Source organism: Alexandromys fortis, unplaced genomic scaffold (genome assembly GCF_014885135.2).
Source record: "Alexandromys fortis isolate MF-2015 unplaced genomic scaffold, M_Fortis_MF-2015_v1.1 scaffold_33, whole genome shotgun sequence".
Classification (NCBI taxonomy): Eukaryota; Metazoa; Chordata; class Mammalia; order Rodentia; family Cricetidae; genus Alexandromys; species Alexandromys fortis.
The window spans coordinates 3,501,058-3,573,146 of record NW_026067917.1 but is presented as its reverse complement, the minus strand read 5'-3'; the positions used below and the strand labels follow the sequence as shown (position 1 = coordinate 3,573,146).

The following is a 72,089-nucleotide window of genomic DNA, read 5'->3' as shown; positions in this document are numbered from 1 at the left end:
CCCAATCTTCAGACAGAGTGGGCGATCCCGTCTCTAGGAATCCTCAGGCTGAATAACTCCTGTGTCCTCCTGTCTTATATACCTCTCTCCGTCCATCCATATCCCTTCTTGTCTCCACCTCCCTAGTGCTGAGATTAAAGGCGTGTGATTCCCTAGTGCTGGGATTAAAGGTGTGAGCCACCAACACCTGATCTCTATGGCTAACTAGTGGTTTAGCTCCACACTCTGATTTTCAGGCAAGCTTTATTTGTTAGATCACAAACAAAATACCATCACACCCCATCTCCAGCTTTTGATCTTTAACCTGAACTTAGATTCTATCATTTCTAAACTCCAAACCTACAGAAACCTTTTTAAAAAACCAACCAACAAACAAACAAACAAGAAAAAAAAAAAAGCAAAGAAACAAAGGTAGACAGTTCTCTCCTTTTAAAATTCAACTTTGCCAGTGGCTAAAAAGATGCCTCTACTTACATCCCGAACCCATAAACTAGCAGAAGGAATTTCTCATCCCTGTTCCCACACAGAATGTGTCAGATCTATCATTAAAAAGGGAGGAGTACATATTAGAAAATAATTTCCAATAACTACCAGGTACTTTCCCAGTCTTGAGCAAAAGTGAAACTAGTGCTTTCCAAGCTCAGTGTCTGGAGGAGGCCCTCAGGAAAGGCCAAGGACTCTGTGGGCATGTCCAGGGGCCCTCAGGGGCCAAGAACTCTTCTGTGGGCATATCCAGAGGCCCTCAAGAAAGGCCAAGGCCTCTGTGGGTGTGTCCAGGGGCCCTCAGGGGCCAAGGACTCTTCTGTGGGCATGTCCAGAGGCCCTCAGGAAAGGCCAGGACTCTGTGGGCATATCCAGAGGCCCTCAGGAAAGGCCAGGACTCTGTGGGCATGTCCAGGGGCCCTCAGGAAAGGCCAGGACTCTGTGGGCATATCCAGAGGCCCTCAGGAAAGGCCAGGACTCTGTGGGCATGTCCAGGGGCCCTCAGGAAAGGCCAGGACTCTGTGGGCATGTCTAGAGGCCCTCAGTAAAGGCCAAGGCCTCTGTGGGTGTGTCCAGCGGCCTGGAAATGCTGGTCAATGGGCTGCATACAGGTCCACTGGCATTGCACCAACAGAGTCTCTTCAGAACTAAAAGGAGAAAAAGATAAGGGAGTTTAAGGGGAAATTATTAAAATGCTGGCAGGTGATCTGGCTTGTAAACTTTGGTATTGTAAGCAATTTGGCACAGATGTGCAATCATTTCTGGAAGTCAGTTAGTTCTTTGTCTACTGCAGAAACACACCCACAAGTCCCATAAACACAAAGACATACATTTTTCTAACTCCCTAACATCCACATTCAATGCACACACAACATGCACACATGTGTGCATGCACACACACACACACAATGCGTACACACAGATGCATACACATGCATACACACCCCTTATAAACCTATAGTCTCACAAGCTCACAGCTAAAATTTCTCAGGCTGATGTCATGACTACACGTAATGGGACTTGGTGACAGGCAGCTCTTGTTTGAGAAATAGCGCCATTTCATGAAAGATGATTTGCATAAACCAACAATGAAGAACATGTAAAAATTCTGTTGTCCAGGACTTTCTTTGGAAGGGCAGGGCCTGGCGTACACAAGGAGAAAGAATTTCCTTCCCCAGTCCTCTGTCACTGAAGGTGGTCGATGAGAATAGAATCATCTGACCTTTGCTTTAAACGCAGCTTTGGGAATTTGGGGCTTTGTGACAGCCTTTTCACAGAGCCGGTGAACCAGCTAATCTGACTGCCAGCTGACTTGTTGCTACGTACAGGGGGAAAAAAGTTTGCTGATAATCAATCTACATAGGAGATCAGTTAATGGTAGGTAAAATATGACTTAAAACATCCATTAAATGGAATACTCAGAAAGTTTTGGATTTTACTAATAAATACAGAATGGATGAGAAAGCCTACTTCTTTTCGGCAAGAAAGTAAAATTGTTTATTTTAATTGCAAGTTGTGATGAATTAGAAACAACAACAACAACAAAAATATTAATTCCTTGCCTGAAAACAGATGCTGAATCTTAGGGAACTAAGTCAGAAATTGCTAACGCAGAAGAAAGGGCATATAGATCAATGTTCATCAAATATTCGATTTGCTCCTCTTCATTTCTTAGTTCCTTCAATTAGATTCAAACACTGGACTAGTTTTATTCAATAAAGTGTGAGCAGATATTACAGGCTTGCCAGTCAGTGGTCAATCAATGGTCAATTCTTTTCTGTTGTTGTTGTTTTGTTTGGGCGGGGGGATGAGACAGGGTTTCTTAGCGTAGCTTTGGTGCCTGTCTTGGAACTAGCTCTTGTAGACCTTGCTGGCCCTGAACTTGTGGAGACCCTCCTGCCTCTGCCTCCTGAGTGCTGGGATTAAAGTTGTGCACCACGGCCCAGCCCAATTATTTTTTGAAGAATATTTTTTAATTTATTTATTTAACCTGACATGCATGTGCGGCTGCCTACTTGTACGCATGTGCACTGAACAAAGTGCAATACCCACAGCGGCCAGGAAACAGTATCTGAACCCCCCGAGATCTGGAGTTACATGTGCTTGTGCACCACAATACAGCTGGAAACTGAACCTGGGTCCTCTGCAAGAGAAAGAAGTATGTGCTCTCAACATCTGAGCCATCTCTCCAGCTCAAGCAGCCAGTTACTTTATTTTTCTCCTTTTCTCTAGCATTATGAGCAAGGAGTCTTCATATTCCATATACCAGGTATATAAAATAACGGAGCACCCCTCATGAACTCCAGCAGGACTCTATGCAGCAGAGTTCTGGTGGACCCGTGAGGGACACATCACAGGAATGATACACTTTGCTATACTCTGTACTGAGATTGCCTGTCATGAGGCTACCACAGCACAACCAAGCAAATACTAACGAGGAGTAAGCAATTGTACACCTGGGCATAGCCAGGCTTGGAAACTAAAAACGAAACAACCACAACGCTTCAAGACTTCTAGTTCCTCGATAGCCTCGGAAGCGAGAATCATGTTTCAGTTAAGCAAACTTACTGATAAAATGTTCTAACCTTAATCCCAGGTCTGTTCTTTCAAATTCCAAAAGTGTTCTTGTGTTCTGCAATTCAAGAACATCTCTTGGTCTATCAACCAAGTCTACGGAAATGCTTTTGTTCACTTGTTTGTAGCAAGCTATTTTCACCACAGATTTGCATAGATGCTTAGAGTGTGTAGACTCCTCGAGGAACAGCTGGCCTGTGGATTTCCTATAGGGCTCTGAATTCTCAAGGCAAAGAATGGGAGGGGGGCTGGAAGAAAAGAAAGGAAGGAAGGAAGGAAGGAAGGAAGGAAGGAAGGAAGGAAGGAAGGCAGGCAAGATGTGGTTGTTAATCTTTATGTTTCAACATTGCTAGCTTTGGAGCCTAATATTAAGGAGCCCCATCTCTGGGCATCTGCAAGAGCATTTTCACTTTAACTGAGGGGAGAAGACTCTTTTTTTTTTTTAATTTTTTATTATTTATTTATTTATTTATTTATTTTGGTTTTTCGAGACAGGGTTTCTCTGTGGTTTTGGAGCCCGTCCTGGGACTAGCTCTTGTAGACCAGGCTGGTCTCGAACTCACAGAGATCCACCAGAGAAGACTCTTTAAATGTAGGCAGTAATAGGATCACCTAATGGGGCCAAATAAAGAGGAAACAAAAAAAGAGAAATCTAGTTGAGCACCAGCATTAGTAGATAGTCTCTCCCATTATATGTGAACTAAAACAAACCCTTCCCTCCCTCAGTCCCTGTTGTTGGGTACTCCGTCACACCAACAAATACACAAGGGTATTATCGAATAAATAGCTCCCCTTCCCACTGATGGATTGTCTTCATCTGCAGCCTCACAAACTCCAGCTTTCTTCTTCCAAGTCCTAGTGTCTGTGTGGAATACTCATTAGAGTTTACGTGCTTGAGAGTGGTGGGGTACCACTGTGGGCTCTGTATAGACACACATTTGAACACATTGTATTATGCAAAACACAAAATACATCTTAGATAATGACTATGCATTTGTATAGCTGAGAATATTCTCATCTTCACTCTCCCCCAATCTGGCTAGCATTTGGGGTCTTGCAGATGCTACTTTAATATTTCAGTTTTGCTAAAACTCTTCTTGATACAGCACTCACAGAGATTTTCTATCCCACTGAAATAACACTCTGAATTCTCATGAGAGATGGTTATTTTTTAATAAAAAAAAGCCTTTGTACTCTAGTACTAAGTTCTTCTACAGAATATGCTTTTATGAAGAAGTAGGTTCTTAACTGACCCCTTCTAGAACATGCTTAATATCTCAAGTTAACTAAGGCCACCTGAACAAGACTAGTTACTTAGGAAGAAGTTGACTGGGCACTAGAGAGATGACTCAGTGGTTGAGAGCACTTGTTGCTCTTGCAGAGGACCCAGGTTTGATTCTCAGCACCCACATAGGCCTTGCAACCATCCATAACTCCAGTTCCAGAGGATCCAATGCCTTTTCTGACCTCCACAGATACCACACACACACACACACACACACACAATTCTCATATGTACATGTAAGCAAAACGCTCTTTAGTTTAAAAAGAACGTGATGGGTTGTTTTATTTAGCTGTCTGTGTCTCTTCCAGGGAACCAGAACCTTGATTTCCTGGTTACCCGAGAAGGCAGGTGATGCTGCCGCCTAGCTTCTGTGTCTGCACATACCATCCTGCACTCCAGCTTCTTTTTTTAAAACCTCCATCTTTTCCACATTGGCATTGTAAATGATTGTTTTCTAGCCATTTTGAGGTAATGATGGTTGGTTTTTCTTTTTCAGTTACAAAAAAAAAATAGGTTAAACTTTGTTTGAAAGAAAAATGAGGCTGTAGGCTTTGTACATGTCTTCATTCTGGAATAATACCAAACCAAACCAAACCAAATAATCTTTGCCCTCACTCTCTGTCTTGCCTTGGAAATCATCAGACAGTGGCTGGTCTCTGTCAGGATAGATCTTGTCCTGAACAGAGCTTCTTTTTATGGTGTCTTCTCATAGTCTCTAACTGGAGCGGGGAAGAGGGGAGTTATATACAAAGAATTTTATTTAAGTCATCGGAATCTAAACCCAAAAGTAAGATGGTCAACCAAAAGAGTAGAGAGCCGCCAAGGGTGGGGAGTTGAATATTCTGCTTATAATGATATGGTGGTTTCTGGTTGGGCCAAGTGGCCACCCTGTCTGCCCACAGCTCTCTTCAGAAGTGAGTGAACTGAGGACCATCCAGCTAAGGAAGTGTCCCAGGGCAGACGGCCCCTTCCATCTTCATCAGAAGAGAAAGCAAAGGAGGCCAAGGAAAGACTCTTTGAAAGGCTTGTGAAAGACCTGAAATACCTCACAATAGCACAAACAGGGAGCCATCTACTCGGGGAAACCTGGCTAGGCTCTCCTTCCAAATCCGTGATGACCTCAATTGGCTCAGGTTCTGCCACCATCCTGTGGTCCTGATTGCCTTAACAGGAACACAAGATTGATAATAGTGCTTTCGATTGCACAAACCCCAAAGAGGAAGTTTTTGCTTCAATATAGATGAAACTTTAGATGTTGTCCCTTCTGGGTTGAGAAGATGACTGAGTAGGTAAAATGGCTGCCACACAAGCCAGAGGACCTGAGTTTGGATTTCTAGTATGCATGTAGATAGAAGCTGGGCATGGTGGTGTACAGCTGTAATTCTAGTGCTAAGATGAGGGTAGAGACACAATGGTGCCCAGGTTTCCCTGCCATCCCAGTAGAACATCATCTTTAGGTTGAGTAAGAGCCTATGATGAAAAATAAGGGGGAAAAGGAATTGAGGAAGATATCTCAAAGTCTAGTCTAGTCTCCACACACAAGGATATGGGCAAGCATACATCATCGACTCCCCAACCCTTGTGTGCACACACACATACATGCACACACACATACATGCTCATACACACATACATACTGTCCCTTTTGTCTGTGTCTTGATTACTTTTCCCATCTACTAACCAATTATGATCCAAGAAATATATGAGTCTTGATCTTTCCCTGACTTGAAGTCCACCAGGGAAGTCATTTTTCTTTGTGTATTTTCTGAGTCATTTGTTTGTTATCTTTGCACTTTGCATTGGTTTTATTATTGTGCATATCGCAGCATATCTTGTCGACAAGTCTTTTGTCTACTACAGACTGCCACACGTTCCATGCAAGACTTTTCTCCTCACAACTCCAAAATTGTCGCTCTTTTGTAAAATGCATGACTGTCAGCGTGACATCTCTGCCTACACTGGCAGTGTTAGTTACACTATTACTGCTTATTAAACACAGGCCAACAAGTACCCTCCTATCATTACCGTTGGTAATGGTTAACATTCATTGCCAACTTGACTGAATTTAGAATCACCTAGGAGACACATCTCCAGGTTTGGCTTTGAAGGCATTTCGTTGTAAAAATTAACTGACAAACAAAGACACAACCTATTGAGGTAAGTCTATGGTGAATTCCACCAGGACAGAATAAAGGAAAAAAAATAGAGAAAACCAAATGGATCTGAGCATGTCTCTTTTTTTACTTCCTGATACACAGAGATGTGAGCAAACAGTTTCCCGTTGTCAGAACAATATCTGGTCTCACTGCCATGACAGATGGTATCCCTTGAACTATGAGCCAAGATAAACTTTTTCTCTCTTTCTGTGCTTCTTGATAGATACTTGATCACAGTAATGAGAAAGTAACTCATGTGGCAAACAAACAGAGGCTGTGGTCCCCCCAACACATGGTCTGTAGGCCTCTGGAACTGATTTACAGGAGGAATGTGGAAGACTTTGGACCTGTAAGTCAGAGAAGTCCCAGATTGTTAAAAGCAGAGAGTAACGGGCCATCCTGGGGAGCTATCAGAAGACCAGAATGTTGACAGAAGTCACGGAATCTGGGTCCATGAGTCTCCAAGTGCAACAAGTATACTGATTAGAGTTAAAAATACAGGCCCCTGCTGTTCTATTCTGGCAAAAACAAACAAACAACCCAAAACAGCAAACAAATCTTTTACTTGTTATGCCCAGATATGCAAAGTCCCCCCAAAAAAACCAAGGAGACTGAGTACCATATGTAAAAGCAAAAAGCTTTTATTTTATGTAAGTTTGCAAAATCGATCTCTCCACATGTCCAACATATTAGAATAAATGAAGAGCCCCGAGCTCAGTTAGAGTTGAGTTTTTATAGTAGTAAAGGTGGGGGTGAGGGTTTTCTAAGGTTCAGGACCCCTCATTGGCTGACCTTTGTCTAGGGGTGTCCTGGCCTAGTGAGTGTGTGCCGACGGGTGATCCTATTTATAGTGGTTGGAATGTTAGCCATTTCCTTTGGATGGTCTGTTCTTGGGTGATGCTCAGGTAATCTCAGTTTGTGGTTCTTCCTGCAACCAGTATTGCTTCAGTGTAAACTACTGAGACTCAGGCCTCCATTAAACTTATCAATGGCCGAGTTTTGCACTGGCAGGTGATAATGGTTGGAGGTAAAGAACTTCCTTTGGGTAATCTGTTTCTATTCAGCTTATCATGGCTGGCTTCTACAGTCCTCATTTTGCCCAGGTCCTGACAACGTGAGTGAAGTTCTAATTCAAAGAGATAGACTAAGTGGGTGGTTCTCAACCTGTGGGTCATGACCCCTTCCAGGAATCAAACAAACCATTCACGGGGGCTCACATATCAGATGCTTACATTATGATTCATAATAGTAGCAAAAGTACATGATTAGATGCCATGAAAGTAGCAACAAAATAATTTTATGGTTGGGGGTCACCACAACATGAAGAACTGTATGAAATGGCCACATCTTTGGGGAGGTTGAGTTGCTTGACTGAGGAAATTTCAAGACAACAGAGTCTACAGATTGTGACACAGTTATTATTCTCTGCATTTACTTATGTGCATAATGATAAAATGATAATTCAAATCAGGAAATTATGGAAAATACACAGTTTGACAAAGAAATGAGTGTGAAGATTGTTAAAGTTGTAGGCAAGGTAGGCATGAAAAAAGAACCTGTAATTGCTAAAGAAATTGGCTCTACTAGAAAGAAACCATGGCTTTTGCCTGGATACGAGATGAAAAACTGTCCACGCATCAATGGCCTTATCTTGTAAAGCTGTGACTTGAAAGTGCCACCACAGTGGTGCCCTTACTGAAAATGGTTACCTAGGGATATATTGTCCCAGATTCTATCATAAACTCATACAGTAGCCATAGCAGCAATGTGCCAAGGGGGCTAGTTTACGTCTTGAGCTGGCAACAAAACGTAGTCATTGTCCATAGAGCACTGATGTTTTAGGCATGTAAAATATAAGGCAACAGGGTGATAAAGAGTTCTAGAAGGTTCCAGAGAGCTGCAAGTCTAGGCAATGTGGTTCAGAGTCTAATTTCCTTCCTTCAAGGAAGCTGTCATTGTCATAAGCTGTCAAGATGCATCCTAAGTTGTGATAGAGATTCAGGGATATTGAAGATGCCAGAAGGCTAAAACAGTCACTAAAGAAATCTGCAGGCACTGAGTGAGGCCAGCAAGAGAAGTCCACTTATGCCACAGGCAAGAAAGATAGAGGTATAGGACTGCCCAAGGTCACTGGTGCACTGCTGTGGGACAGTGATCTTATATCCTGTAAAGTTTTGTAAGTTGTACTGTTTTAATAAAATGCTGATTGGCTAGTATCCAGGCAGGAAGTATAGGCAGGGAGACCAGAACAGGAGAATTCTCAGAAGAGGAAAGACTCAATCTGCAATTGTCATCCAGACACAGAAGAAGCAAGATGAGAATGCCTCGCTGATAAAAGGTCACATAGCTAACATAGACAAGAATTATGGGCGAATATAAGTTATAAGAGTTAATAAGAAGTGTGAGCTAATAGGCCAAACAGTTGGTGATGATTAATGTGGACCTCCTTGTGTTTCGCTGGGAAAGGAGACAGACAGAAAGGGGAAGAAAGCTGAGGATGTTCAGTATGAAATATTTAGGGACATGATAGTAGCAACTAGAACACTGGTTCTCAACCTTTGGGTCAAGACCCCCTTGGGGTCAAACAACCCTTTCCATGGTTTCTTCTAAAAACCGTCAGAAAATACAGATATTAACATTATGACTTACAACAGTAGCAAAATTACAGTTAAGAAGTAGAAATGAAAATTATTTTAGGGTTGGGTCACCAGGACATGAGGAACTGTATTAAAGGGTCACAGCATTAGGAAGGTTGAGAACCTCTGAACCAGAAGAAAACATTGAAAGTGAAGTAACAGTCTGAAGAAAGATAAAAGATGAAGCTGGTGAAGTTCTCTGGAAAGAGTGATCCTGAGAGAACACCCCATGCATTTTTCCCTAGGAAGGAGGAGAGAATCAGGAATGCCCATGGGCAGAGAAAGGAGGCAGTAACAGCTGAACAGAGGTACTAGCCAAGTGTTAATTTTAAGGGGTAACAGCTAGAACCAATTACTAGAATACAAGGCAGGGAAGTTCCCTTAGCAAAGGAAGCTGTGTGCGAAGTGATTTAATAAGAACTTACTAATATTTTTTCATGCTCACATTTAGCTAAGAAGCTTTTATTTGTTTTTGGTCAGTGTAGCAATATTAGTCCAGTCCAGGGGGACCAAGGATAGCGTCATTTCTCTGTTCACAACTCTAACTCTTCGGCCAGGGGTCATTCTCTTGCCCAACTGTCTTCCTTCCTCTTTGGGAAAGACATTTCAGAGCCTAATCTCACAAACTATGCCATTGATGGGTTCTAATTCTCCTATGCTGTGGTTCAAAGTGTATGAATGCAAGGGAGGAGTCTTGAGGCACTGCCTGAGGCTGAACTTGCCTCTGCCCAGTACATCCAGCGGTTGATCAGGGCAGCCTCTGAAGGAGGGGCAAGCTATAAGGCTCAGGTGTGGAGGAGTATGGGCAAAGGACATCCCTGCTTAGATGCCAACTACAATCCATGCCAGTAATTGCTTGTGTAGACCTTCCTGGAGACACAAAGAACAATGTTATACAGAAAACCCCTAAGGTGAATCTACCTTGCCATTTGCACAAGAAAAGTATTATCCCCACATCTGTATTTATTTTTAAAGCCTTGGCTTTTAAATTCATTTCATTCATTGTTCAGCAGGCAATGCTTGGCAGTGGACAGGGTTTTCTAGAACTACCCATGTCTCAGAATAAGCCTCTACCATCAAGATCTTCCACATCTCACTGATTAAAGTGTTAAACTGTCTACCGACGTCAACGCTGCTTCGGTGGCCATAAATTTCCGATCGTGGAGTTCTCTTCCCACCTGGATGGCAGATGCTGGAGTCTTGTTTTAAAAAATATTGTTTGGATGACCCCCAAGGACCTGCACACCTGCAGTTCCTTCTGTCAGAAGCGTCGAATACACTGGTGACAGTGATTTCACAGATTTCAAGTGATTTATCACCAGATTTGGTGATATATTGTGCTCTATCGCTATAGTAATGAACTGTCGCCGCTGTAGCAGACCATTGGAGTTGCCAAGGCGAAGAAGTGTCTGTGATGCAAGAAATTTCCACGCAAACCCAAGTGAAAGAAGGCTTGCTCTGGAGAAGAGAGTGTGCGGGTTCTGGTGGTTAGGGCGGTGGGAGGCTGTTTGGCTCCCCATAGCTGAATGGAAATTGTGCCCAGGGGTCACAGCCAAAACCCATCAGAAACCACATATTAGAGCTGGAAGTGTCCTGTCTGTGCTCCCTGTGGAGTCGGGGCGTCTTCATTTCATACCCCATTTATTCCTCAGCGGAGGGCTTTCACAAAGGGCTGGTCTGGAATCCTTATCAAGCTGCCTGTGACGCCAAAGATTGTGGGCTCCCCACTCAGAGGACAATCTCTCCGCCACTCTCTCCCTTTCGTTACAGAAAACTTGCTTGTTAATCTGTCTATCCAACTCACGTTTGCACTTGGCGGGAAGTCTGTTCATTAGCCATGCTAAGAACTGGGTTATTTTATTTGGTTTTGGTGTAGTAATAACGTTCAGTAGAGAATTTGCCGGTCTTTTTTTGTCGTAATGTATAAACACACGTTGGTACCTGGCAAAGCAAAGAAGCAATCCATCTGATGTTCCTGTCAGTGAATAGCTTCCTAATTACTTTCAGGGGCTTTGATGAATGACCCCCCCCCCCCGCTCGTCTGTAGAGTACTTCTCAAAAATGTGCTTATCAAAAACATGAAAACACATTGTAGGGTTTTATGGTTAATATCACTAACGGTCAGAGATTCACGGGACACTCTCGGAATTACGAGTCTTTGCTAGCTACGTGACAGGACAAGTTCAAATGATTTATCTCTGTCCTTTTAGATCGTGTTTCACTGTGTAAATCTACTCCAACTTTGAACTCGTGATATAGCTGCCTGCTTTAACCTCCGGGTGCTAGAATTAGATGTGTGCCCCCATGCCTGCCAAGCAAAACCAATTGCTTATTCTCCTTAATTCTGAACCAGCAATATACCCCTTGGTTCTTTCAATAGGAAAGGAATTTCAGCCCAGGTACGAATACCAAAGGTGTTGGGAATGTGAAATTTACTGTTCTCAAGCATGGAGCAACATCCCGAATTCTGACACCTGTTATTTTTTTCGTGCAATTCAGTTTAAACGTCCTCCTTGTTTCAGCAGCACCCATAGGTGCCAGCTTATGTGCAAGTGATAGAAAAGGTAGGTTTTATGACCTCCCATCAAGGCCTGAAGAGACATATTTTCACAATTTACTGCTTCAACAAGTCCCTCCAGAGACTTTTTTCCTGATGCTAGACCCATTTCATTTCCTAAACCTTGGGGTACTGATCCACAGAGGCAGGGCATAAGAGCCCCGCTGTCGCTGTCTGCCTCTGAGTTCACCAAAGACACAGCAAGGCAGCCAGAGCCTGGGACACTACCCACTGTAGGTCTGTTCCTTTTGTCCTTGAGCCAGTGCTGTTGTGGAGACAAGGGTAATGGCTGTTCTACTTGTGTCGGAATCCCTCCCCTCCCCATCCTTTGTTGTCTGTTAACTCAAACTCCTACCAGGACATGTTGGGAGAAAAGCTGTCACCGTGAAAGGCTTCAGCTGCTTCGAAGCGAGTTGTTCTGCCAGCTCCTCTGGCCTGGGCACTGGCATTAAGACCACGCTTCCATTTAGCGGAAAATGAAAGGGCGGAATGAATAGACTTAAGCCCCTTTACACCTCCTTTTCAAGGACTCCCCACCTCTAGGCACCCCTAAAATGGCCTCCTCAGGTTTTCCTTGCCTTCTTTTCTGAGAGCAAGACAATGGAGTTGTGAAGAAACAGGCTGCTCAAACAGGAAAGGCTTTACTACTCGATTTTCTATACAAGCCCAGAATGCTGCTTAACAGCAGAATAGGGGAGTCCCCTCTTTTCATCATATTAATTTATGTGGGGTCTGCCCCAGTTTCCTTCTTCTGACTCTGTCTGAATTACCTCAGACATGCTCAATAACAGACAGTCTTCATTTCCATCCGAAAAGTCTCGTGTTTAAGGAACTGGACAGAGGAGGTAAAACGGTTAAGCTACTCCTAAAAGGTAGAAACTGTTTACCCAACGAGAACTTTCTTGCAGCCAAGGCAAAGAGTACAGGAATGCAAGGGTTTGCATTCGGAAAGAAAGGAGAAGTGTTTTCCCCGCTTCTGAATATCTGAATTTTTCCACTTTCTCCTCTTTCTCAAGCCTGTTCAGCGAGCTTCTGACTTTCAGCTCACCTCTTCTCCTTCCAGGGGCCACACAACACTCATGTCCTCCAGGCCCCGAACCAGCTCCTTCTCAGTCAGGTCATTTGGAAGCAAGATGTGGACCATCTTTTGACTCAGCTTTCGATGCAGCTTATGAGAGAGGTAGAGGGGGAGCAACTAAGGAGAAGGACGTGCTGTGAAGCCAAGCACAAAGAGACATTGGTTTGGGGAACCTGTGAGGACCAGCCATGATTATCTAAGTCTGGGCAGGTCACCCAAAGGAAGGTCTTTACTTCCTCCAACCATTATCACATGGGACTCTGGCCATTGACAAATTTCATTGGAGGCTGGGGACTCAATAGTTTACCCTGAGAAGATGCTGGGCTGCGAGAGGAACCACAAGCTGAGATCACTGAACCCCCACCCAAGAAGAGACCATTCCAAGAAAATTCCTGGCATTCCAAGCACTGTAGATAGAAACACCTGCTGGCTCACTGTCCCCAGGAAACGCTAGACGAATGTCAGCCAATCAGGGGTCTTAAAACCTCCGAAACCCCTCACCCCCACCTTTACTACTATAAAAACCCAACTCTAACTGAGCTTGGGGCTCTCCAATATTCCAATACACTGGACATGAGGAGAGACCGAGTTTGCAAACTTGATTAAAATAAAGGCTCTTTGCTTTTACATATGGGACTCTTGTTTTCCTTGTTGGTTTGTCGGGGATTGTGGATTTGGGCATAACAGAACCCTGCTCCCCTGGGGTGGACTGGTACCCTTGATGTAGAGGTGTTTCCTTCAGCTCTCTGCCCTGTGTCACTGTCTTTTTTCCCTTTGACCCACTGAGTTTAGCTTACTGTTGAGTCTTTACAATGTGTAGTACCAAACTTTTGTTGGGAGCCATCCACTGTTGAAGCAGAAAAAACAACTTTTTGTTGATGTTGTTTCTGTTTTTTGTTTGTTTGTTTGTTTATTTTTTGAGGTAGTATCTCACTATGTACCAAGGTCTATCCTGAAACTCACTATGCAGACCAGTCTGTCTTTGAACTCATTAAGTAAATCACTTCAGGACAGTCAAGTCTGGGATTCTGTTTCTGGGTCAGGGAAAAAGCTTATGAGCATCCAATATACAAAACGGCACAAATGCTACTGTGTGTATGCGCCTACCAAGTGCTCAGCACCCTTGCAGGTGGCCTGTTTAATATTCTTATCTTATGGCTCTAAACCCTGAAGAGGCTTGGTGGTAGGCATTATTATCCCAGTGGGCCACAATTTAGATAAAGAAAATATTCTGGGTCAATTAGTAGAAATTCAGGCAAAATAAAAGGGTGAGAAAGAGGAGGGGAGAAGATGACTCCAACCCATGAGGGATGCACTTACCAATTCCCCGTTGTGTGCCCGGCACCACAGCTCTGAAGATGAAAGGCGCCATCCCGTAAGAGCTGCTTATTCCACAGATGCCAAAGTAGACCACGAACTTCTACAGGATGCTTGCAGGGCAGCGGAAGGAGAAATGTGCTTGGGAAATCTCACGAAGCTGGACAGATGAGTATCATTTTGCTCTGGGCAAGTATGAGTTCAAGTCTGAGGTAATCAGTTCAGTGGTGATTCGTCACTAGCAGCATGGAGTTTAACTTCAGTGACACGGGCCTGGGAGGCAAAGGCATGCAGGAGGAAAGGTTGACACTCCTTTCCTCCTGCATGAAAGGCAAGGACTGAATGAGTCTCTCTACTGTCTCTTTCAGGTCTGGGCACTTTCCAGAGGATTAGCCCTAGCCCTTGCATGGGGCAAGAGTAGGGGGTGGAGGCAGGTAAGATCAAGCTGGGAAGCAGCAGTAATAAAGCCGCACCCTCCCTGTAGACCTGCAGGAGTAAAACCCTCAAAGGGCTATTCTGGTTAGTACTATGTCAACTGTGACTCCAGCCACGGTGACAAGGGCTGAGGGATAAACTGTTCTTCTCATTGAGAATCCAACCTGAGAAACACAGTGAAAGACAGACCGGTGAACCAAGAATGCAATCATTTCTGTTCTCGCCGAATCTCTTCTTCCTCCACTTGACACCATTTAACAACAACATATTAAAAAGTTATTTTTCTTTTTTTTATTGATATTTTCCCCCATTCAATAGTATTTGGCACGTGATAGCAAACATGTTCTTTCTTGGTGTGACTATGTTGAGACCAATCATCCAACACATACCCAAAGAGACATGAAGGAAGGCACAGTACCTCATCATAGCTCAGCTTAATATTTTAGGGACTCACTTTTATGGAACTTATTTCCAGCAAGGTTTTTCAAACTATAAACACATGCAGAAAATGTCTAATCAGAAAGCCTGAGCCTGCAGTAAAGCAGGGGAATGATTATTGTTGTAAGTATCCTTTAAGAGGGACTTTTTGGTGACTGTGTAAGCAGACCTTGCCAGCTCCACAAAGAACTAAGACACAGAATTCCAGCGACAGGTTTCTTACAGGCAACAAGCCCACCTTTTCTTTTTCTTCATTTGCTTTAAATGTTGTCTCGTGGTTCCCCCCCCCCAGAACATTGAAGACCATGAAAGGAATAGATTAAAAGAAACCTACATTTCTTTCTCTGTATGTAGGAGCTTTCCATTTTCTATACGTCAACAAGGAAATTTCAGGTTCACTTCAGTGTTTTGACACTCAGAAGGTCCTGATCATAGATGGTAGGATGATTCTACTCTTTTGGGCTTAAGTTCTTGACAGGTTTGCACAATATGTTTCCACGTGCTCACACTCATCGAACTTCCCTATACACACACATGTGCACGTGGAGACAGGCACGTGACCGGACATGTGACCCGGCGTGCACCTGCTGCTGTGGCTTTGCCCTTTGACCACCACAGTACACTTGATCATCTTTCCTGTTGACAGGGTGCCAGGGACAAACAGAACACCCACACTGTTAGGCTCAACAAACTTCCTTCAAGCTGTGGTTTTTTAGATTCTCCATGAAGCCACTGAAGAATTCAAATTCCTGTGTCCATCCGCATTCGAGAGGGAAATAAAGGGATTCCGTATTGACTCTGTTTCTTTCCCCTGACTTCCCTTGTGACCACACTGGAGGCCCTCGCCTTATCTCTTCTGTAAGCATTCTCTATCTCAGCTCCGCCTTCCTTTCCTCCCGGGCTCCATTTGCTGCCTAGCACTGCATCCTCTAAACTGCCCTGGGATAAAGATGAAGTAGTACGAAGGATGACAAGCATGGGTTATAGCTGCCCTGTGGTGACCTCATGAAGCAAACATCGCATTACCCAGAGCTCTATCACCAGGGAGAAACTGACTGCAAATAGAGAGTCATCTTTTTTCCAAGCTGGCGCGAAGTCGTTTTCCTGTGGTTGTTTGTATGAATGGATTTAGAAACAAAAGTTGACTTAGACGTGCCAGGATTCTCCCTCTGCTTCTTATTTCTTCCGGGAGAAGGGTTCTCCTCAAGTGTAAGCGGCTTTGTCTAACACTCGGGAGCTTCCGCCTCTAACTAACTTGTCTCAAGGATGCTCAGTCAGAAGACAAAGAAACAGTACCAGGGCCGGAAGACTGAAACCAACTTAAGGAAAATGATCAGCTCCCCAGGGAGCCATTAATAGTTTATTGGGTATGGAAGCTGTATAGCAAAGTGAAGGAAGAGGGCTAGTAACCTTTAACACTAAGAAAAATCACTATTATTGCAACCAGTGTAGCATGAAGCACAAACAGAGTACTCTGGGGGCAACAGAACGTCACATGTAGCCCACCAGAGCAATTAATAAAACGAAAGCCTTGCTCCTTGCAGATGGATATGCAGGATGATAATGGTGCGGGGCTGAGCTGAGCTGTCATGCATCACATACTACATCTGTTATGGAAATCAGGGAAAGTGGGGGCCTTTTGTTCCTGTGAGAGCCCTCCCAACGGGGATTTGGCTGGAGTAGATTTTCTTGTTATTAAACATGATTTCTAGCTAGTACCGAGCAGATGCTTCTGCGGCATTTGGAACTAATAACCAACCTTCAAATGTATGCCACCCCTTAAAGAGGCTGCGACTGGAGGAGAGACCAATTTTGGCTCGAAGATAATGTGTTCGGTTCAGTTTCTACTTTGCACATGAATGACACTGATGCCAGATGAGCCTTCTGGCTGGGAGGGGGCAGGTGCTGGAGACAGTAACACAACGGCACCGGTCCTGAAGAAGAGCCAACGCTAATGTTTCTCTTACCTTTGCCGAGAAGCTTCCCGGGCATCCCTTTGAGCTACAGAGGGCAGTCAGCCCTGTGGTGGGCTGCTGCTGAACAAAACTGGAAAGTCGAGGGAGAGGACACATGCAAATTCATGCTGACTGCGACAAGTACCCCATCCCAGACCCTTCCCAGGCTCTGAGCTCTGGGCTATGACTTGGCGAATAATTCATGAGCCTGTAAGTTACCACCTAATTCGCTGAAGAAAAGCATGTCTTGATAAATCACCAAGTCAAGCCTCTCAACATCATACTACTGGAGACTTGAAGGCTTTTTAAGCAGTAGTAGTGGTATTTTGTCCAGTCACCATTTTTTAATTTAATTTTGAGAGAAAGGAAGAAAGAGAAAGAAAGAAAGAAAGAAAGGAAGGAAGAAAGGAAGGAAGAAAGGAGGGAGGGAGGGAGGGAGAGAGGGAGGGAGGTAGGAAGGAAGGAAGGAAGGAAGGAAGGAAGGAAGGAAGGAAGAAAAAAGAGAAAAGGATAACAAAAAGAAGAGCTAGCCAGCATCCATTGCATTCTGTTATCTAGACGTCAGGGATCTAAATGGGATTCCTCACAGTAACAAGTCATGAAGGCAAAGAAATCCGGAGTGTTAAATGCCTGAAATTTTCTACAACACTAAGGCAGGCTACGGAGAACGAAGTTGTCTGGGCCCTACGTGTGCTATTATTTATTGTCCCAACACAGGCAAATGCACGGAAAGGGGGACTGTGAAAAAACAACAGAAGACCAAACAGTGCCTCTGTTTTGTTATTAATTTGCTTCCAAATCTCATTCCAGGATCTGTTCTGCGGCTAGAAATCAGTCAGTCCTTCAGGGACGGAAGCCCATGCCACTCTGACCTAGCCTACAACCGAAAGGAGCACATTAGGCTTTTCTGAACACAGACACACATTTAGATGGTGTTATTTTATTTCTGCCTAGCATTAGAGGCTGCATCTTAAACTTGTTCACTCAACTCTTACAGCTTGTCCTAGCTATGTGTGTTGGAGTTCCCCACCCCAGGCCATCACATAGATTTTTTTATGTGAACTATTCCATAACCAGTTGTTTCAATCTATTGAATTCTTAACTACTAGGTAAGGTTTCCTCTGTGAAACAAATTCAGTTCAATACATAAATTATAAACCCAGAACACCTTTTGATTGAACACAATTGTATTGTTTGGTCAACTGATTAAATCAGGGCATGAGCGACAAACCTATCCATTCATAGTTAAACCATTCGGAGGAAAGCTGCCCTTTGCCATTGCAAAAATGACTCTTGCACAAGTTTGCCACCAGAGTACCAATGGTTCATCTTAGTGAATTATATTCAACTAGACTCTGCTTCACATGCTCAAGGAATTGTTGCCAGCTCATTCACTATTCTGTAGAGAGAGGAGCAGAGGAACATTCTTTACCTTGCGTTTCCAAAGAGGGATTCATAGGAAGGCACAAAGCTCGAAGAGGGTGACCCTGAAGGGACTGTTCGGGACTTCAGAATCAGAAACAAAAGGTCCATTTTAAACAGAAAATTAAACAAACCCTAAGAATGACAAACCTTACTAACTGTTCTCTTGGGTCAACAGTGAAGTGCTTCCCAAGCATGCCTGGGGTCATGTGTTCGATCCTCAGCCCTACAATAATGAGAAGGAACACATACACACAAAACAAAAACTCAGCTAAAATATTGCTTTATGCCAATGTTACTATGATGAGATCGGGCACATTGAATGTTTGGAATTGAATTTTCCCCTCCCAGATTACAGTTCAAATTCTTGTGAAAATATCTAAGCAAAATGAGCACCTTGAAGCTGGTGCTATCTTCCTCTGGCTGCTAAGTTTTTGCCAAGTTTTTGGCAGGTGTTAAGGGATACTGTATATATAAAAAAAATCTTTTAAGTGAGATATGAACTTGGACATCTAAGACACTGGTGATCCATAAACACGGGGTGGGTAGATTTTTTATGATTATTATTATTTTGCACAAACTGTGTTGTTAACCCTAATGCCCTGGCCAGTTTCCAGAAAAAAGGATTACAATTTGCCTTGCTAAAAAACCTTTCCCTGCTGCTCTAATTAGATACGAGCCCCTCACCCCCTTTCCAGTCTGTGGAGCTGCCCTGCCTGGCCAGCCAGCTGCTATCTCTCCCTCTAGGAGGGGAGGGCGGTTCTTCCAACACCAAGAGACAAAGCAAGAACAGAACAGTCAAAATTTTAAAACAATATGCAAACTTCAACGACTGAGAGTTAATATTTTAAAAATGAAATATTAGGGTGAGAAGGGACCTTGAAGATTATCCCTTTAAGCTGGATCACTGAGAGGCCGCATCCACAGGAAACCAGAACTCCAAACTAATTCAGCCAATAATGCTTCTAAACAATTCACCTAATTCTGAAGGGGGGAAACTCAAACTGTATATATGTGTGTGTGTGTGTGTGTGTGTGTGTGTGTGTGTGTGTATGTATTCAATTTTTATTTACTATCCACGGTAAGAAACAACATACTGCTAATTGTTTATTGAACGCTAGTAAATAATTTCAAATTCCCTGGTAATACGCTTTGATCAGTAAGCATTTATTTAACCGAAGGAAAACCATTAAAGTCAAGGCCTGAGCAAGCAGCGGGGAAAAATGAAAGGGGCCGCAGCATTCTCCACTTTGCAAGCAGATTCCGTGAAGGAGATTGAAATGTTCAGCATGTGTTGCTGTGACGGTTTACGGGCTTGTGTGCAAAGGCTATATCCCATATGGTGCTGCCAGGCTGCCGTCCTCCAGCCTTGCCATAAGGTGAGAGCTGGCTCGACAGAGGCATTGCCCATCTGCATTTGAGTGCTGCCACCCACAGATCAGATCCACCCCGTCTGGATGTAGCTCAAAAGCTGGCCATTCCTCCTGGAGCCCACCAACCCTGTCCTGTGCTTTCTGCGTGTGGCCACTCTGGGATGACCCGCCACCCCACTACAATGAGAAAGCCCATTTTAGGTGCTTTTCTCTATTCCTAAACGTCTGTGGGTTCCTTTCATTCGTAAGAACTTCATAATTCACATATTTCTCACTTATTTCTTTAGACCCATTTTCTCCCTTTTCTTCTTTTTTTAAGTATTGATTTTATTTTGTGTGTACGAGTACTTTGGTACATGTGTGTATGTGCACCATGTCCATGCTTGGTGCCTTCAGAGGTGAGAAGAACACACTGGATCCTATAGAACTGGATCCTATAGAACAACCTATAGATGGTTGTAAACTACTTCATGGAACCGTCTCTCCAGACTCGCCCTTCATTTGTAGTTCACCATGATGCCAGAATGTGAAAGTGGCCGTATCTGTCCTTTCAGGACAGCACACCCATTTAAAAAGTTATAAAAATCTAGTTTGCTTAAATCAATGGCGTTTAAATACAGTTTAAAGACACAAAAGCACACTGTGCTGATACCTTCGCATGGGAAACCTCTTGTACTCAGGAAGGCTATTATTATTAAGTCACAGTAACTGGCCTGATGTATAAGGGTGGAGAGGGGCTGGGTTTATGGAAAACGGGCATCTTCAGCTCAACACCTGTTTTGTTTGTAAATTATGGCAACTGATATGAGAATGTGAGAAGTTTGATCAAGGTCAAGCTAAACAAGTATGGCCCCTGGCACGTGTGTGTGTGTCCTCAGAGGAATGTTTAGAATGTTGCGCTCATAGCAAATTAGATCAATAAAAGGCCAGGCCACAGAATAGTATGAGCTGCTCCAAGACAGCGGGTTGATTTTCCTGTCATCCAGCATGAGCAGAAAGGCTGGCCCCAAGCAGAAGCCCTATGAAGGAGATCGATGAATCACGTGAAGGACAAATTCAATTATCTGAGTCCATAGGCATCTAACACTATGTAGGACCTCTTCAAATAACAGTTTTTGCCTTCCTGGAAGACTCTTGTAAAAGTATCTATGGATGAAGAAATGGGCGAAGGAGAATAATAGAATGGAAAAAAATAAATAAGCAATGCAGTTCAAAATAAAAACTAAGAGTCAAGAGGAATGCCTGTGGTTGGTTGGTATAGCAGATTGGCTGTCTGCGCGAATGCTCCCGTTTTTTGTGTGCACCCAGGGCAGGTCTGTGGATGCATCACTCAGTGTTTTTTCTAGAAAATGATGTAGTTAATCTCTATCAATCTAGTTATAGGCATAGAGTATGTCCGTAGTAGGCTCATTCTTAGACTGAATTCAGGTACTGTAAAACCATTAGACAGAAGGGGTAAACATGAGGCCAATGGCCTGGAAGGGAGGCCTGCAGGGAAGCATTTCTATAGTATTGTAACTCTAAGCATCGTTTGAAACCTATGGACAAAATTGTATCTGTCTGTGTGTGTTACTTACAATCAAAACTTAATCAAATAGACATTCGTTAAATTCTAATTATCTTTACACAAAATAGCTGTTTCCCAAAACATTATCGTTAATGACAATAATCTTTTACTATTATTGGAAACAACAGTCTAAATATTTTTGAAAAAGCAACTATATCTACATGCATGCAGTACATATGTGTGTAATTCCTTTGGAGGCCTGAGCAGGCATGGATGCCTTGGAAGAAGAGTTACAGTCCATCCTGTGTGGCTCCGTTTGGGTGCGGAGAACTGAGCGCAGGTCCTCTAGAAGAGCAGAAAGTGCACCTAACCACTGAGCCATGTCCCCAGTCCCAGAAACCACCATTCTTTCTTCAAAGAATAAATAAGAAATAAGCAGGCTCTTTGTTAAATGCTACGAAGTGAAAAACCTCAGTTACAAACTAACTTAGAACGAGGAATACCCTGTATAAATTATGATCGTCTGTAATGAACATTCACCTGGTAATAAAGTTTATTTTATGGTTCAAACTCTCAATATTATTACATCCTCAAGTTGTTTCTGGAAATCCCTTCAGTCCTCATTGCCCCAGCGCCTCTGTGGTTGTAGAACCCTGCTAATATCGTAGTTGTCTAAGGTGTCCGTAAGGCGTGTTGGTTAGCTTGCTGCTTCTCTTTTGATATTTCAAGACCCCCCTTCCCTCGGTTCAGCAAGTCACAGCAGCTCCAGTTGCTGTGGAAAGAAGACAGACACCTCTGGCTCCCCAGAGTGTGCCACGTCCGTCCCCCGTCCATTTCTGGGGCCTAGAGTGACTCTTAAGATCGCCCTCTGGTTCTCCATGCATGATTGCTTGATGTTCTACTATAAACCCTGGTGAAATTGCTTAGCTCGACCCACTAATGTTTAAGCAAATAAAGCTTTTTTGTTTGGTTGGTTTGGGGGGAGGTTGTTTATTTGTTTGTTTTTGCCAAATAATGGATGTTCTTAATGCATGGAATGAAAAGTGTATTTTGTAGATTTAATTCGTAATTGAGGGTCTGCTAAGCTATGCAGGATTAACAAAGAAATCCTAAGTCTGAGTGGCTAAAAATTGAAGATTAATTTCTTGGTCACATGCTCAGTCATGACTTTAGGGGGTGTGGATCAGTTTTTAGAAACAAACTGAGGGGCTCGTCTCTATAATAGCCAGAAGTGGACAAATTGCGGAACATATTGTTAGTTGAAAATAGAAGGAAAGATTCTGGAGAATGCATGCAGACTCAGTGCTTATCACTGGAAGAAGCGTGTACCACATAAACTCACAATGCCTTGAGCAAAGCAAGTCATGAATGAAGGGACTCTAGCCCGTCTGAGCATGGCAGGCATAGCTTTGACAGGCAGTGCTCTTCTCCCCCGTCCCCTCTCTCTGCCTTGCTAAAAACTGTTAGATTACACTCCTAAAGCTAGCCTCCAAGGTCTAGTCCCTTATTTGACCACTTGAGGCTGACTACCAAAGTCCAACTATCAAAGTTTTGAAGTTCAACAATCAAAAGCCCATTTGGCTACCTTACTTAACATGCCCAATAAAAATTAAACACCTCATCCTAACACAAGCTTTCCCCTTACCATTTTTCTGTGGTCCATGTCTGTCTCGTCTCTACCCAGCATCCCTCCTTTATCACTTGCCTTTGTCTTTTATTCCCTGTCCTTTGTCTCTCTGGGGCAAATAAATTTTTGTGCTGAGAACTTAGTCATGGGGGTCCTGAGCTGCTTCTGTTCCTTTCTGTACAGTCAGCTCTAACTCAAAGAGCAGTGATATATCATACTACCATATGCCTGGAAGGCTAAGTGCTAGAAATATTTACTATGTACCAGTGATTATCATATTTCTTTTTAAAATGTAGCACTACTATTACTGCAATTATTATTATTAGTGATGTGTTTGTTTGCTGGATGAAGAGGTGCTTACACAGGCCAGTGCTGGAACTTCCTGGAACTGGAGTTGCAACTGACTGTGAGCTGCCTGATGTGGCAGTGGGAATTGAACTTGCATCTTCAGGAAGAACAATATGTGCTCTTCACCACTGAGCCAGCTCTCCAGCCCCCTACTATCATTTTTCAAAACAGCCTTCTGCAAAATTAGAGTCTCTACCTTTAGAGATGCCACATAGAAATTCAAAGTCTACCCTTTCTGTTCCCTCCTCCTCTCAATGCTTAAACCAAAAAACAAAAACAAACAAGCCTAAAAATTAGTTGTAAGTAATTCAACAACTGTGGTGTTATTCTTGTGATGATTGTCTCTTTTGTTTATTTTTGACTGGGTTTCACTTTGTAGCCTTGGCTTGCCTGAAACTCATGATGTAGACCAAATTGGCCTTGAAATCACAGTGCTCTGGCTGCCTCTGCCTCCTGAGTTCTGGGATCAAGGGTATGTACCACCATACTTGCTACTGCTTAGTGACTAAGAAGATTGAGTAACCTTTGGTATTGTATAAATTTAGGAAATCAAGAAAGGTAGATTCTGGACTGGACTTCCAAGGAAAGGACTTAGACAAGAAGTGGATGAGAAGATGGGTAGATAGATGGCTCCTCTACAAGACCTGAGTTCGGTTTGCAGAACCCACTTGGCAGCTCACAATCATCTGTAACTCTAGTCTCAGGGAATCTGATGCCCTCTTCTGGCCTCCGAGGCACATATATGGTGGCAGGCCATATATGCAGGCAAAACACTCATACACATGAAATAAAAACAAAAAATAATAATAAAAAAAGTGAGTGAGGGAAAAAAAATCTGACGAAATCCCATACATGGGAACACATAGAGAAGACTGGGCATCCCAAAGAGTGTGGAGAACAGAGCTGGGAGTGGCTTTGCCTTGCTAACAGGTCTGCAGTGCAGTAATCTTTGACATAAGCCCGACTGGCAATTAGGAAGCAGGTCATAATAGGCCACAATGAAGAATGTGCTCTTTGTACAATACAAGGGTCATTAAAAGTTTTTGGAGACAGGTTGCTGATTGCAATGTAAGAAGATAAATCTGTTTGTGGAGTGTTTGATGGATCTGGAGAGGAAGGCCCGGTAGAGGGAAACTAATTAGTGTTCTATTGCATTCATCGAGGCCCAGGCAAGAACGATGATAGCAGGGACGCTGGAGGAAACTTGAGGAGGAGAGACTTCTGAGGATGGGATGGAGGATGGAAAGATGGGAAAGGCATGCTAAGGCATGCTAAGCAGGCCCTTGCCTACTTACTGTTCTTAATGCTAACACAGCCATCAGCAGTCTCTGTGTGTGTGTGTGTGTGTGTGTGTGTGTGTGTGTGTGTGTGTGTGTGAGGAGGAAAAGGGAGAAAGAGGGAGGAGAGGTTCTTATCTGACTCACTGTTTCATCTTGAAATGTCTCAGAGGTTTCTGTAAAACTCTCTTTCCCGTCTAGTCGTGTAACTAACCAGGCTCTAGGTACTAGTGAGGTGGATTTGATATGCAATAGATTGTGCTATCGGGCCAGGCATCTACTATTTCTAGGGTCAACCATATAATTTACTTATTAACTGTTTTATGGTGAAATTTGTAGAATTCCACATTTTTGTTTTGGGATTACACGGCTAATCCCACTTCCAATTCTGAAAGTTAATACTCAAGCTTTGGCCACAAGCTGAACGATAGGAAGGTATCACGCTAATGTGAAAAGACTGATCGCGAGCCTCATTCAGGTTAAGTAAATTATTACTGTCCAGGGTTTCGGGTTACATCGGGTCTGTCTCCAGAGACTGCTCTCTGAACTATCCATTCATTCATGGGTTCCTTTGCTTATAATCTGTCAAAACACAATGCAATTTTAATAAAACAGGGTTGAGTAACCATCATAATAGATAGATGGACCACTGAAGTAGAAAATAGATTGCAAGATGGCATCCGTATCTATGGAGATTTGATATATGATGGTAAGGAAAGAAAATAGTTCTATAAATAGGATTTGGAAAATCTAATACATTTAGGAAAAAAATAAATTGTGATCTCATCTCAAATAATGTACAGAGATAATTTTTGAATGATTAAAAACTTCAATACAAGCCAGGTTTGGTGGTGTGGCCTTTAATATAAGCAGGCAAAGTAAGAGGGCTGGACGTTCAAAGACTTTCTGTTCTGGAGAGTGAGTTCAAGACCAGTATGAGCAGCCTAGACTGTCACTCAAAATGAAATATGAAAGCAAAATTCAAAACCCTGGGTTTAATAGTTGCCAGCACTGGGGAGTGGAGAGGGGTAAGCTAAACAGAAAGAGAATCAAGCTTCCAAAAAGCAGTAGAAATAATATAGAATTATCAAAGTAAAATGAAACTTTAATGTTACTTTTGATTGTTATAAGTCAAGTATGAAGAACAAAGCTTAAGGCTGGAAAGATGGCTCAGACAAAACACTGGTCATAAGCATGAGGATTTAAGTTCAGATCCCAGGAAGCTCTGTTAAGTCAGGCAGAGTGGCACACTTCTGTAAACCCAGAGCTCCTATAGTGGGATGGGCAAGGAGACAGGAGATTTCCCAAAAGCTGGAAGGCTAGTGAGCCTGGAATACAGAGAATAAACAGATAGATATTCCCACCTGAAAAAAAAAAAAAAAAAGAAAATCAACGAACACCCAAGATTGGCCTCTGACCTACAGAAAGGCATGGTAGTATACATGTGTACACACACACACACGGATATACACACACAATTACATGCACACATGCAAAATAGAGTTTATGTTTGCTAATACAGAAAACTATATGAAGTAAAAAAGTCCTGATTATAAATATACATATATATTTCCTTTATGTAATGTGTAATATATGCATGTACTATATATGTGCATGCATCTCTGTGTGAGCTATATATACTCATAAGAATTACATGCATACATGTATTTATATGCACATATGTACACGGGAAAAAATAAAGATGGATAATTCTCAATAAGAAATTGGTAAAAAAAAAAAAAAAGGTTTGTGGGTAAATGGGATACAATTACTTTTTCTCTTGTCTCTGTTGTCTAGGCTATATTTTTGGTTCGTAAAAATTAAACCAACATTATTGCTTTTTAAAATAAAAATATTTGTACCATCCTTTCTAATAACAAATATTTTAATTATTTGATTCCAATGAAGTAAGGCAACTGTAATATTAGTTACTTCCAAAAGTCCTTCCTGTCTGTCACCTTGGGACACATCTGTCTAATATCGCCTCGTAGGGCAAGCTACACGAGATGTGCTGCAGTCCCCAGCTGCGCCGGCTCAAATGTCCCGTTCTCCACAGATTCTGCAGTCCAAACTGGGGTGACGTCTTAGGATGCCCTTCATTTCTAACTGGCATCACAGGGTGATTTACACTTAGCGTTTTCATAGTTCCTCCTTCAGTGTTTGCTTTACTGTTCTGTAGACATCGTGAGAACAGGGACATGGTCTGTCTTATTCCAGACTGAGGTCTGGTCATTCAACCCAGTTCCAGGCAAGCAGTAGACAAGTTGATAATAAAACAGTAAATATTGAATAAATGAATGAACGAGTGAATTACTTAAGTGATGGAATTGTGTGCATGAATGAGGAAATAAGTTACTGAACATAGACACCACTTATTATAATGTATATATGCTAAGTAGAGAATATAAACACAAATACCATTTACATGCAAAACACAGGTACCCAGAGAAGAAGTGAGCACCGAATAATCAACATCTCCCTATTTTTCTAGTCTTTTCCAATAAGAACCATGCCAAGAGTGCTGAGTGAAGGAGCTTAGATCTGTTATTTTTCCAAGGCTCCCTGAATTTTCCAGCTACATTTCCGATCAGGACTGGCAAGATAATAGGGTACCCGGGAGAGTTTTGTAAGTGAGGGTTCTAAACGGAAACCCACTGGTGAAAGTTGCAGCCCTCAGACCCTGGAAGGAGCTTAATGCAGGGCTGGCCCGAGGGAGCAGAAATTCAATGGCTTCCACAGCCAATGAGACCTGCTCTCTCTAAAGCGAATGTTGGCAAAGAGTGAACCCTCGGGACACAAGTTGGCACCATCTCCATCAATTTCCTCTGGCTCCGCTTGGTAGCAGATAACAGCAGGGCCCGAGGTGAGGAGGACTTGCCTGAGCCAGGGAGAAGACACCAGGGAAGCCCAGCTGGCTTGTAGACACGATTCCTTACCGCTTGGCTCCCTCCCTCAGCCGTTGGAAACCCACCGGGCATCTACCAGGCAAGAGCCTGACCCTGGGAACATTAATTATAGTCTTGAATTGAAATTAGAGCTCAAGCTTGAGCCTTCCCTCCAGCAGCCATTGTGCTCCGCCACGTAATGGGGGGGAAAATAAAAAAGATATTCACAATTAAGGCCCCACGGTTTAGGCAGATGCCTCAAAGATGATGGGAGGAACTGGGGAGGGGGGGTGAATGGTATTCCGTCCGATCGGTTAATGACACAGAAATTTTCAACCCCTCTTTCCCAAATGGTCTGTGTTCCTTCCAACAAAATAAAAATACTTTTCCCCGACAGTCTGCCCTAATCAAAATCGATAGCCCGAAAGCTATATTTTGTTTCTTTTTGAGTGACAGGCAGAGCAATCACCTCAGAAGAGAACCCTGAACTTCCAGAGGCAAACATTCTGGAACCATCCAAAGGAAACCATCCCCTTATGCCCTTAGCAGGTAAACCAGGGCTCCTTTTTCTAAAACAATGATATCGACTTACTCTTTATCCATTGCTACGGTCTGATTATTTGAGTTTATGTTTATTTTTCTTTATTTTTGGTCTGTCTTTAATTATAGCATCAGCGTAAAATTACACAGTTGAGAGAAGCTGGTCATCTCATTATGGTTTCTCTTAGAGGTAAAAACATCTCGACAAACATGCCGTCTCATATCCCCGTGATAGCCATTTTGACCCCAGTTTTGAGTGTACTGCACATTCAATTTTTGTTTGGCTTGTAGATTTTATTGTTTATGGGTTGATACATTGATAGTATTCTATGCTAACGGTAATCTAAAACTAAAAAGAATTAACTCAGGATTAATTTGAATTGATGTTTGTAATATTTAAAAACAGTATAGGGTAAAAAAAAAAAAACATTAACTTAATACAAAAGAAGAAACCTCTGTTTTTTCATGTCTTGAGGCTAATGGTTAAGGCCTGACTATAAACCAGCATTTTCTCCTTTTGCTATTTATAGGGCAAACACTTTTGCTACCCATGTAATTTCAGTGTAGTCTGTGCCAATGTATCCACTAGACTCTTCTGATTTAGCATGGTTATTTCTGGAGTGAAACTCAGAGAAAGTCGACCAGGTCTCAGTCCCAGACACATAGGCATCTCCCTAAAGCTGAGATTTATTTGGCTGAAGTTCTGCCCCTGGTCCTTGCTGTTGACAAGGAAATTTGAGCTCTGCTGGGCTTAAAGGGAGGAATTGGAATGTGTGTGTGTGCGTGTGTGTGTGTGTGTGTGCGCACGCGTGCGTGTGTTCGTATGTGTGTGACTCCAGCCATTTCTCATTCTCTTGTAATTGCCCATATCAGTACTTCAAATACAAAACATGCATGACTTTTCAAGGCCAAAGAAAAGAAGGCAGAATAATGCCAGCTACAATTATTGAGATCTCAAAAGTTCTGGGTTCAAGTACATGTTTGCTACATAAATATTCACAATGTATTTCTCTTTGAGGGTAAATTTCTAAACTTTAAACCTAACTTGAATGATCAAAATAACGCACATGAAGTCTTTGACACATCGGTCAGTGACTGTCATTTTGAATACATTGCTGATATTGAATTAAAATAGAAACAATGGTTTCCAATAATGAACAATCAATGTACCTTTCTCATTTTCTCATGATTGCATTTGGCCAGATGGTCTTGATAGCCAATATTTGATACAAGGTGAAAGCATCCATAAATGTTTTTTGAAAAAAAAGTTGCTGTCAACAATCCAGTTATGGCTGACTGGCTGTGGCTAGTTGAAATGCTTTTCTCAACTGCATAATCCCATGCATGACTCCATGCTGTAGAATTAGGAAAAATTGTCGTTTATTCTTGTAATGAAACCACCAAGATTGACTGTCTCCTCAGTGACTCCTAGCCTTGCCTGTAAGTTCCCCTGTCAATCTCCAGGCGGTTGTCCATCCCTACAAACGCCCTCCAACTTGCATTTGCTTATTCACACCTGCTTGTGTGCATCTCCCAGCAAAATATTTATACTTTGTGAGAGAAAGGAACCTTACATTACCTGATTGTAATTACTTAAAATATTTCTTTCAAGAGAGGTCATCTATAAGCATAGCTGTATAACTGTTGTATCAAACATTAGTATGTTTACCTTTCAGTGTGTGATATGGACATGTTCATTGAGGCAGGCATTATTATTATTAGAAACATAAACTTTTTAAAACACTCATTTTCACTATACAAATGTAACTGGAATTAACCATGGTTAACAGTAACCTTGGGTTTTAGTTACTACACAATTTATGTACACAGTAACTGTGGTGGCTAGGGTTAACTTGCCAGAATATAAAATAACCTGAGAGATGGGCCTCTTGGCGTGTCCATGGGGAGAGATTATCTTAATTGTATTAGTCTAAGGTGGAAGAGCTAGCCATTAAGGGGGAACATCATTACCTTGCTAGGATCCTGGGCTATGTAAGTAAAGAAAGGTAGTTGAGCGTTCATTCATTTCTGTTACCTGATTGGCTTATGGGTACAAAGGATCAGTTTTTTCAAGCTACTGTAAGTGGGAGGGGTTAGAGAGAAAAAAGGGGAAGAGGGAAATAATATGATTATATTTTAATTAAAAAATTTTGAAATCATTTTAAAATACAGAGTAGCTTTCTAAATATGATGAAAAAGTTTAGTGCAAACTTCTACTCCCATTTTGTTTACATGAACTTTGCTTTAAAAACCTATATGGATATTAATATGTATTTTTATTTGTGTTTTAATAATATTAGTTTGACAATTATATTTTTCATTAGAGTTAATCTGTTTAAATGCTAACAACTGCTACTTTATAACAGGACCTCTGAATTCAGCTTCTCATTTTATTTTAGATCTTAAAGTACATATTTAAGTCTTATTTTTGAAGGAAATATATAGGTGTGTATATTTTCTTATTACTAATATCTGAGTTTTCATTTTTATTCCTTTGTACATAAAAGACAAATAAATTGAGAATGCAATTCTTTTACTAGGAATGAACCTTGAGCCTCATGTATGCTTCAAGGACTCTACCACTGAACTACATCCCAGTAGTGATTTTTGTTGTTGTTAATTTATTTCATTTTTATTTGTGTTTGTGAGTGTGTGTGTGTGTGTGTGTGTGTCTGATGTGTGTGCTGGTGCCCATAGAGGCCAGAAGAGGGCATCAGATTCTCTAGAGTTAGAGTTACAGGAATCATGAGCCAACCAATGTGGTTTCAGAGAACTATACTTAGGTCCTCTCAAAAATCAGCAATGCTCTTAATTCCTAAGCCATGTCTCTAGGTCCATGGTATGAATTTTTTTTCTTCATACACTATGTTTTAATTGTGGTGTTTTTTCTTCATTGGAGTGCTACTGGATATATCAACCACAGTCCAGTGCAGGCCCCAGGTCCAGGATTAGTAATTGCCTTAGCTAGGGATTTCATTGCAGTGAAGAAACATCAAGACCATGGCAACTCTTATAAAGTTGTTTATAAGAGTTTAGAGGTTTAGTCCATTATCACCATAGTAGGAAGCAAAACAACAGTCAGGCAGATATGGTACTAGAGAAGGAGTTCAGAGCTCTTATGTCTTGATCCTGGAGATAAGAAGTGGTCTGAGACACTAGGTTGTATCTTGAGCATCTATAAAACCTTAAATACTGCTTCCACAGTGAAACACTTCTTCTAACAAGGCTGCACCTGCTACATAGTACCATTCTCTCTGGGGACCATTGTCTTTCAAACCACCACATTCCACTCCCTGGTCCCCAAAGACTTGTAGTCATATCATAATGAAAAAAATGCATTTAGTCTAACTTCAAAGGTCCCCCTAGTCTATAACAATTTCACACGTATTTAAAACTCTAAAGTTCAAAGTCTCTTCTGAAATTCATGCAATCTTTTAACTGTAACCCACAAATCAAATAGACCACATACTTCTAACATATAATGGCATGAGATATATATTACCATTCCAAAATATATAGAAGGGAGTATAGTGAGGAAATACCAGAACAAAACAAGACCAAAAAACAGCTGGGCAAACTCCAAAGTCTGTATCTCCATGTCTGATACCAAATTGCTCTTCAGATCTCCAACTCTGTTCAGCTTTGTTGACTGCAACATACTTCCTTCTTGTGGGCTGATTCCACTCTCTGTTGTCAACTCTCCTCATCAGGCTTCTCATGGCTCTGGCATTATTCAAAATATTTGGATCTCCAAGGCAATCCAGGCTTCAACTTCACAACTTCACCCAATGGCCTTTCTAGACCTCCATTTATGGACACCCCTGACACATGCCTGGCCTCAGCAGCTTTCTTTAATCATGGTGGCAAATTCCATAGCCCCTTTCTTCTATCCTTAACTCCAGAAACACATGACCAAAGTTGTTATCAAGTTCTGCTGCTTGCTGTGGCTGGAACATGGCCCTTTTGTTCACCTACATCTTCACCAACTTTCTGTTTTTGATGGTTTCCTTCACTGTCTAAGCTTGATTGTCCTGGATCTTGCTCTATAGACCAGGCTGGCCTCAAACTTAGAGATCCACCAGTCTCTGCCTTCCAAGTTCTGGGCATAAAAGTGTGTATCACAAACTCTAAGCTTTTCTTTAACTTTTTTTTTAATTGAAAAATTTAGCTGAGTTGGATCTAGATTATGACTCCCTTTATTCCATTTCTTAATCTGTTTATCTCCTTGAACATAGAACTTAGCTCCAATCTACCTTCTGGCTCTCCTTTTCTCTCAAATATTTTCCCTTGCTCAGCTTGCTCCTTTTCATTACATATCTTCATTACAGTCAACACTAATAACCACACAAGAGTCTATACTAGGCTGTTTTGAGATTTTTTTTTCTACCAAGGGAAACTCTTCATTTTGGCCCCTGGCAAGCTTTTCATACAGGGGCAAAAAGCAACCACATTCTTCACCAAAATATCCCAAGAACAATTTCTAAACACACTAAAGCTCTTCTCCTCTGAAACCTCTTGTGCTGGCCCACCACAGTTCAAATCACTCAAGACTACTGCCTTCCACACTTCTACTAGTATCGTCCTTTAAGCAGCACTTAAAACATTTGACTCTTTTTCTAATCCATAGTCCCAAGGTCCATATTCCTTCAAACAAAAACGTGGTCAGGCCTATCACCATATCCCAGTCCCTGGTACCAACATCTATCTATTCTATTGTGAAGACGCACCATGTCCAGAGACATACCATGTCCACAGCAACTCTTATAAAGGAAAAAGAGTTAATTGTGGTGGTTCACTTACAGTTCAGATGTTTAGTCAATTGCCATCAATGGAAGGAAACAAAGCAGCGTGCAGGCAGACATGATGCTGAAGAAGGGGCTGAGGGTTCTTACATCTTGATCCTGTAGGCAACAGGAAGTAGTCAGAGACACTGGGTAGTATTTTGGGCACATATAAGACCTCAAAGTCTCCCTTCCCAGTGATATACTTCCTCCAGCAAGTTCCTGCCTGCTCCAACATACATACCAATGCCAATATGTGCATTCCTAAGGAAGGTTTTCTTCTGGGATATATTTGTATGCTGGTTTTCTACCCTTCCTCTTCTACATTATACATTCAGTTTGTTTTACTACCTTGAAAAATTTATCTTTCTGTCTCAACTAGCTCTTATATGTGAATTAATCCATATTTTTTTATTAATCTACAGTCTACCGCATAGCATTACCTCTCTTTCCTCTTGTACTTCCTGCCTCCTTTCTGTGTCTGGCTGATGACTCCCAAGTGCCTAGACCTTCCTCCTGTTCCCTTTTTGCCCCCAAAATCCTGCCTATACATTCTGCCTAGCTATTGGTCATTCACTTTTTATTACATCAATCACAGCAATACACCTCCACAAAGTGTACAAACATCCTACAGTGTGTGTGTGTGTGCACATGCGTGTGTGTGTGTGTGCTTGTTGGATCATCTCTAGCAATGCTGGTTCTAGATTCTTCGCTGGCCCTTTTTGGTTCCCCTCAACCATTCCCATCTTGCTGTGGATGTGCTTTCATTCAGACCTATTACTCAATTTTCTGCCAGAACATCTACTCATTTCCTGTTAATAATTTTTTTTCTTATTTTTCTTATATCTTTTTTCTTATCACTCTACAAAAGTTTGTCAGATTTGTCTTGCTGCTTTACTTTTACTTTTTTTTTGTTTATTTGTTGAAAGATAAGACCCCACTCTACACTTCAAGCTGGCCTGGAACTCACTGTGCAATCCGGGCTGGCTGCCATCCTTCAGCATCCACCTTCTAAATACCTCCTTTGTCATTGGTAGATTTTGTTCCCTTTCTTTCCACAGGATCCTGTTCTCTCCCTTTTTCTCCTGGACCCAGGAAGAGGTGGAACAGTTCCTCAGTCACCTGCAGACCCTCTCCACTCTTCTTTCTCACTCATGCCGCAGCTTTTTCTGGTTGTCAACATACAGAAACAGGCTGATGGAGAACATGATTCGTGGTGGAAAGCATCTGGTGAGCAGCCCTGGCTGCCCACTTCTTCACTATTAGAAGCTATGGGGATTGCAGTAACAGAACCCCATTAGGGATGAAACATTTGCCTGCTTTCTCCAGTGGACCCCTCCCTCAAGACACACACTGTGAAATACCAAGAAATACTGTGCCAGAATGGCTAAGAGTTCAGGTGTTGTGCCACCAGTGATGAAACTCTGTTCCGAGAAACGCAGAGTAAATTGAAAACATATCCTAATTTTGCAAATTCATTTAACATACCTAATGGGTCCCACATGGCCTGATAAAGCTCACCCACTTCCATTAGCTTAGCCTTAGACCAAGATCCTCTAACATGGAGTCCACTTTGTAAGTGTTGAATATTCTTGCAGCTCATGATGGATGCAGTGAAAGTGAGAGCCAATGGTTAGAAGGGAAGCTTTCGCACCATTGGAGAGCTTAAGAATCAGAAACCTGGCTAATGCCAGCCAGGCACCACCTGCACAGGTGTCTTGGATTACATGGCAGGGTCTCCAAGGCATGAGTCAAATTAACTTCCGCTGGCCTCAATGAAGCAGGAGGAAAAGCAGTAGAAAATATTTTCTTGATTTTCTTTGTCTGCTGTGCAGATCAAAGGGTGAATGCGAATCCACCTGTGAACGCTGTACCTGGCAAAGAATAAGTTTTACAGAGCTGCCATTGATTATCCTAAGACCCCTAGTCACAGGCAGTCTGAACTTCTTTTTTTTTTTTTTTTTTTTTTTTTTGGTTTTTCGAGACAGGGTTTCTCTGAGGTTTTGGAGCCTGTCCAGGAAATAGCTCTTGTAGACCAGGCTGGTCTCAAACTCACAGAGATCCTCCTGCCTCTGCCTCCCGAGTGCTGGGATTAAAGGCGTGCGCCACCACCTCCCGGCCAGTCTGAACTTCTTATGTTAAACTCAGCCCAGACCTTAGTGGTGAGTGTTTTGATCATTACAGTTTCTGCTGTTGTTTATGTATCGGAGTCTTCTTTGTCCTCAGAGAAAGGTGTTGAGAAGCTTGGGAGGGATCTTCAGACCTTGGAATAAGTCAGCCCTACCAATAACTCATGCACGGGAGTGGTACTTTCCGACATTCTGAAGAATTTTTTTCTTCACTAAAGGCATTTTGAGTCATTTGTTGACTTATTTCAAGTCAAACCTACAGCCCAAGAAACCTAACAGCACAGTTTATAACTTGGGAGGTGTCTCATTCTGGTAAAAAGTGGAGTGTTTTGACAAAACCAAACTGATTTAAACCCCGTATCTGTAGTTTTCCACATCAAGAACTGACCAGTTCTCTCCGGCTCTCAACTGATAGCCTACAATTTAACTCAGTCCTGACACTAACTGCCAACAGTAAGTATAAGCCCAACAAATGAAGGGTTCTGCACCACAAAAATGATCCTACTTCATACACGAATTGCAGAGCTCAAGTGGTGACCATTCTGACCAACTGGAGATGTATATTTGTTGTGTGTGTATGTGTGTGTGTTCTGTCTGGAGTTGACGGATTTGCCAAAATGGCTCACAACTCAGAAAAAATGGGTTTGTTTGGTTATATTAATTTAGTATAAAAGGTATAGCACAGTCATAACCAAATGGGTGTAGGGTGGAAGTCCACTAAGCTCCTTTGTCCTTTCTGGTGCATCACCATTAAAGCCCCTTGACCCACTCAGAGCTGCTCAAAAGGACATTTTTACAGGCCTTCCTTACACAGGTCCTATTGAACCATTGGTGAAGGGTGATTAGGTAAACCTTGAGAACCCACCTCCTCCCATAAGGTCAGGAAGTTAGACCGATGACCGTTCCTTCAGCAACCAGCCTCAGGCCTCCTAAATCTACTTCATTAGCATAAACTCAGATATAATTAGAAGCATTTATTATGAGTAAATAACAGGTGTTTTTTTTACCTCACCACTCCAAAGATTCTTTCCTAAATGATAACTATATTTATCATGTAGGCATGTGTGTGCACGAGGAGGCTGGAGAACTGGCTGCTTCTCTCCTCCACTCCGTGCGTTCCTGGCATCAAACTCACGTCTTCAGGCTTGGCATCAAGTGCTTCTACCCACTGGACCATCTCAGCCACCCCCACTCAAAAGCTCCCAAGGATTTTAGCCATTCTGGGTCTGAAACTGGGGACAGGCACTAAAAGCACATTTCCCATTCTGTCCTTAGGGCATAGAGCTCTCTGCTCCCTTGGAAGAACAATATCATCATGTGCTTTGGCCAACTCTGGACATCCTGGGTCGAAGTGTCAGATCCTACCAGTCAGCTTCCTTGAGTTTAACAGGGCTCAGGCTCGCTCAGGGCTATTTAGGGGAAATGATAAAGGCACAGACTATATTAGCCTTAGGCAAGACTAGAGCAAGTAAAACCGCTGCTTTCCCTTTTATCTCCTTGGGTTTATACAAACTATTTTTTTAAGCAGTTTAAAGAAAAGAAATACAGATAAAAAATGGCCTTTAAAGACAGCTATGCCATCGCATGTATTTTTAATCCAAGCCTTTTTTTTTTTTGTCCTGAGTTTATAACACTGCCTTTGATCATAAGAAAGTTTAAGTGCATATGAAAAAAGCAGGGGCCTGGGAGGTGACTTAGTGATGAACAGTTGCTCTTACAGAGGACCCAGGCTCAACTCCCAGCACTCCCAGCACCACTGTAGTGACTTGCAGCTGTCCATAACGCCAGTTTCAGGGAGCCTGGAGGGCTCTTCTCACTCTACAGGCTCCACACGGAAGGCAATTTGGTGCAATGTTAATAATTAAGTTAGTTTCGTAAGTAAATTAATATTTATATTTGATTTTCAAAATTTGAGTTCCAAATTTCATGCCCTGCCTCTTTATACAGATTCACAATATGGAGTTTGACCTAAATCCCTGGAAGTCCTAGCAAAGGGAATGTTCTGGATCCCAGCAATTCATCTTTAAGGCTAAGTAATGTCATTATAGTTGTAACTGGAAGCTTATCAACAATTTAAACAAGTCAGATAGCTGGGCGGGCATCGATTATAAAGATTCAAAATTAATATGGAAACAAATCATTCCTACAGTATTATGACTTTCCGCTGCGAGTAGTGATCCGGACCTAGGTTGTCACCACAACAAATTTACACAAAGGACAATTCGGGGAGCAGCAGTGTGTGCGCTACCCGACACCCATGGTGTCGTATAGTTTTCAGAGTCTCACGTGAGATGCCTTGAGGAACATATTATCAAGTCAGGGAAAGAATTAATATTTTCTTGATTGTATCTGTTATCCTTGGGAGTTCAGTGACATCTCCAGAAAGAGCTTTGCTTTTGGTGCATTTTTTTTTTAAGTCTCTGCAGAGAAGCAGGTGAGAGAGACAACAGACACTGATTGCGGGCATCTCCCTGTGAGTTTTCCCTGGAGTGCAATATACAAATATTCTAAAATTGAAGAACAGAGAGGACCACACATGTCAATGAAAGCAACATCAGAGACGAAAATAAAACTAATTGTGTATGCAGAATTCTCTCTGGCAGTGTGTGCTTTGTAAAGGGAACGCCAGGCACTTTCATGTGTGAGACTCTGCAAGGCTGCTCATGTCTTCAGCCAATAGGCGTGTGTCAACGATGCAACATTTCCGCTCCACATCAGTGGCGGAGCGAGTTTTTTGGTTCTGAGTTAACCCGTACAGGAAACAATTGTGCTTCTGAAGATGAAAGCCTGGCAGAGGTCCTGGGAACCAGCCAAACCCACTAATGTTTCTGACAGGAAGTGGTGGATGAGTTTTTTAAAAAAAATCAAAAGAATAGAGATGTAATCTTGAGGTTTGTTAACTGATCTTTGGAGAAGAATATTTAAAATATATGTAAGTATATAAAACCTTGGGCATTTTTAGCATCCAGGAATAAAGAATTTATTCCAGTGCAATTGTTACTTACCCAGTTGAAAAGAAAATATGAATGTCTCAATAATACAATTACCTTTAAAGTGATAGCTTTAAACAAGATGTGGCTTCAACACATAGTTAGATAAATGCTACACATGACTTTTAAGCGCTGCTCTCTTACATTTCTATATCAAACTTAAAACAACATTTCCCTTGGTAAATTTCATGAAATAGAAAGTACAAATTTCTATGCCATCACTTGAAAACTGTTATTTCTGAGATTTGGTCTCAATAATTTAAAGCACAAAATAATTTGTGTTTATGATCTCATTTTTTCTTCATGTTTGTCACTAAGACAAACTGTGGCAATAAACCCCTCCCTTGCTTTCTGAAAATAATCTGATCATCGTTTTCTGTTGTGAAAATATTTTATATATTTTTGTATAGTATAATTTATATAAATTTACATTTAATATGCTTTATCAATAAGATGCAATATATTTTATATTTTTAATAATTTCTTTTCTTCTTTTAAAAAAGAAAACAAACTATCTCCTTTCATTTTGCATACCAGTCTCAGTAAAAATATGGAACGCTTCATGAATTGGCGTGTCATCCTTACGCAGGGGCCATGCTAATCTCTGTATCATTTCAATTTTAGCATATGCGCTTGCTTTGGCAGCATTTTACATTATATGCAAATACATATTTACCATGTCAGTGGTTTTGAAAGGCACAATTCAATGGTCCACGAGCATTGCACAACCGTGAGCCTTGCCTGCTTCTGAAACTTTCGCATCGTATCAGGCAGAGACTAGGCACCGAGACACTTAAGTTTCCATCCCCTGGCAGTCTAGGAATTTTACCATTCTAGGTACATTATATAAATAAAACCAAATGGTACTTGTGTTTTTACACCGATGTCAGTTAGTCTGGTTGTTTCAAGAGTCACCATTTTGTAGTGCTATCAGAATATACTGCGATCGTGTCAACAATTTAAATGAACCACATAATTAAATATCAACTACGCAGATTTAAAATTAATATGAAAAGAATCATTTATGTGGTAGTATGATTTCAGGTGTGAATAATGATCTGGGCTTTCTATGGAAGATTTAGTGCAACCACCACAACAAATGAAGACCCCCCCCACACACACACACACATTTTCCAGTGCTATGAATCAAACCCTGTACATTCTCAGCATGCAATCTACTACTGAGCTGCATCCTCAGCTTTGGTACTTTCATTAGACCAGGTCTTCATGTGTAGTCTAGTCAGACCTCTGTCTTAAGGTTCCCTGTCTTAAGGTTCTCCCAGACTCCTGGAATTACAGGTATATGCCACAGAATTCCATTCCAGTTCCACTCAGAATTCCGTTCATTTTTCAAGCCCTTGGTTCCTGCTTGGCTCTGTGCTCCCTGGCCCACTCTGCAATGAACAGTGTCTACTATAGGCCTCCACCACAGTGAGCTCAGCTCTTCCTCCATGCCTTCTGCACTATGCTTGAAACGGAAACAAGAATCAAAATTAACCTCTGGTTCTTTGAGTTACTCCTGTCCTGTATCTTATTATGAAAACATTCAATGTGTCTTCCACAGTCTCTCATTTAATTTGTGTTTTTTTTTACTTTTGTAAACATCCTTTCATGCATGCATGATCCCCCCCCCCTCCCGAGAGACAGGGTTTCTCTTTAGCCCTGACTGTCCTGGATCTCTGGATCTCACTCTGAAGACCAGGTTGCCCTCAGACTCAGAAATCTGTCTCTCTGTCTCCCAATTGCTGAGATCAAAGGCATGTACTCCACCCTACCTGGCTCGAAGCATGAAAAATTTAAGTTTGGCTTAAAGCCACTGCCTTTTCTCACAGTTGCGCCTTGAATGTCGCATCGGGGGAGTTTTGCCAAAGTCCATGCCGTAGGAACGCTTCCCCGTGCTCATGAGACATTTCTCTCTTACACCGCATGTTTATGTCTCTGCTCCTTTCGGCTGACTTTTGTATGTGGTGCACAGCAGAGGTATATCTTCTTTATCTTCATGTGAGCAGCCAGCTTCCCCAGAACCAGGTGTATCATGGCCAAAGCCTGGAAGTCCCTGTTAAAATAGTCCCGTTGTTTAGCGCAACTTTCAGAAGCAGTGCACTCCCTGTAAGATGTCTGTCCCCACTGACTCACCTTGACACTTGTCAGCCTCAGCCGCTCCCTCACACCTGGATGGCTGCTCTTTGCCCTTACTGCTCTATGTCAGCGGATGCCATATTGCTTTTCTTTCTAAGAGGTGGTTTCATTCTTATCGGTTTTTAGCCAGTTTTGAAATCAGGAAACTATAGTCTTCCAATATAGTCCTCGCTTCAAGACTGTTTTGTATACTCCTGGTCCTTCCCTATGACATAAGAATTTTAGGACAGATTTTTAAATGTCTGTGGAGGACACCCTCAAACCATTGATGGGAAGTGCTGAATCAGGATTTGCTGAATCTAAAGGTTACTTTTGATAATACTCCTGTTTGAACAGTATTGCCTTCAATATTTGATGACGAATGCATTTTTATTTACTCTTGTCTCTTTAAATGCCTCTCATTTTCTTGTATTTTTCAAGTGTACTAGTCTCTTACCTCTTCATTTAAACTGACTTCTACACCTGGCTAATATTTTATTCTTTCTAATGCTGTCAAAAATGAGATCATTTAATTTTCAGATTGTTCACGCTTAGTAAGTAGAAATTTAACTGCTTTTATGTATTGATTTTGTAGCCTGAAATTTTCCAGACCTATTTATTAGCTATAATAGGAGTGTGTGTTTGAGAGAGAGAAGGAGTGTGTGTGTGTGTGTGTGTGTGAATGTGTGTGTGTGTGTGTCCCATTTCCTTACCTACATGGTGAGCAAATCATTTTATACACTAGTGTATTAAATAATTTATGGGACAGAGTCGCTACCATAACTGTGATCATAGAATAAATGTCAGGCATTAAATATGCTTCAAGGTGCACATTAAAGCCTTCTTTAATTTGATTCCCTGAGCCTAATGCCAGGAATTCCAATGGTTTTTATCACCAGAGGAAACAAGATGGCCTATTATCTTTATTAGCTCCCCCAGAAATGAAGTGAGATAAAAAAAAAAAAAAAAGGAGTCAGGAGTTTGGGTTTTTATCTACTGAATTCCTAGAGACTCAACCAGAGAGTTCATGATAAGAGCACATTGTCCTGTTGGAACAACCAAGTCATTTCCCTAAACTAAGATATGGAGCTGATAAGGAGCCAGGCCTGGATCTAAAGTTGAGACATCCTGTGCCTCTCAATTGTTTTCCATTCAGTCGTTCATTTATTCACCAAAAATTTATGGAAGGTAGGTTCCTGGTACCAGATGGGGTACCAGGAAGACATATTCGTCAAAGAGCTACAGATGTCAATACAAGATCAACGATGTGATAGGCTAGGGAGGGTACAGTGTGCTCTGGGAGCATCTGATTCAGCACGAATCTCAGAATCTCAAATGTACCTAGCAATGATACAAGCAAATGAGTCAGGATTTGACCCCGTGACTCTGTGATTTGTACAAGCCAGTGTGCGTGTACCACACCAGGGGGCTATGAGTCCCTTTCTTACTTCAGGGAGTTCTGTAGATACACCTGTTTTCTCAATTAGACGGTGGTGCAGTACAGAATTCAGACGGAATTGCACATCATGTAACAGAGAACTAGGTAACGTTACTCTGTAAACTGACTAAGGGATGAATGTATATTGGATAGATAATGATAATATATTTGTTGTTGTTCATTTTTCAAAAGTATACTTTTAGACCGAAGTGATTCGGGAGAACTTCTGTTGAAAGTGTAATGTTTCTTTCCTCCCCTCACCCAAAAAGAGAAGTACTTATTTCAGATTTGTTCTGTGAAACCCAGGCTGGATATACATTTTTCCTATTCTTCAAAAATGGCCTTTGTAGCCCATAGGTGTTTGATGATTTTCTTTTCTTTTCTGGGGAAAATAAAAGCCGAAATTATGGCCTATTTTAAAACAGCCACCACTCTGAGTGATGAACTTTGGATCCATTTATTTTCCTCACGTATCTATTCCATTATCTTGTTTGGTACTGTCTCATGAATTATCTTCCATATTTCTTGGCATATGGCAATATATAAGTGAATAAATATTCTCTTCAAAGACCTCATGAGAGAATTTAGATTTGTTTTTTAGTACCGAAATTCCCTAAATTAGATTCAGTATCGTTTTAGACCTGAAATTCCATAAATCTGATTCCTTTATGATCCTAATTTCAATGTTAACCTTGTTGTCTAGAAAAACTAAGGGAAGTCATTCAGAAGAAAATAAGACAGCGAAGGAGAGAAGTGATGCATGGGGCCAGAGCTTCAGACGCAGTTAAACCGCTGTGTCTGGGGATGCTGAGGGCTGCGATACTGATGGTGAGGAAGGGGGTTTATAGCATCAGCGTGGGGATATAGCCCATAAGACCTCTGTCCCAAGAGCAAATGGTTCTGTCATTCAAGTCCTGATTCACTGCCAAGTGCCAAAATTGACTGGGTGAATAAAGGCAATAAAAATTGAGCTATATGTGTGCTGTGACTGGCGACTGAGAAAAATGAAATGAGTAAAAGAGGCAAAGTTGACATCATGGGCAAGGGTAGGAGACAGAGAGGACAGCATGACACATGTCACACTGGGGTCACAGGGGACTTTGCCTTCTTCGCATTTTCCGAAGAGAAGGATGGAGTCTACAACTTAGGTCCCCAGCAGAGGAACACAGAGCAGCTGTGTACTAGTTTTGCACATCCTGAAATTTCCCTTGTGTCTCTGTTCTTGCATATACAGTAATGTGTTAAGAGTCCCAATCTGATTCTCTCTCAAGTCCCCAGGCGCTTTTAAATCCTAAATCGAGACTTATCAATTTTCAGAAATCACAGTTTCTTACTTTAGAATGCTTTAGACTTTAGTCTAAACCAACTACAAAGACCACTTAGATAAGAAACCTGGAGTCAGGTGGAGCCGCCACGGAGATGCTAGATTTTATAAAGTGGGCTCCGCACAGCGAAACAGTTTGAAATGACGGTGTTCTCCTAAGGCGTTCTTTCTGATTGCCCAGAGTGGCAGACAGTCCCAGTTTGAAAAAACACTTGAATATTGTGAACATATTCCTCTGGACTAATTTCACTGTCTAATTTTGTACCTAGATATAGATATCTGAAACAAAGAAAAAGTCAGGGATCCGAGGAAATGACTCCAAAGTTAAAAACATTTACTGAATTCCAGAGGACTGTCCTTAGCCCTCACATCAGGTGGTTCACAACAGCCTGCAGCTCCCAGCTCACTTTTCTAAACCCATGCACAGACAACACCACACACGCATGCACTTACATGTGCATACACACACGTATGCACTCATGCATACTCACACACATGCATGTGAGTGCACATTCACACATATACATTCACATGCACACACATCAAACACCTAAACATGAAATAAATGTTTAGAAAGTCAGGGTTGACTCTTACCTTACTATACGTGCAAGCAATCAACCTTGTCTCGTGGAAGATTCAGCTTGCTTCTTCACCAAGATCAGATAGAGCCGTTCCTAAAGAAAGAGGGTTAGTTACCAGTTTCTACCAAACTAAGTGACTCTTAAGGCAAAAGGAGTTAAATAGGAAAGGTAGGCAAATCCACTTCTACATCATTCGTCCCTCACTAAGCTGTCTGTCATCCTGCCAGCATGAGAGAGATGATAAGGACAAAGCCCAGGGACACAGTCCTTCCAACTCAAGCCTGCGTGGGAGCTCCAACAGAGATACACTGTGCTGTACTAGATGACGTCAGTGAGGATCTAAATCCCTTGTAAGTTGCAATGCAAATTAACTGATACTTTTAAAAGTTGTGTCATGTTTTGCCTGTCCACTTTATTCTTTTACTTTGGTCACCACAGAAATCCCTGGAATCCCTATCTATTTCCATAGAAAGGGATACCAAACACCAAACAGAACTCTATGCTGTAATGTAATCCAATGGTTCTTATTTATACAGTGCACACTAAATTGCCCAAGCATGCTTTACATGAAGAATGCTTTCACCTTTGAGGGAACAGGGTATTTTCTTGCTTATGATACAAATATGTATTGATTAAATATAACACATGGATGCTGGCTTAGGTTCTGCCTATAATATCTACCCTTGTTTATTTTACTATTCCTTGGTCTTTTTTTTTTTTTTAACAGCACACATGACAAATTTTGGAAAATTTCACAAAGGAGTTCAGATTTAGGGATTAGGCTTCTTAAGAATTTAAATTATTTTTTATTGTGAAAACATTTTGAATCTAAAAAGATTTTCAAAGTTTTTTTTTTTTTTTTAAATTTGTCAAAAGGGATCTCTGAATTGTGTGGCCTCAGCAGTGTCCAAGACTGAGAAGGCTACTGGGAGAAGTGTAGTTAGGGAGGGTTATTCATAGTAACAAAAGCAGTGACGTTGGCCGAAAAGAACAAGGCCCTCAGACAGTGAGAGAGAAGCAGACAAGGGTCAGAAATGTTAGGCAAGCTAGCCAGAAGAGAACTCACTGCTGTGTAATTATCTGTTACTCAAGCATGTGGTCCTTGTGGTTTCGGGTAGACTTGTTTGGGGCATGTTTGTCTGCAGGGTTGGACGAGATCGGAGGTGGGGATGGGAAGACAAGGAAAGATTCATCCACACTGTGAAGTCTTCCACCTCTAAACGTTTCCAGTTGTCTCCTAGAGTGTCTTGTTGGCAGCTACAGGAACTACACACATTTGTGAAGGGGGAAGAAAACAAACAAATGAAGCATGTCCTCATGCTGTTTCCCCAGGAGAACAATGGGGGAGGGGAGGAGGTGTTCCTAGTCCTGGACATGGTGCAGTCACCTGAGGGACCATACTTTGAAAGGCTTCATGAACCTCAGCTCTGGACAGGTAATGTTTAGAGTCCACCACTTCCCTCTATGTCCTTTCTGATTCTCAGGCATTCCCATTGGCAAGCTTTTCTTTAAGGCCGGTGGTATTTCAACTGCATCTTCCGTGAGCCTCTATTAATAATTCACTGAGGAAAGATATTGACCAGACTCCCTCCCCGTGGCATAGACAGTGGGTCAGTCAACCCAAGTTCCATGAGCCTCCTTGGACAGCAAGTATCCTTACTTCATTTTCTTACCCCGAATTCACACGAATCACGTGAGGTCAAGAATGAAGCTACTCTTCACATGTAGACTATCTCCGTGCCCCCTAGCTGTCCCACAGTGAGGTCTACTCTGGACCCTTGCAGTCTCCCCTTATGTAAGAGACCTGATTCTGGCGTCAGACTGGGTATTGGTGAGACCATCTGAAAAGTTTATGAAATAAAAGGTCCTTCCAGAGATTTCTTTCCTCACCACCACCCCATCCCAAGACTTTCCGTAGTTTAAACATAACTGCTTGCTTTATTATGCATTCATTTGAGGCCATATTAGAAACATCCTAGGTTATTTATTTTTCACAGATAATTAATTATATTGCATATTCCGTTTTTGTAATTATCCCTGTCTCCCTTCCCTAAATCCTGTGTTTGGCTATCAGATGCTTTAAACTAGGTTTCCTTCTCTTAGCTTTGGATGAACAAAGCCATGCTGTGTCATTCCTTTCTATTTAAGTGGGCTGCTATTGGAAGAGAGAAAAAAAAAGCATCCTTATTCAAATAATACATATATGTCTATTGAGGGCCTTATTCTTGTAAGAATCATGCCAGAACCTTAGTTAGAAGGGTGAATAAGACAATTACATGTACACTCAATACACTGGGATACACTTCATGGTGTCGGATGCCTCATAGAGTCAAATAACAGGAACATTTAACCAAATTGTATGGACAATGGGAAAATATCTGAACTAGTCAAATTAATGTTGAAGTTTGAGCTAGCAGCTTGAGTTTGCCACATAGATCTGGCCAACCACAAGAAAACCACACAGTGCTAACAGCAGAAGAAACAGCAGATGCGGATGTCAGAGACAAGGAGACAAGGAGACAATGAGACAGGGCCTTGCTTCGTCTCTCTATTAAGCCAAGGAATGTAGAGCATACATTAAAAGTTTATTATTTTATTTGAGAGGGGGAAGAAATCTACACGATGGCTACCATAGCATGTAAAGAATTCCATTCTATAGAATAATGGTCTATAACTTCAGGACACCAATTACGATCCACTTGGAAGCTCTGTTAAGAAGGACTGGTGAGCCATGAGTCATGTGCCTCATGAGCTTGAAGAGTTGCAAGAAACGTCTGTAGCTGGAGCAGATACTACAGTGAGGAGGATGGGAAGAAGACTGTGTTATGAGGAGAGCCTGTGCTGAGGAGAGGAGGTGGGGAGGGCCTTATGGTCCCTGCATGTGTTTCATCGTCATTGTGTGATGAAGACACAATTTCAGGTCAGCTTCTGTCGTTGTACTGAGATGGGCAGTGGGGGCCATTGCATCCATTCCTTCTCCAGTTACACCCACCATTCTCCACTAAACAGCAATAAAATAAATTGTTACAATTGTACATTTTTATTCCCAGTTTTATAAGAAACAACCTTGCTGATAATGCCAATATAATTTAATTGAAAAAAAAAAGTGTAGGCATAAGTTGTCTACCAAAAAGAATTTCTTGGCATCTGTATTTGACAGTACTATTTAGAGGAACAGAAACCATAGATGTGGACCTTAGAAAAAAAAAAAGATTTAATATTTGCTTGCAGGCAAGTGGCTGGGTAGCCCAACAATAGCCATCTCATCTGAATCTACCGAGAATTCAGCAGCCTTTCAGTCCCCATAGCCAGATGCCTCAGCGGTCCCACGCTGCTGCTGAAGGTCTGGGGCTCCCTGAGAGCAGCTGGTCTTCCGAGTCTAACATCAAAAAGAGTGACTGCGAGATACTTTCAGGACAAAGTTCGGGCAATAGGCACAAGCCTGTGTTCTGGAACTGCCAGTTTGAAAGCGCTAAAGTGCCGCCGGCTTCCAGGGCAGGTATTCCCCTCGGCCCCCGGTTACTCCTCCCTGGAAAAGCTCTAATAGACATGTGCAGAGGCGCGTCTCTTAGGTTGACGCCTCATCCCATCAAGCAAGCAATTAAGACTTTCCATTACAGCATCTAATTGTGGAAAGCACTTTAGTAGGTTGAGGGAAAAAAAAATAGCGTGTCAGGGGTCCATTGTCTGGAAACTCATCCTTTACAGTTTCGTCTGTCGGCGTGAACCGCCGTCATTTCTCCACCTTCCCCACAGCCTCTTCTGCCGAGTTATGGAACTGCAGCCATGCCAGGAAGCTCTAAGAAAGGTGTCTCAAGATTGCCAGCTGAAAGGGACTTTCCTCCCACCTCTCTAGGGTTTCAGAGAAAGGACCAAAGTAGCCAAACTATGAGAGGGAATAACAGCCAGATTTATTTATTTTTCTTGGATTTTGGGACTTTCCTTTGCCATCTGTTTCCAGACCTATGGAGCTGGAAAAATGACTTGACAAATCTGAATGCCCCTTTAAGAACAGATGTGTTTTTTTTAATTAATTAATTAATTTATTTATTTATTTATTTATTTATTTATTTTCTTGGTGTCAAGTTTCTTGAGTTCTTGGTATATTTTGAAGATCAGGACTCTGTCCGATATGGGGTTGGGGTTGGTGAAGATCTTTTCCCAATATGTAGTCTGTATTTTGTCTCATTGACCATGTCCTATGCCTTAGAGAAGCTTTTTAGTTTCAGGAGGCCCCATTTATCAAATGTTGCTCTCAGTGTCTGTGCTACTCGGGTTATATTTAGGAAGTGGTCTCTTGTGGCATTGCGTTCAAGTGTACTTCCCATTTTCTCTTCTTTGAGGTTTAGTGTGGTTGGTTTTATGTTGAGGTCTTTGATCCATTTGGACTTGAGTTTTGTGCATGATGATAGATATGGATCTATTCACATTCTTCTATAGGTTGCTATCCAGTTATGCCCACGCCGTTTGTTGAATATGCTTTCGTTTTTCCATTTTATATTTTCATCTTCTTTGTCAAAAATCAAGTGCTCAGAGGATTGATATCCGGGTCTTTGATTTGATTCCATTGGTCTTCCTGTTTTTATGCAGATACCAGGCTGTTTTCATTACTGTAGCTCTACAGTAGAGTTTGAAGTAAGGGATGGTGATGCCTCCAGAAGTTCCTTCATTGCACAGGATTGTTTTGGCTAACCTTGATTTTTTTTTTTGCTTTTCCATTTGAAGTTGAGTATTGTTTTTTTGGCATCCATAGCCATCAGAGAAATGCAAGTCAAAACAACTCTGAGATTCCATCTGTCAGAATGGCTAAGATCAAAAACACTGATGATAGCTGATGCTTAGAGGATGTGAGGTAAGGGGAACACTCCTGCATTGCTGGTGGGAGTGCAAACTTGTACAGTCACTTTAGAATCAGTATGGTGATTGCTCTAAAAATTAAGAAACAATTTACCTCAAGACCCAGCAATACTACTTTAGGGTTTACACCCAAAGATGCCCAATCACACCATGTGCTCATGTGCTCTACTATGTTCATAGCAGCATTAGTCATAGCAAGCAGAACCTAATTCACCCGGATGCTCCTCAACCACAGAATGGATAAAGAAAATGCATTACATTTACACAATGGCGTACTACTTAGCATTAAAAAACAACGATATCTTGAAGTTTGTAGGCAGATGGATCCCCTCCTTTCCTCTCCTCTCCTCTGGTGTCACCCCACCACTGGCTGACTGTGACTCCACCTACACGACTTTTATAATGAGTTGTGGCTCTGTGGGGCCCAAGCTTGTTAGAAGGGTCAGTCTCCTCCACCATAGAAGGCAGCATTCATGTTTCAATTACATCTGACAATGGGCATGATTTGGAAGTCGTTATCGAGCCATCTACTATACCTTGAGCTTGCTTGCTTTTGCTTACTCAATATGCTACACTTCTGTATGAAGAGTTGTATTCATGAATGCTATGTGGTAAGAAGGAAAATGCAGAAAGAGAATTTGTGTGGCTGAGTATATGAAGAATGGTCAGAAAAGATGGCAGACTGCATGCCTGCAGCTTGAGTTTTTAACAGGTCACCCACTGACTGATGCCGTAAAAAATAAAGGAAACGCCCCCACCAGTGATTTGTCAGACCTCCTGTTTCTACACTGTTCATGTGGAGGCCTGGAAAATTTGTGAAGGGTTTTAAATAAAATGATAGTAATGAAGTTACAGGTGAGAATAGCGGTATACAAACCCTACAGTTGTATAAAAAGGCAGTGAAAGGCAAAAGTTCAGGAATGTGTTTACATACTGTTGAGTCCCTTCGTGATGGATATCATAACAGAATGTCTAAGAATGAGTAATTCATACTCATAAAGAACAGAAGTTTGTTTCTCCTAGTTCTTGGGGCTAATATGCTGCTGCGGAACCACAGAGAGTACTTCAGATGCTGAGTGCTAGAGACAAGCAGATCAGGAACGGACAGTCCTGGACACATCCTTCGTTTTACTAGTTCAAGTCATTCATTCGTTCATCAGCTTACAGCCTACTGCAGCAGGTTTCAGGATGTAGTGATGACTCAGCCACAGTCTCCAGCTGAGTGCTGGGAATCTCAAACTACCCTAGAGCATCTGCTCTCTGGGAAGAAGAGAATTTAACCTGTCCACAAACTGAGGAATTTGTTACCAGAAGCTGACCAAGAATGTCCAGCTCAGTTTTTTTCTTTATTTTAGACCATTTTAAAACATAATAAGGGTCATATTGGCTGGTTGCTTTTGGCCCTGTTTTGAAAGGCTAGGTTTAATTATGAATGATAAATAATAACTCATGATTATATAACAACAACGACGACTACGACGACGATGATGATGATAAGTCTTAGAGAATAAGTGAATAGAGATTAGGACTGGATGAGTTGCATACTAGGAAGGCAAGACCAATGAAAGAAGTATACAGTAGTCAGGAAATACACAACAGTGTCTTAAGAGGGGAAAGCTCTTACCGCAGAACCCTGATGGTGGCATGCAGCACCTCAGCCCACTGGTGGCACTTACCTAAATCGCTCAGGTGACTGTCAGTTCCGTGGGAGCCACTATGTTGTTTGAACTGACTCTGGTTTTCTATTTCCTTCCCTATTCTCTGCGATTGCGTGAATAACCTGTGTAGAGAAGTAGCTCCCTCTCAGGGAACTCCTCAACATGTCAGATAGCAATTTATTGAGGACATGCCTTGGAGAAAATAAAGCTGAATGAGGCAGTGTCCTCCTCTAACTGGATTCCTCAGAATAAAGACCACACAACCAGCATAATATGGTTAATGCATCTGACGGCCCCATCACTATTCATCATACCCACCAACCATTCGGCACAAAGCAAAAGATTTCCAGCAGTCAAGGTCAAATCTTTTTCTTTTCCAGTTTTTATTTCAATGCTGGTATCCACAGCATCCAGTTAGGTTGGATTTCACAATTATTGCTATGGAATTCCTTAGTCCTTGCACAGTTCCGGGAGCCCTGGGTTGTGGACGTCATGAATGTTAACCATTGGTGGGGCTCCTTCCGTCTTCGTATGATGTTCCCACCTCTCAAGAAGCAGGGACAAGATAGGGATGAAAGAAGGGAGGCCACAGGCTGACAGGTGTGAGGATACAGTGTGAACCAGAGGGAGGTTTAGGGAGCATGAAGAGCTAGGGAGGCCAGAGGAGATGCAACCACATCCTGTGGCTCACACAACTCTGTGGCTATGGCGTTCTTTTTCCGCATGTCCCAACACCACACCACACTCATGGACTGGAAGAGCATTGGAACTGTAGTGTTCTCCACTGCTTACTGGACTTCTATTCGTGGGTCTTCCAACTGGCCCTGTAGATAACCAGCCGCTACACCCGAATACTGATTAGATGGTTCTTCACTTACCGCATATACTTGTATTGGAACATGGGTGAATGGTGTGAGATTGCTCAGAATTATATTTTATAATGTCACAAAATACATATTTCAACACTAAATAATGAAGCCTCTAGCTTCAAATAAAGGATGTCTATAATTAATTTGTATTGTACTAATGCCTTAGAAATAATTTCAACTTTGTAATAGGATCCTATGGATTTACGCCAATTTTAAGTTTTATTCAGCAATTTAAGATTTTACAGGAGAAAGTTCCAGGTACAAAGCCAGTATATAATATTACCGATGGCTCTTTGGGGGTGTGTCCAGGCTTAACTGAGGAGGACTGTCTCCTAGTGACTCTTGAACAACCTACTAAAATTTTGGTCATTGTGCGAAGGATGCGGTGATGACTGGCAATAGGTCATTGCTCTTCTGTCGCTAAATGAGGCTTGCCATTAGGGTACACTGAGAATTCATCCTGCACACTGAATTACAGCATGGTGAATGTGGCTTAGCAGGTGAGCTGGCTACTCACAGAAGTATTTATTACCAGCAGCCTGGTATCCATGAGTCAGTTCATGCCAGTGTGGATAAGCCCATCTTGGTGTGATCTACCTGCCTGTCCGCCCTGACTACATTTCATTATGAATTCTCCCTGACTCTCCATCAGAGAGTGAGTTTTAATTGCACTAGATGCTCAACTCAGCAAAGTGCTGAGCATACCAGGAGGGACTCAAGAAACACCTGGTGAACGAATGGAAAAAAGACCAAAATGAAGACCCTACGGTTTGAACCATTATTGATATCAAAATAACCTATGTAGAAGAGGATAAAACACACAAAGAGTCAAGGGTCTTCAAGAAGGAGGTCATTTAAAGCTTGCTTTCCATACACCCAATCCCCAGGCCTATTTTCCAGTTCACACTCAAAACATCCTTTCTGTAAGACTAGACTCTTCTAAGCAACTGCTTCTGGAAAAAGACTAATTGAAGTTAGAGAGACACAAAGTCTCACTCCGAGTTGGAAGACCACCTTTCAGTATTTAAAAAGTTTTCGATTGTAATCACCAATAAATTGAAAGGACTGTGCACACAGTAGGCAGAATATGTATACCAGCGTCAGAAGTCAGGGCAAAGGTAGACCAATGGCTTCAATAAATTAAAGTGACTGAGAGCTGACCAGAGGGGACATTACTGCCAAGCCAGAGAAGCAGTCAAGGTCAGCAGAATTTCTCCTCTCCCCAGCTCCCTTTCTTTGGTAACAGAGATTGTTGAGAAACAAGTTTTTTTTTTTTTTTCTTTTTGCAAGTCTGACTCAGATGTAGGCATGGAAGCGCCCCAGTGCTGGGTTGGAACAGTGCTTTTATTTCCTTTAGTTCCTGATGACAAGAAAGAGTTACAAACATATTCAGTAAATGTCTGTGCTCCCAAAGCTTTCAGCCAGCTATCCCATGATGCCCATGCTCTTAAGAGCATTCTCTCACGTAGGAGCCTCTGGCTTCCCCTCTGCTTTGTTCTTCTGAGAATTCTTTCTAAATAAGCGACTATACCAAAAAAGATTTCTAAAGCCATTTTTTTTTAAAAGCCACAGGATGCAGTTTTTCTATGAAATAGCTATGTTGAACCATAGTTTGGAAGTTTTACAGAATATTTTTAGGCTTTTGTGTCAAAATGTGTAAACATTTTAGTTGAAGACAACCAACTGGACCGATGGGACCTATGCGCCCCCCCTCCTCTACCCCTCTGCTACGCTGTTCCATGTGTACCTGACAGTCTTCATATCAGCATGGATGTCTGCATCCTCTTGTTCTGTATTGAACAATGCCTCCGTCATAAATGAGTCTAGTTTTGTTTTGTTTTGCCTCCACTAAGTTGCAGCAGTTGGATCCTGAGCTAAGCCTGCTGCTGAACAAGAATACGCTTTGCAAGGGCATCTTTAGGTCCCCAGGTGACACACTAAGGTCACATTAGATCGCCTTGTCCAACCTAGGCCTGCACCATTCATTTTCACTATGAAAGACTTCCAGGGAATTCTGTTAACTTTTTACAGATTGATCCTATCCACTATCGTGCCTCGTTTTGTATATGTTCATATCACTGAAGTATGACCCATTTTCTTGTGTCTTTTTTTCAAACGATATGACAACATCTTCTATACATAGATTCATCTTTTTCCAAGAAAGTATTGCCGAGACTCAAATTCTGAACTTTGCTAATTCCATAAATCTTAGTTCGGATTCTGCTGTCACCCTGGAAGGAGCATCGCTAAACAGTGAAGGAGGAAACATGCCAGGTAGACAGACATGGTTACTTTTTTATTTGAAGAAAACAAAACCAAAAACACGTACGTTTTAATAAATACTGTGGAAACACTGACCAAACGAACATACAAAGTGACTTCAACATTAAAAAAAAAAGAAAAGCAACAAAAAGTTCTGCTTTATAACAGTTATATAACTTATTTTCTTTTTACAATATTTAAATACAGAAAGCACTTGCCAGCTATTTCGTAATACTGCCCAGAGCCTAACGCCACGCCAGTCAAAGCACGCTGTGTTGGCGGAATGTCTGACTTCTATGGGAAATGATCGAAATGGCATTTTCTTGCAGAGACAAAGTGCTTGTAAGACACAGAACTGGGTGCTGTAATTATCTTAATCTCCCCTCCTGCCACAGTTTAATGGAAACACAGCTTCAGCGCTTCAAAAACGAAGCCTCATCATTGGGGGGAAAAAAAAAACAAGCTTGTTTTCAGCAAGCATCACCTAGAAGAGGGTCCTTTCTGACATCCTCTCTGGAAGGAACTGCTCAACTGTTTTAAATGCTGATTCTCACTCTATCCATGATCAAGCGTCGAACCCGGCCTCGCCTGAATCTGGTTAAGTGACGTTTAGCAGTCACATGACAAATGCTCTAGGCGCATAGCAAGGCTGACATTATAGGCGGCTTTTTTTTTTTTTTTTTCCTTTCTATCTGGGGTTTTCGAAATCTTGGGCACATGGGGCCTTTGTCAGGACAACGTTCATTTGAAGGAGGTGGCATTAAGGCAACAGTTCACTATCTGCTGCCAGTCTGGGGGGCATAGCAGGTACCAGAGCTTTTTGCTCTGTGTTATCTGAAACACGACTTTCTCCCAGACACCCTCACTCACAAACTGTGCTCTCTGCGTCAATCCCTTCGCCCTTTATCTCTTGGTGAAAACAGTATCCATCTGCTTCCTCTTTGAGTTCACTCTATCACATCAAACCAAGACACTTTTTATTTGACTTCGCATTTTTTTTATCAGCGATGGCAAAGAAAAAAAAAAGAAAAACAAAACCACACACACTCTTTTCTAAACAGCGCACAAAATATTACATTGAGCAATTTACCACTTGTTAATGACAACCACAAGGATGAACAAAACCATCAGACAGATATAAAGCAACACTCTTTTTTTTTTTCTATTTGATCTATGCGAGCTTCGCAGTGCTGGTCCACGCATCCCATAAGGCCGCGCCAAAGCCTCGCTTTCAAACCATCTCCTGCAGCCGCGACCTTCAGGAAGTCAAGAATCTCAAAGCCTCGTGAAGTTTTCCTCTCGAAATCCCACGGGTCCCGATACAATTTCCATTTTAATGATGAGCTAGGAGGAAATTAGATCACATCCCCTAGAAAACTAAACGCTAAGGTCACAGTGCGAGTTCCCCGACGAGGACGGTATACTAATATATACTTTCTGAAAATGAGATTAAAACATTGGGGGGAAAAAAATCAAACCGAAGTAGAGATCCATGAATAGGTTGTAACAAAAACAGAAAAAAACAAAACCGAAAACGGGCAAGCACCATTCAGAGCATGGATTTTCTTCTCGGAGGTACTGGCGCTCCTCTTCCTCCAGCCCGTTTGTAGCTCCCTTTGTTTTTGGCATATTCGTCAAGTCACACTTCAAAACTCTTCAACATATTCACTTCTCACCACGCGGTCTACATGCCCAACCTAAGAACAGGATTCCAAACACTGGGTATCCTTGCAAGGGCCTCCTAAGCCTGTGTCTATGTGACTTTGGCTGTGCACTTCATTGGACTCCATCTTTCCGGTTTGCTCTTGGTTTTTATTTTTTATTTTTTATCTTTTTTTTTTTTTTACACTAGATGCCCGCGTCCTCCTTACAGACGGCGAAACTTCACATCACCGTGCAGCTCTTGGCTTTGTCCTTTCGCAAGTCTGTAGCAACTGCTGAGAGTTCTGGTCGGCTAGGCATGTGTGAAATCCGCTTTGTGGCCCTCTGAGATTTGTTCCGCTTAACGTTTTTATTTGTCTTATTTACACACGCCAAGGTGGCGACGTGAAAAATGTCCCTGACGCTGTTTTCTGACTGTAACGCCGAGCATTCGATGTAAGTGGCGGCTCCGATCTGCTTGGCCATATTTGCTCCCTGTGAAGTAGAAGAAAGAATTTCCATCAGCAGGGAGACTTTGGAGAGATGTCGGAAAGTGTTAAGATGCCACAAAACAGTCTTGCGTGGGAAAATACCTAATATGCCGATTATTTGCCAAATATGCCAAATAGGGATTTCCCAAGTGGTGCAAAAAACATATTTTTTTTATTAATGAGCTACTCTGTAACTTTCTACATATTCAATATCCAATCCTAAGGCCCTTAGTTATGTTACTCAGTAGAAACTGCTCTAGCTCCCCACGGCTTCCAAAATACTGATTTGTCCAAACAGTAGAACCCTGAGCACCCAACTCCCAAGAGGACAACTCAAAGAGACAACAGAGACACAAGGGTGTCATGTGACCCTCACTGCTACCTGAAACCAAGAAGTGGGTAACTCATAGTTCACAAGCAGGGCCACTGGGAAGCATAGTCTCATACTGAAACCATAAACGCTGTCTTCCACATAGATCTGACAAAGGTGCTTTGGCCCCCAGAGTCCATTCCGGTCCTTCACGAGGCTCTCATTCCTCTCTTACTATGAATGACCCTCAACCCCAGTCAACAGGCTGTACAACACACAGGGCTGGTGAAAGTTAAGTAATCAGTGTCTATGATTATATTGAGCTTGTTAATAGGAAATGAAGAAGGAAGCTTGTGTTTAATTAGTAAGTAGATACCAAACTTCAGAGTGCCTTCTAATAAGAAGGTGAGTATAGTCATTTTTTTTTCTTTAAGATTTTTTTTTTCTTGCTGGGTATGGAACCCTAAGCCTTACTCTTGCTGGGCAAGCGCTCTACTACTGAGCTGTATCCCCAACCCTAAAACTGAAAACCTTAAATGTACATACCACGTACAGCTGTAGATAGTTTGCCACGAACAATTTTAGAATCTAGTGGTGAGTTTTAGGAGAATGTGATTTTTAAACAGATTTTCTTTCCTTTGGGGCCGTCCACATATGATGAACGTCCCAAAGGTGGCTGGCATCAATAAGTGGTCTACTTTATTAACAACTTGACTTAGGATTTTACTGGGCATCTGAGGACATTGACCTCTCTTCAAGAGAACCACTGATGTTGACCACATTCTCTCTTAAACACACTGAATCTTAATACCATTGGCGAGCAGAAGCATCCAAGGGTATCAACGGTATATGCACCCTAATTCCTGATGGTTTTTACTACAGAATGGCAGAACATGTCAGATTTCAGCTGACCGCTGTCTCACCTCTTGAAAAACTGCTACATTGTATCTATTACCAACAATATTCCCTTCCTTTCACTTTCGCTGAAAGGGGACTTTTCTCCATGGACAGCACATACCTGATCGTATGACACGGGCGTCTGCCGGTGATTTGAGAGCTCCACTAACGTACTGACGTCTGTCCGCAGGTCAGACTTACAGCCAACCAAAAGCATCTTGGTATTGGGACAGAACTCCTGGATTTCACCTTTCCACTAGGGAAGAGAGAGAGAGAGAGAGAGAGAGAGAGAGAGAGAGAGAGAGAGAGAGAGAGNGAGAGAGAGAGAGAGAGAGAGAGAGAGAGAGAGAGAGAGAGAGAGAGAGAGAGAGAGAGAGAGAGGAAATTTAACAAAGTACTGACATGCATACAATGAAAACAATTTTCTCACTGGTAGACGTTGGAATGCAACTTCAAATGAAGAAGCAAGCTGGTATTTAATTAGTAAGCAGATACCAAACTGTAGAGTGCCTGTGTATATTGCTTTCTATTCTGCGTGACTCACTGGTTCCTCCCACAATGAATGTATCGGGAATCAACAGAAGGTGGCTTCAACAATGTCTTAATTATGGAGGGATTTAATAAAGGACAAAAGCACCTTAATAATGCCATATCCAAATGCATGACTACATCCTCGGATATGCTGAGTTTCTCATTACCAGGTGGGAGGCTGGGCAGAAGAATTAGCCCACATCAGCAAAAGGATGCATTTCACAGACTCCACGATGAAAGACTGGGCCATGCTACCATGTGCTGGAAGTTCGAAGTCTCTGGCCTACGATTAGTAAAGCAGAATGTGCTTCAAGGAGCTTCCGCTCAAGTGGCTGAATGGACGCAGACCTTAGCTCACGCAGAGAACTAGTACAGGACAGCAGCTAGTTTTGTAGCCCATAAACTTCGGATTTTATTTTTTTTTAACTGTTAGGCACTGCTGTCACGCCTACAATTTAACTATTTCCTCTCCTAACCGGAATTAGAACTTCCAGAAGTCCCTGGCACAGAGTCCAGCTGTTTCCTTTACAGCAAGTAAATGGACTTTTCATGACTTTGCGTTTTCTAACTTGAGTTCTCCATCATCAGGATGGGAGCCAAGCGCCCCAAGAAAATCACTGCTCCCAGAGATGAGGGGATAGAGGGCCCGAGACCCCTCTACTCCCATCCACAGAAGTCTCTTGTGCTCTGTGAAGTACTGTAATGACGATGGAGATGTAGCTATGTCTCTCTGAGGATTCACAGAGCAGTGGGGACAATAACGTTTTCTAAGTGTAATACCAGAGAAGAGGGGCATTCTGGGAGAGTGATGCAAGAGGCCACCAGGGGAGGAGGCCTCGAGTCTCAAGGTGTAGCATAGGCAAGAACCCCAGAACAATGGAGGGCAGTAACCCACAGAGTGCCTGGCCTGTCCTTTGAGGTTTGCTCTTTCTTCCCTCCCACGGTTATTTAAGAGTCTCTATCTACCACATGCTCTTAAAAATTAAAAAAAAAAAAACCAGAATAAGAAATCTTTTCTACCTTAAGTCACTCCGAACTCTCCAATGTTAATGGACTTCAAGACTCGATTAAGACAAAAGGCAGATGAAGTTACCATCAGCCTTAAGCCTCAATCAAACGTAAAATCCTTGTATTAATATGTATAGGTCCAATGTCACTATTTGTTTAGTCTTAAGTAACAAAAGCAAATTAGGACATGAGAAAAGCTTTCTGTCATAAATTATGTATAACCCAATACTACATCAAATACAAACTCCAGTAAATAAGAGCCCCTTTCATCTTCAGACTCAGCCAGGCACGTCGTTACGTTGTTATGAGTTGTGTGACTGTTTCTGGCTCCCCCCTGTACTTGTTTACAGGTTCTGGAGACAGGGAAGGTGTATTCCTAACAGATTTCTCTGGGTGGTGGTGGCGCACACCTTTAATCCCAGCACTCGGGAGGCAGAGGCAGGCAGATCTCTGTGAGTTCGAGGCCAGCCTGGTCTACAAGACATCTACACAGGTGCCTCTTATTTTCCTCCTCCTCACTCTGACCAGGCCCCAGGAACCCATTGACACTCTTGGCTCTCAGACACCTCTGCTGTACATAGAGAAGAGGGGTAGTGCAGCTAGAGTCTCGCTCTCAAACCCCACAGCACCCACAAGAGTGGGTGACTAGTACGCTGCCCCATCTACAAGCACTTACGACCATCAAGAACTACCAAAGAACAAAGCCTAGATTACTGCAGGCCAAGCAGACTCCCTGCCCCCACTGAACTCTGTGAAACTCCTTGACAACAAGTTCCTATAACTACCTTGGGGGCCAAGTCCACCAAAGGTCAGGCATCAGCCCTGAACACATACACAGTGGCCTTCTTAGGCCTCAAGACCCAACTGCAACAGGTACCATCCCTCTTAGCCCTGGTTCCTTCTGTCCATAGCTTCTGCTAGTTCTGCCTCCACCTGCAGGATCTGATCCACCTTTGCTTCCAGAAACCAGAGCTCTGTGATAACATACATGTTCGGCATAACTGATGGTTTACTAGTATTTGGTATGCACCTGATTATAATTCACACTGTGTCATGTCTAGGGACAAGCCCTGTTACACACATTTCTCTTATACTAACTTCAATAAGTTACTGAAATACAACTGCCTTGGCAAAATAACTCCTATTGAATTAAGGTCCATATCTGAGTTGAGATCAACATCAGATACATAAGGGACAGTCTGGCAAATGAAGAGAAGGCTCAGGTAGGACCTTCTTGTAGGTCTACATCATTTCCCCCCAAAAAACAAACATTGGAAGATCATAAAAAGTATTTTGTTCTGAATTTTATGAAGCAGATTAACGACCCCAACTCTTGGCATTCGTGTGTGGGAACCTTGTTCTGGTGTGGAAGTTCCCAGGGTTTCATCAGAGAACGTAAGGCAAAAGTTCAGACTGGGCACTCACCTTTTTTAAGACACTGTCCAGAGTCTCCGGTCTACTGATATCAAAGCAGATGAGCACAGCGTCAGAATCCGGGTAGGAGAGGGGACGGACGTTGTCGTAGTAAGGAGAACCTAAGAAACAAAACACACAGGTCTCAGACAAAATCCTCCATCATCTTTATTAACTCTACCCTCGGAGACAAACCCCTTCCCCGTAATGATGTAACACCTGCTGTACACGTTCATTCCTGACCCTCACACATACCCCTTCTTGTAAAGAAATGCAAACACGTACACAAAAGACAGCTTCATTCACTTGTACTAGAAGATGAGAGCGCCTTTCCTTCCTATGCGTGGGACTTCATTTCCTGCAAAGGTCAGGAACTTAAGATACGGATTGATAGAATTCAAGGATTAGCTTCAGAGGGAATCTAGATGAAGCGGGGAGGGTGTGGGGCCAAGGGATCTTGGGCACAAAGCCGTTCTCACCACTCAACGGGGAGAAGCCCGCGCTTTAGGACTGGGTGAGCCTCTGATTCTTCAATCCTAAGACGAAGAGAGTGACAACCTATATCCGTGGGATCTGAGCAAACCCAGGTGGCCGCTGGAATTTAGGGAGAGATGCGTACATATTAACCAGGCGCATTGTGGCCGTGTTATCGCTGTGGTCAAAGGCTAGGGGGCAGCGGCCACTAGAAATGGAGCTACTTCCTGGGAAAAAGATCCAGACTGAAGATTAGTCCCATAGTTGAATGGGGGTGTGTGGGGGAGGGAGGAAGAAGGCAAGACTGATGATGCACAGAGAGCCACAGCAAGGCACAGGGGTGTCACTCTGTCTCCGGTTACAAGGCTGGCTAAGCCCATTGACCTTTGAGCTTGCTTACACTTAACCCCAAGCCCTGTGTAAGTTCGTTTCCTGCTACAACCAAGAATGTCATAAATGCCATGTTTGGACAATGTGACCTTTTCCGCACAGTTCTACCTGCCACACGACAGCAGGACATAATCCAAGGACCTGGCCTTGGTGAAACCCAAAGTCCTCTAAAAGTGCAAGTCCTCACCCAATCAGCCGAACCACAGAACTTTCTGGTCATTTAGAACTTTCTTTTTCAGGCACCTTTATGAATTCCAAGCGCTGGGAATTCACGCAAGGTCAATAATTATGAGTTATGAAATAGTTTGACTATGAAGTTGAAGATAACTTATCAGTTGCTGCTTTGATGATCCGATTTCCATCACACAGCCCTTTTGCAGACAACACGGAAACCACTTACTAGGCAAATGCAATACATTCAAACTTCTTTGAATTTAATTTTTACATAATTTTGCATTTCTGGAAGAAAAAAACAGTATGTATTCCCTAAGTCAAAACTTCAGTAGTCAAAGTCAAAATGAGGAAGTGGGGGTGGGGAGGAGCTTTCAAAAAAAATAATAAACCATTTATAGGCCTGGTGGAAAAGGTTCTAACAAGCAGGAGGATTACAGGTGTGATGCCTGCCTGAGTGGACTGAGCTGGTCTCACTCCACACGGGGACACTGGTATCTCCATATTAGTTTTCCATGGAGCAGCTCCGTGATACCGTGTCCCAAGGAAAAAGTACAAAGACAACTTCTGGAGCCTGTTCTTGTGTCCTAGAAGTGAGTGTAGTTGGTGCAGGTGTTCTGAGCCCTGGGCACCCACTGCAAACCCTGGCCGCAGTGTGCCTGCTTCATGAGACGTTTTAGAGACAGATAACGTGAGTCTGCTGAGCTGGGAACAGGAGGATGTTCTAGGGGTCAGGAGGGAAAGTGTCACCAGGGAAGGCAGTCTAAGAAGTTCTCAGGGAAGGCAGCAGCTTCCCACTGGCTGCTGGAAGGCGGAAGTGCGCTAACAAAGCCTGCATGAGAAGGTACTTTCCCACAGTTAGAGTCCTGAACCAAACAAGTCTTGTCACTTGAAATAGCAAGATGTACAAAAAACAATAACAACAACAACAACAAAATGAGGACGTTGCTAAAAACGGTCACCCTTTCAGCCACTTGAAGAAATTGGAGGTGATGAGAATAATTCACTTGAGTTCAGTTTAAGCTTTTCTTGAGAGGGGCGACTTTACCCTATACGAATATATGGCTGTTTTACATTAGTTTTGCAGTTCCGACTCGCTCCACTGTAACTTTCCTTGTTTGTGTGTCCAAAGTTCCACGTTCCACCCAGCTCTGGCTGTAAGCATTAGAATATCTCTTTTCTGATGGCCAGCCACAAAATTCCCAGGCAGGACGGGAAGGAGAAGAAAATTCAGACGAAGACAGAGGAGCCTCTCTTCTCCTCTTCAAAGCTAGATTAAATGACCTGACCCGACCCGCACAGTCAGGGCCAGCCTGTGTCAGCGGAACAGGTGTCAGAAAGCTCAGGTCTCACGCTTTCCAGTCTCCAGGCCTACGGGGACAGGACTAGCATCCGCAGGTGCCAGGCTCCCTCAGGACAGGATGCTGCACGCGTGCTGCGTGGCAGAGCGGGGCTATTGTCCAGGACAATGGAGACCATCTTGTCCAAAGGTGACTGAAGAAAGTCAAAGGGGCAAAACTAATTTAATTAAACTTGGGACTGCTGGGAAAATCCAGAGAGCCGGGTTGCAACATTCCAGTCACCATGTGGCTGCAGAGAACACCCTGCCCTTTGTGGGCCGTTTCCCCTCCCCCACCCGTCTTAAGGCCACAAAGGGATCTGGCTTTGTATGCTCTGCCCTCTGTCACAGGCAGGGGATTGCTTGCTTATGAAAAAGAAAGAAAGAAAGAGAGAAAGAAAGAAAGAAAGAAAGAAAGAAAGAAAGAAAGAAAGAAAGGAAGAAAGGAAGGAAGGAAAAGAAACCAAGGCAGCTTTTGTGCTCAGTGGCTATATGCAAATAAGTGAGAAATTTACCCTCTTGATTGACTTTAAAAGAAAACAGTTCTCTTCGCATCAACCAGGATACTCCTGGGCGCCTGTTTCTGCTTTTGTTTGCATTTGGCTTCGCAGTTTGGATGAAAATACATATGTAGTGTAACACTCCATGAGAAAGCAGCCACTGAGCTCGGAGGTGAAGCGGGAACTCTGAATTCCCTTTAATAAGGTCTAATTACTAGCAGCACTTTGATCTGAGCCTCGTTCAACCCCCGACAGTAAACAAGGCAGCTTTTTGATCAACAAGTGCCCAGAGGCACTAATAAAACAGATCCCAAAAGTCATTAGTCATAACTGTAATGTGACCACCAACGAGAACAGTGACTTGACACAGAAGTTGTGACAATTGATGTTTTTTGAGAGCTTACGGTCAATTTCTTTTTCAGGAAAACAAAACTATTGTTTCCTTTTTTTTTTTTTCTTTTCAGAATAAGAAAGTGAATGATAGGATTGCAGAACCGGCCTAACAGGAAATGTCTAACAGCTCATTGGGTAAGAGGATCCTTTCTTCTGTGTTCTTCCCTATAGGGCCCTGCAATTGCACAAGGGGAGTAGGCATGTGTGGGAAGAATCCTAGGAATGCCCTGTCAACTGAGGAGGCCAGAAGACAGGAGAGACTCCAGAAGAAGGAGTGGAGAGTAAGCCAAAAAGTGAGACCACTGCCAGCCCATGACTCCTGTAGCCTGCTGCATCCCCGAGAACCCTGGGAAGGCAGGTTTCCAGTAAGACTCTTTTCTGTAGACCCTAGTTAAGTGCATCAGGCACTAACTGAACGTGTCTTCCGGTGTGCTAAATGGTCCTGATGTTGCGTGCAGTCTGTACTTCAGTACCTAAGGATGGACTATAGTAAAAGCCCAATAAACCTAGATTATGAAGCTTTGCTTATCAAGTCAAACTTTCTCTGCACGTGGAATAGGCTTCAGGCAGAGGGACCTTTTTATGGCAGCATTTCCTTAAAGACAGCACTGTTCTTAAGGTCCTTGTTAAGTAAGTAACCTTCCAGTCTCTCCATAGGGAAACGGCAGGGAGCTGTATTAGTTTCTTGTAAAGACAGAACTGGGCTATATGTGAAACAAGTGTCTCATCCTGTCCACCCCCACCCGCCAGCTGAAAGACTTTATCCAGGCATAGATTAGAACAAGCCTGCTTGCTTTGGGGGCTCTTCGTTGTCCAAGTTTGGCAAACGCCGACAAAGTTCCGAAAGACTTTTGCAATGGTGCGTCTACACACCCTTGTCTTCAAGATCATTAATTTGGGGTGAGAGGCAAATTTCCAGCCCAAGAATAGTCACCCAGTGCCTCACCTTGAAACTCCCTCTTCAGACACATACCTGCCTGCTGAAGTCACCCCACTGCTGAGGTGCCGCACGCCATATATGTACATAGCTAAACGCATGTGGAAGAAGAGGTATGCCTGAAAGGGAGGCGAAACCAGTTCAAGCACTGAAGCTTTAGAACAGTCTGCAAACTGGGAATCCTTCTTACTGGGCATTAAAGCATAACCCCTTACCCATGAAGTAAGATGGACACTCTCCCTAAATAAATTCCTACCTGTGGTTCTTTTAGTGTTCACCAAGGGCACGTGGGTAGGGGAGCAAGCCCCATGAGGAGCCATCACCAGAGGGGATGCCATAGGAGAGCAGCAGGCTCAGGAATGGGAGTCGAGTCTAAACAAGACCTTGAGATTTTGTTTAACTTTAACGTTCTGCTGAATCCTTCCCCCAAATGACTGTATCACAGACATCAATGCCCCCAAAATGCCACCACCACCAGGCACATTAATGATATTTTGTTTGTGTCTTCTACTGAATCAGACTCTTGGAGATTATGAAGAGATCTTAGGAAAACATGTGGGCAGTTCTGTGTGTTCTGATTCTGCGGGCTGTACAGGTACAAAATTGTATATGATATAAGCTCAGAGGGGTAAAACTGACGTCACTATTTGATGGCTCTAAGTAGCATTTTGATTAATTCTCAACCTCGAGATACTTGAAAATAATAGGAATCCTCCCTTTTGACTGATATTGGATCCACAATGAATCAGATCTCGATGGGGTAAGATTATGTAAGTTTATTTTTATTTTTTTTGGATTTTTGAGACAGGATTTCTCCATAGCTTTTTTGGTTCCTGTCCTGGAACTAGGTCTTGTAGACCAGGCTGGCCTTGAACTCACAGAGATCCGCCTGCCTCTGCCTCCCGAGTGCTGGGATTAAAGGCGTGCGCCACCACTACCCGGCTGATTATGTAAGTTTTAAAAAGTCACATTATCATTCAGTCCAGACTAAAGTCATTTTGTTTCCACGGCTATGCAAGAGTGTTTATCTGAGCATGGAGTCCCTCAAGTGCGTTCACTTTCCACATGCTATAACATTAGGCTTGTGTTCCTAAACCACTGTGCTCAACACCTGCCCGAACTTTGGAAGTAGCTTGCTTTCTGTGTTGGAAAAGTATGAATTTTTGCCAAAAAAGGACTCTCTGAATGTTGCTAATATGTTTAAACCAGAAGACATTTCAAGGATATCAAAAAAAGACAGAGGCCCAGCTGATTCATTTGGCACACCCTTCCATGCATCACGAGCTACGTAGAGAAACTGGGGGTCCATGGTGTCCCTTTTCCATGCAAGAGAAATTACTATTAATGAAGAAACACTTGGCTACTTCAGGAGCGTTAGAATGACTGATCTGGACACCTTGCTCAAATGTGCAACTTAGAAAAAGCCAAATTCGAAAAAAGCTGGCATTGAATGAGGTGGGGGGGGGGGAGAAGTCTAGAGATAGATGAAGATTTGCCTCCAGTCAAATTGTGTCTAACCCTAGCCCACAGTTCAGTGTAGGAAGCCTCAGTTTAACAGCTGGGCATGATTTAGACACCCTAGGTCCCTAGGATCATCATGACTCAGCAAAATACCTGGAGTGTGTTCTGCTGTTCAGATCAAAACCATTTTCTGATGAATCTGTAAACTCTTAGCCTATCCTGAATTCTAAGCTACCTCTGAGACGCTCAGGTTGGAAATCTCAACTTTGAGAATCTGGGTTTTCCCTGACCACCATTAAGTGTAAGCTTGTTTTAAAGAGCAAGGGACTTTAAGGACTTTGGGGGAGCTGAGTCAACTTGTAAAGGAGAGTTGGAATTATGGGAGCTTTAATAGACAGGAAGACCTGAGGTGGGGGCTTGGACTTGGCACAGGCATCCAAAGTCTCTTGAGTCTTGTTGCTGCAGGTGAAGCCACCATTCCCACCGAGGTGCCTCTTCCTGTAACCGTGGTTTCCAAGTTCCTGTTTGACTATGGGGAGTTCATAAAAGATGCCCTGGGAAGGATTTCTCATCGTGTCCAAGTCCACAGGTATTTGCTCCTGGCGGCACCCATACTTTCTCTGGGCTTGTCATTCGGTTTCTTACTTTATCCTGGAGGAAGTGTGGGTATTTTAGATTTCTACCTATCACCATAGCATTTTTGTTTTGTCTTCACACCCTAAGTAGAATGGAAGTAGCCTGAGGACAGGAGACAGCCCACCCCTCCCCCTCACAGCACCAGCAGAGCTGGCAGATGGCAAACCTGACTCTTTTACAATCACAGCTTCATATCATGCCCAGATGTGCTCATTTATATTTTAAATCACAAAATAAATGAATAAGCAGTCTCCTTTTAAACTGCTTCCCTTGGTTAATACAAAGATGAGTCTCCAAAAACAGTTGAAGCATTTCCATTCTTGCCAGGGAATATTTCGTTAGGGCACTTGCCATCAAGACTGGCCTTCGAATTTGATGCAAAGGCTGAAATATACCTTTTTTTGTTAGATTTGTATTTATTCTGAAGGCTGTCTTCAATGTCAAGTAACTAAGATTTTTATCTGTTGCTCTGAGTATAAAATGTGGGGAATAAGGTCTTTTTTAAAAATAATACTAGAAACAAATACAGGAAGTGTTAACTTTAGCATTAAGAACCAGAAAGGTGTTCATAGCATATGAAGATTCAAAAGAGTTTTCACAGGGCAATAACACAGTTATTAATTGGGAATCAGCAGTTGAGTCGAATACTTTAATAATATGCCTTAAATAAAATGTGTATTAACTTGCCCTGGTTAAAAGCTGACATGAATGGCTATTACTCCCTAAATCACGTATGCGGAAATTACCCTGCAATCTAGTTCTAGGAAAAGATATGGTGATCTTTACGTGACAAACTTTCTATTATTAGTAGGCATTTGGCGTCAGGCTACAAATTGCTTCAATGTTTGGCAAGCGTAGCAGATTTTTCAAACACAAACCCTTAGAACTACTTTGGTTTCACTTCTTACTTTAAAGTACCAAAACTCTTCTCTCTCTCTCTCTCTCTCTCTCTCTCTCTCTCTCTCTCTCTCTCTCTCTCTCTCACACACACACACACACACACACACACACACACACACACATCTCATTTGGGAAATATTCTGAATATTCTCCAGCGCATTTCTGCAGTCATTAATAAACTCATTTACTAATGAAAAGAAAATATTTCTCAGTAAAAAGGAAGAAGGGGACCCCAATAGTACCTTTAGAAATTCCTCATTTTTGAAGATTTTCCTATTTATAGAAAGATTTTGTTAATTTTGGAGTATTTTAGTAGCCCTAAGAGTCAATTGGCCCCATGCCACTGTGGCTGCTGTGATTGGTGGGTGCCTGGGGAAACACAGGGAGGCTGTTCCTCACCTAAAGCAGTGGCTCTCAACTTGTGGTTCACGACATCTATCACAGGGGCCTAAGACTCTCTGCATATCAGATATTTACATAATGATCCATAATAGTAGCAAAATTACAGTTATGAAATAGCAACAAAAAATAATTTTATGGTTGGGGCTCACTACAACATGAGGAACTGTATTAAAGGGTCACAGTGTTAGGAAGGTTGAGAACCACTGACCTAAAGACTGTGTTGACTTCCACAAAACTACTGGGGAAGCCTCATGGGGAAACACATTGGGAACCAGTTGGAAGAGGTCACTAGCGTTCAAGAATGAAGTGCTTCCTAAGACGGAATCATCCTAGGTCTAAAAGGGGATCTGCTTATAGTAGATACAGAAAGAAAGAAGGAAGAGGAACAGAGAGGAAGGAGATAGTAACTGAACTGCCTGGGCTCCCAAAGAGCAATGAATTCTCATATTCTGCTTCTATCTGGTATCCTTCCCCCCCCCTCCCCCCGTTCTAATTGGCGGTTTTGCTTATGCATGATCACATGACTGCTTCCGGGGGGGGGGGGGAGGCAGACACTGAGGAGCTGTGGTTCATACATAGGAAGCCTGGAAAAGAATTGCTTCTGTTTCCTTAATGTTTGCTCTTCTGTTGGAAGACTGAATACAATAGCAATACCACCATAGGGCACAGTTTATATTCTCTCCCCTCCCAATTTTCTCAACAGTAATCTCTCTCACATAGTCTTAGAAGAGAGTAAGGCATTACATTCAGGGCTCTATGAACTTGGTTTGGATCTTCTCTCCAGAGATAAGACAGTAGCGTGGGGAAAATCAAACATAAGAAGAGGCATAAAGTATATGCAACTATTTTCACATCTCAACAAAATAATGTCTTTGTGGGTGAGAAAATGTTTTAAAAAATCTTCAGGAGCTTGTCAGCAAAAGCAAGTGAATAGGAAAGATGGCAAGATTATTGGGAAGCATGAACTTCCTACTGGACGCCACTTTTGATAGAAACAACCTATTCCTAGAATTTAAGCAATGCTCTGTAACTGCGTTTAATTAACTAACATCTCACTTCACAAACAACACAGTGGAACCCCCAAATAATTCCCTGTGTCTCCTTTTCCATTTGTGTCTATCTAAATTTTAAGGAAGGCTTCGCAACTGGATAATTTTGCAGTACAATACTGCTGCATTCAGCTTTCAATCCGTCACATTTTGCAGAAACATGCGTACGGTTTCCTTTCACTAAATAAAAACATGAGCCATTGTTTCACTACTGATTTCATTTCAGGTGATTAATTTGATGAAAAGCAATATTTATGAAGTTGCCATTCTTAAGGCGCAGGTAATTCAGTGACAATTAATGCCAGGAGCCCTGTCTCCCTGGCAACTATGCACATCATCAATAATTTGCTCATTCTTTAGGTTTTATTGGGTGACTATTGCATGCAGAGATTGTGAACTACATAGTTCTAAGGCTAGAAAATATCTGGTGCTATTTGCATCAGCCTCCCACTATAAGCTGCTCATACACATTCGTTTATTTGCTAGGCCTTGAAAGGCTTGTGCCTTTGCTCTCTTAAAAGGAGGGAGGTGGCAAGTTCGGCCCATGGGCACCCAATCTAAAAATCTCCGTTGGTGGTCTTGTGACTCTTGGAGCTTGAGACAGGGATGTACAGCCCAGCATTCCTAGGAGTCCACCCATCCCCCTTCTTATCCAAATAGTCTCATTCCTTAAATCCACCAGGAAGCCTGGCTCAGCTCAGAATCTGGCTTGGTTTGCAGGCTGTGAGAACCTCAGCACGGGATGCCAGATCCACTGAGACTAGGAGCTGAAGCCAGCCAACGTCCCAGGAAACAAAAAGACCTGCCTGTCCAGACACTAAAGCCAAGACGTGATAGCTGGGGGAGATCTTGCACATTATCCAGCTCAGCGACTACCCTCTTTATACAGATGATGAAAATGAGGCCCAGGGAGGTAGAGATTTGCACACAGAAATCCCTGGTAACCAGGAGCTAAGACCTAAACACAGCTTTGTATCAAAGACTGTATCAGACCCCACTGCTCCACGGCACGACTAAATAATTCTTATCGAGCAAAGTCCAAACAGGGCTGTCCAAACAGGGCTCGGTGGGAGAGAGGGAGTGCTGGTGCTAATTACTGGTACCACACCAGCTGTCCTGCCCACTAGGCATAACAATTACCGTGATATGTCTGAGAACGGGAGCCTAATAAAATACTACGCTATGCCATAATTCTGACGATAGAAACTAGTAGTAAGAATTCCACTAGCACTTTCTCTATAGTATCAAGTCTGTGAGTCTGTGTATGAAACCTCAACAACAACAACAACAACAACAACACACACACACACACACACACACACACACACACACACACAAAACCTTGGCTCAGCTCAAGGAAGAGCCTGGCTCTCCAGGGGGAAACTAGATCCATCCTTCTTACTGCAGCAGCCTGAGCATCTGGCACCGACCGTGAGAGGCGCCGGTGCGAGACTTTCCTTTAGCCTTTGTGCCGGGGCTGCCTCTGGAGACCTTGTGACTCTGGCCCCTTCCTCCCGCTGTCTAATCCCCCAGGTCCCTCAGAGGTTCCAGCCCAGGGTGTGGGAAGCTCGCTGAAGCTCCACGAGGCCACTCCCAGCTGAGTGGGGCTCCTCCTCGGGCCACCCCGCCTGACAGCAACCCTGCGTGTTGGCGCTTGTGCGCTCCTCCTTGCCAGTTTCGCCCGAATCTGTCTGGCAGCCCAGTTCCCCACGCGCACTGGTCTTTCCCCTCCCTTCCTGGTATCTTCTGCTCCTCCAGAGAAGGTATGATTTTTACAAACAGCACGCCTTCTCCCGGGGCGCCTCCGGCCTGGCTTGCTAAAGCTTGGGTACCAGGAGATGCTCAGTGCTGTCCTTACTGTCTCTACCCCGAAGTCAGCCTGGGCGCCAGCCTTCCCACCCGCGGTGATCTGTCCTCCCCACCTCCGTGCCACGTAGGTGGGTGGGCGCGTGGGAAGGCAATAACCCGGCCTTGAACCCTAGACCTCTGGACAGAACCCACCACGGCGCCAATAATTCAAGTAGACAGGAAGGTCAAAGGCGAACGGTGCTGCCTGCGGCCCTGCAGGCTGGCGAGGCCGAAGCAATGGGGGTAGGGAGTGGCATGTTCCGAGAGCTGGCACAGAGTGAACCCCGGGCAGCCGCAGAAGCAGCTCTGCGCCGGTGACACGGAGGCTGCGGGGGCGGAGGCTCCGCGGTGGCCGCTGCCCGCACCACCAGCGCATTCCTGGCAGTAGGCGTCACTGGGCGCCGCCGCTGGCCGTTCACCCTTCTCCCCCAGCGCGGAACCCGCACGCAACCGGGTGGCTTCGGGGATCTTCTCCCAGCTCAGCCTGCGCCCCTGAACACCCCCGCCCCCCGCTCCGTAACCAGATGGTTGATGACACCCACGAAGGGCTTCCTCTGCGAGCGGGAGGGCTCCACGCTGCTCGGCATGCACCAGCACCCGGCCACCCTGGCGGCCTGATTCGGCACGGCCTCAAGGACGGACAGCACAGGCCATGCGGCCACAGGAGGCTGCTCCAGCGGCGTCACCCCCGGACACACAGCGTCCTTCTGGCCCCAAGGCCACAATCACCCCCATCGCCACCCCTGCCCAAGAAGGACAGCATTTTCCCGCGGTTCGAGTCCTCTAGGGGCCACGTTAGCGGCACCACATCCCGAGCCCCGCAGCGCACTGGCCCAGAGAGCCACGCGGTGTGTTCTTACCTGAAGTGTCCCACAGGCTTAACTCTATTCTTTGTGTGTCGATTTCAAAACTGGCCGTGTAATTCTCAAATACCGTAGGGACGTAATTCTGGACAAACGAAAGGGACAGAAGAAGAAGGAAAAAAATGGCAAAGTGATTATTAAAAATATTAACGTGCATTGAACACTTCATGGGAAACACCCCAAGCTCCCAATTTAAAAAAAAAAAACGCCCCCTCCCCCGCTACACACTAAACACGCAGCTCCTTCCCGAGAGCCCACCCAGGTTTCCCCATCCGGCTCGCCACTCTGGAACCAGCAAGTTTCGAGGGATCAAGAGCCCAGGGTGCTGGCACATCCCAGCCCACCAGAGGTTTCCAGGGCACTTTCCCTTCCGAGCAGTGTGGCAGTGGAGACCGGCTCGGCGTGAGGGCGACTTTGAAGAGGAAAATCACAGCGAGCGGACGCTCTCTTCCAGACTGGGGACCCCACCGGCCGCTCCCCTCAGAGCCGTGCAGGTCACACTCACTTCGGGGAAGCAGTCCTTTGCGAAGACGTGAAGCAGCGCTGTTTTCCCACACTGGCTGTCGCCCACTACTACTATCTTGCATTTCACGTTCTGATTAGGATCCATGATAGATTTACTGGATAATTTCTGGCTGGCTCTTCTCTCCTTCATTGATGTTGTCTTATTTTCTCTTGGAACAGGAATTTTTCTCTTCAGACGAAAAAAAAAATATATACTTCTCTCTATAAAAAGCAGACTAAAAAAATAAATCGCAAGGCCGGTGGGAACCCCTTAAGCGCAGCGCAATGGAGAGGCAGCGGCTCTTAACTCCCCTCCAACAAGTTTTCTGCCTGACTCCGCGACTCTTCACCCAAGTCCAATTCCAATCGGTCTGCTTTGTTTCACGCTCTCTGCGCGGCTTTATACGCCGAGCCTTCCAATCCCGTCTGCTTTCTCAATGAGAGAAGGAAACTGATCCGCCTCCTCCCCTTTTATGGAGCCTGGGAGCCAGCGCCGCCGCTTAGTTGGCGGAACGTGTAGGCAGTGCGCCCTCTAGGGTAGAGTGCAGGATGGCTCGCAGGCTTTGCTGGTGGACAAACAGCTCAGTACTAGGGTGAGGGGAGAAAGGGATAACTGTGCACACGGGCTCGGTGCTGGAATTCTTTGCAAACTGCTTTCCAAGGGGCGCATCTCCAAGAAGCCCCGTGATTATCTGTGAAAATAAAAAAAATATTTCCCACTCAAAGCCTAATCATGAAACGGAAGTAAATCTTAGAATGGGAAAAAACTAAAAGGTTATACCGAAATAATAATAACAAAATTAATATTAACAGAAGAGATTGTGTCAGGTACATCACATAGAGGGTGGGACGTTTCCTAAACCGACTTATCTCAAACACAACTGGTTTTCCTGAATCTGTGCGGAGGACTGGCTGTTCAAACTTGTTAGCTTCAGCCATTCCAGAGGGGATCCAGCAAAGAGGGGCTGGGGGGAGAGGATAAAAACTATCAGAGACCTCAGTAGTCCTCCTTGTCCGCTATGTTCAGCGAG

The 72,089-nt window shown here is 43.0% G+C and overlaps 1 protein-coding gene and 1 non-coding gene across 2 annotated transcripts; both read right to left on the bottom strand.

The window, feature by feature from the left end:
- Positions 1 to 38,337: 38,337 nt before the first annotated feature.
- On the bottom strand, positions 38,338 to 38,441 carry LOC126500285 (U6 spliceosomal RNA). The gene has a single exon (XR_007591297.1). It is a non-coding gene; the product is annotated as a U6 spliceosomal RNA (small nuclear RNA).
- Positions 38,442 to 52,913: 14,472 nt separating this feature from the next.
- Positions 52,914 to 71,443, bottom strand: Rnd3 (Rho family GTPase 3). Its single transcript, XM_050139956.1, has 5 exons — positions 71,060 to 71,443; positions 70,552 to 70,639; positions 59,204 to 59,313; positions 56,361 to 56,495; positions 52,914 to 55,036 (listed from the first exon to the last, which is right to left on the bottom strand). Exons 1-5 carry the CDS (start codon positions 71,207 to 71,209, stop codon positions 54,785 to 54,787), a joined length of 735 nt encoding a protein of 244 aa, XP_049995913.1. The 5' UTR covers positions 71,210 to 71,443; the 3' UTR covers positions 52,914 to 54,784.
- Positions 71,444 to 72,089: the final 646 nt, after the last annotated feature.

Excerpts from the sequence above, each read along its gene's own strand:
- Rnd3 (XM_050139956.1), bottom strand. The coding sequence starts at position 71,209 with ATGAAGGAGAGAAGAGCCAGCCAGAAATTATCCAGTAAATCTATCATG. Across the intron at positions 59,314-70,551 it reads AAGCCTGTGGGACACTTCAG|GTTCTCCTTACTACGACAAC; the intron begins GTAAGAACACAC and ends TTTGTTTCTTAG. Across the intron at positions 56,496-59,203 it reads TGGACAGTGTCTTAAAAAAG|TGGAAAGGTGAAATCCAGGA; the intron begins GTGAGTGCCCAG and ends TCTCTTCCCTAG.